General features: G+C 29.5%; 1 protein-coding gene across 1 annotated transcript; it reads right to left on the bottom strand.

Moving 5' to 3' along the window:
• Positions 1 to 5495: 5495 nt before the first annotated feature.
• Positions 5496 to 53573, bottom strand: LOC118071342 (uncharacterized). The gene is made up of 12 exons (XM_035090451.1): positions 53508 to 53573; positions 32637 to 32760; positions 20365 to 20484; positions 20078 to 20244; positions 16069 to 16253; positions 12684 to 12802; positions 10989 to 11172; positions 10540 to 10737; positions 7747 to 9504; positions 7257 to 7360; positions 6264 to 6466; positions 5496 to 5669 (listed from the first exon to the last, which is right to left on the bottom strand). Exons 1-12 carry the CDS (start codon positions 53571 to 53573, stop codon positions 5496 to 5498), a joined length of 3402 nt encoding a protein of 1133 aa, XP_034946342.1.
• Between the last annotated feature and the right edge of the window lie 2927 nt (positions 53574 to 56500).

Genomic DNA, 56500 nt, shown 5'->3' with positions numbered 1-56500 from the left:
AATCATTACTCCATGATATTTTTTGTATTTTGGAACAATATCTGCTTTTCCTAATCAATTATTGCATCTTTTATGAAGAAAATACTATAAAACAAATTTTAATGATGCAATTATAAAAACAAACTGTTAAATTATAATTCATTTATTTTACGCAAGTTTGTATCAAAAATTAATGCTACATCAGTTATATTAACCCATCCAATAGTAAAATTATAACACAATAATTGTGTCAAATTGACAGAAAGTGTATTTTAATCCACTCTTCTCGTGTGTTATATCATTTACATAAATTCTGTGTAATTATTCAACACATGTACTTGGTGTTAGAATAACACGAAAATTTCAAAGGAGCGTTTCAGACATGTACAATGTATTAACTTCAACACCAAATTTTTATCACTCTATACGTGGAGAATAAAAACATTACTGAGTACTGAACTACACAATAATCTCTGAATTTAAAAATTGGTTTTATAAAAATAAATTTAAACATAAGTAATTTTTTGAATAGTAATCAGTATTAGAGTTTGCCATGATGCATGTTTTTTTTTTAATCTTAAAAAGCAATGACAATTAATCAATTCCAAGTTGGTTTATATATATAGCATGAATGTAACTTCCGATTAAACAAAAAAAAACTTTAAATAGTTCATCTGTTGATGAGCTACAATCAATTGTTTAAAAAACAGTGTTAGTTTTGACATAAACAATTAAATATCTTGAGAACCATCAGTCGTAGAGAGTTGAGACTGCCCGAGTCGAAAAATTTCGATGGGTTGTACATTGGTTACATTGCTTTTTAGAAATACAACCAATGTAAAAATAATTTAAATTAAATTTCATTTTCAATGTTTAAGATGACATTGCTTTAACATTTTATCCTTTGCATAATTCCCTTTTCTGTAGTAACAATGTCAATTCAATGTTATCAAGGAAAAGAAAGAAGCAATCTAAAAATGATGAAAGCAAGTAATCATAATACAATAAGAAAAATAAAAATAAATTTAGAACTACATTGGTATTGACGTTGGTTATATTGCTTTTTTTTATTTTTGGTGTTCCCTTTCCGGTCACCCATCCATCTATTTACCGGCCTAAATGTTGCTTGACTTGAAAATCGCGCGTACCGTTCGATTCCCACTGTGCTACATTGATTTATAATTTTTTTTTTTATTTTCTGTTAATAAACAGTTGAATTCTATGTACAACAGTTGAAATATTGTTAGTAATAAATTACCATTGTTACGAAATATTTAATAAAAAAATAGGTCTGAGCACACTTTGTCTGTGCTAACACGACGAACTTCCCATGAGTAATTGTTTATAACAAATTTAAATAGTTGTAATCAATGTTTGTTGAAAACATCCAAATAATGTGATATACACATTACTTATTCAATAAATACAATTTTCAGTTGTTTATAACAAATTCATTTTGTTATAAACAATGCGTAATTGTTAAGAGTCATATTTGGTTGTGAACAATAATGTCTAGTCAATGTTGACTTCATTTTCAAATAAAATTGTTATTTTTCCGCTTAAAAGTATTTTAAATAGTTCATCTTTTCATTTATTCGTTAATAGTTTTTTTGTTATAAAAAAAAACGGCTTAACCGAATTTGTTCAAATTTCTTTCAGATCTTCTCTAAAATAATATCTTTCGAATAAATTTTAGTTGAAGTTGATATTTCAATCCATTCTTGAGATATCGAAAACGAAAAAAATGCTGACGTCTGTACAGACATACGTACGTACGTACACACACGCATCATTCTAAAAATTGGTCAGTATGCTTGCAAATATCATGAAACGTGGAGATATGATGAAAATTCAAATTCCACCAACCGACCCAATTTCAATAACTTCCTAATGGGAAGTTAATAAAAATGAAAACAATAATCATCCCTTAACGATGTTCTTTTTTGACATTGATTATATCACTAGAAACTATTATCAATGTAACCAATATAAACTCAAGATTCACACATGAAATGTTTTATAATTCTTCTTCTACATTGGTAACATTGCTTCATATTTTTTTAATATTAGTTATATTGCTCTAGATGATTAGTAATGTAACCAATGTCAACTCAAGATCTACATGTAAAACCTTAATAATCTTACTCTTACATTGCTAATATTGCCATATATTAATTTAACATTGCTTATACCATTTTCAATGTAAGAATGATTTTAGCAATGTAAAATAAAATTTTTTAGCAATGTATCCCATGTAAAAGTTATGTTATAACAATGTAATCAATGTAAGACCCATCGAAATTTTTTGACTCGGGTAGTTTCACTGTTTTTCTCATAAAAATCTTAAAAATTATGCGCATCATGACTTGATATCCGATGCGTTTTTTTCAAGATATTTACACTATCTTGAATAGTTGGTATTTTGCAAATATTTAATGTTGGAGAGGATTGAGTCTCGGCGGGGGGATTGTTAAAAATCTAGTCTACATTTTAAACACCTTTCACCCCCTGCCCTACCCTCAATCCTCTCCAACATCAAATATATTTAGTTACGACTAACATAATGACACAAATTAGTTTCTAAAAATAATCATTTATTCACTGGTACAAATAGTCATCAATTTCTATCGGATACATTCAGGAAATTTGTTTTATGAATGCTTCAATTCTATGTGAATATCAATAATGTCTCTTTGGAATTTTCAACGAAGCAAATTATAGAAACACACAATAACAGACAAATGTAAACAAAGAAATCGATATATTGTAAAAATTCACAAGATGATGTGATTATTGTCGGACAAAATGCTACCGTAACACAATCTAATGCATGTTAACATCTAAATTTTCAACCTTGAAAAAGTATGTAAAGGAATATTTTCCGCGTCCCATATGTATATATTGTTAAATATATGAATGTCTCCATCTATGAACTGATTGTCTAACGACAATTTGCTAGTTGACGATTAGATTATTTATAACAACGAGGGGAGAGTTTGTTTACCTCTAGTTTAGAAGTGAGACTAGCCGACTTTAGACGTTATATAATTGATTCTGTATTTGAATCTATCATTTTAATAAACTATCTTTTAATATTAGTTGTCCTTATACTTTTATTCTACAATAAATATTAAATTAATCACCATAATTTTCTTTACAACATACTAAAATTCCAAGTAAATCAGGCGTATGCCACCTAAACTAAATAATTATCACTTTATTTTCTAATAAATTATAACTGCCTATTAATAAGCGCACATGATGTATTGCTATAATATTCTCATGGACTTGAAACACTTAACTTTAAGAATTGTATTATTATTCGTCAGCAAAACGTTGAAAGCTACAGGCTAACTCAACGAGCAATTTAGTATTAAGTTGTCAGATTAAATCCCGACTCAAAAGCAGCAACATCTCTGTACTTTGATCTCTACAAATATTCAATAAATTACTCAAATAAACCCAATCTCACAGTGGTGAAAATTAATTCATTACACATTTTTAAATTCTTTTTTATAAAAACAATTCTCAAATTAAAAGGTTATTATGTAGCAGAGTATCAAGTTATGTTTCCTTCTTTCTGTGTAGTAATAAAACAACAGTCAAGTCCATCTCAAACTAAGGATGATAGATATTTTTGTTATGTCTAACAAATTTATTTACTTTTCAAACCAAATTGTAGTTACAAAGCTTAGTTACAAAACAAAGTTACAAAGAAACTTTTCTGTTGTGTAGATAGTTGTTTTAATAATATGACAAATAATCACTGTAAACTGAGTGTACGTGTCCACTTTATCAAGGGAAGCCATTAATTATTTGTCATTTTCAATGTTATCTATTCCCTTGCTATATCATCTTTAATCGTCTACCTTTATCGACACCAATTTCATTCTTCGTCTCTTAAACGTTTCCAGTGTTTTGCCTGAATTAATATATTATGTTTTAAATAATCGATACAAAGCAGTTTTGGTCTTGGTAAGTCTGCCAAATTTGGCATTTTTTGTACTTCATTGAACAAAGGACTTTTTGTAGAAAAGTAAAGTAATCAATTCTGCCAAAAAGCCTTCTATTCTTGGCATGTTTTTCAGTTTAAAAACAACTTTGTGTTTTATTTTTAAAATAAAACAAAAAAAATAAGTCAAAATAGTATCCATTAAAAAATAATTAAAATTTTCTACATTTACTTAGAAAACAGTGCCTTTTATTTTCAAAAAGAAAAAAAAAATTTAAACAATGAAGTAATAAGCCATTTACTTCTTAACAATATGTTTGAGTATGTGATCTATTTATTTCAAATGAATTCAACTAGTTTAACTCAACTAAATCCTTTTATCAATGTATGAAGATCATTTCCAGTTAGCTGAAGCTTCAGTTTAATAGTTTTAATTGAATAAAACCCCCGTAACAACTTTGTTAGTAAAAGTTCAAAATATCAAATAATAAATGAATATCATAAATTATTAAATTAAGTGTTTAGAACTTGGACTAATTTATTTCTTAAAATACCGTTTTATTTTGAGTAATAAAATTTATGTTGGGACATTACTCGACTAATGTAGGACAGTATAACGCTATTAATGATTTCCAAAACATGCAATTATTCATCAGAAATTATAGGATAGTTACATATTTTATTAAACTTTAGGCTGTGGGGAAATTTCAGTACAAATTGACCTTTTAGAATATGTAAAATGTATAGATAATATCACTGGATATCTCAGATAGAGTCGCTGACCTGACTGCTGGTCCATATACGGACCACCCTCGCAGGCAACGTAAAGTACAATGTAAAAAATTTGTCTCTATCGTTATGAAGATTTTAGGTGGTACCCATGTAGGAAAGTACGATTGGATTAGGTATGGGCCAAAGTTGGCTTGCCAGTCATGAACTCTAGGACAAAGTTGAATTACAACTTTGGGCCAGATATGGATGAACTATCAAATAATAACATCAGGCCTGGCTTGGCATACAACCTTGGCCTAACAATGAATCCCAAAGATGTACCAGAGTTGGCCTGCATCCCGAGGAGAAAATAAGTCATGAAAAATAATTTTTTTTTAATGATTTTTATTTGAGAAATAGTATTATTTAATTATACTTAATATATTAAATGTTATAACATTTCCGCGAAAAATTCAACGTTCGTACTTGAGGGGATTCGAACCTACGACCACTATTTTACGCACTAAATCCAGTGCCTTTACTCGCTCGGCATTCGACTTATTAAATATAATATGACAATTAGATATAAATCAACAAATGCACATGTAATATTTTATATTTGACTTATTTGAAATGGATTATTTGATAAAATAAAAAACATAATTCACATTGTTATGATAATTTCTCCCTTTCTTTCAAAATCAACTATTTGAATCGTATAGAAAATGAGTCCCCGGTCAATGTAAGTTGACCCATAGCTGGCCCAAGATTAATCAGCCAAAGTAATATACCCAACTTTTGTCCAGGTCTAGGGCAGAAAAAAATACCCAATCTTGGTAGATCAATTATATGCCTAACTTAATCCAACCTTGAATGAACTCCGTTTAGCCAAAGTTGGGCAACCCAGTGTTGGGCCAAAGTTCACTCGATCGTCAACTTTGGCAGTTCCTTCATGGGGTATTTCTATGTACTTCCACGCGTTGAATATGAAAAAAATAGTAACAAAACTCTCGCAGACACCCTTGACCTTGAAAATCACCATTTGAAGGTCAAATTTCATTTCTACTATAAATCAAGTTTATAGACGGTTATGTTATGAGAAATTTTAAAGCTATTTGTTATGTATTCAAAACATCAAATTTGATCTAAAAACTTCAAATATTCTATGTCTTTAAAGTGGTCCATATATAGACCACCACCGTAGCCTAAAGGTTAACTATTATGTTAGTCTAGATGTTGGAGATGTTATATTTCTAAGGGAAATACTACATCACTTTGTAGATAGAAACCTGTGATTGAATAGCTCTCTTAATATTTTTTCACTGATCTGTATATCACCATTTGATGTACGATGGTAAGCTTCGAGCAAAAATCTACACTCAGTTCAAAAAAGTATTATTCTTTCGATCAATCACCAATGGTGGATAAATAACGTATTCACCATTAGAATAACTTGAGTTGGTCCAGTTTTAGTAATCCATCATCATTAATCATTGTCATTACGTTATTGCCAATTTTTATTAATGAACACATACAGACATAATAGCTTTCAAGTAATAAAACCTGAAAGTTATTAAACTGCTCTTGAAACATGGGTACTAAATAAATTAATTATACTCACGTTTAGCTGCATGATGATTTTATTGTAGGCCCAATGCCACCGTTGTTTCGCCGTCATCTCAGGTCGTTCCTTGAGTTGAGTTGGTACCGGTTGAACGCCAACCATCTCCAACAGTTCCTCATCTGGTGGTGGTTCTGGAGGACTTCTTGGTGGTGTGTCCATCTGTACACTTTCATCCAACGATGTTTGCTTGGTGATGCTTCCTGTCAACATCAAGACTCGAATTATCATCTGACACTTTTTTGGTTTGATAACTCTAGCAGTAAAGCAAAACAGGATCATTCCTGGTCTAACACTGTGCTAGTCTAAGTCAATCACAGCTTAATGTTGGATCATCAATGTATCAATGTTGCTATCTACTAGGAAATGCAAAAATGAATCCCAATTGGAAGTTATTGTAATAAGTCCAATTGTTGGAATGGACTTTACTTGTCTTCTATGTCTTAAACACTAATAAAAATACCAATTCTGTTCTATTTTTAATCTTAATCTATCAAATGACACTATTTTCTAATGCTCTGAAATATTTATTATGTTTAGAATTTGCTGGTAAAAAACCAAATGTCTTTCCATTTGTTAGTCTATACGTTTGCTTGTGTGCTACACTATTCTTGACTGACATTGATGCATCTTATTTCTATTAAATCATCAATTATCTAAATGGAAGCCTACCGGTTTTAATAATAATTGGATGGACCATTTAATATCTATAAGCTACTTTCCATTTACTGAAATTCTTCTATTGTCTAATCAATTCCATTCGATGATCGTTTTATTTTCGACTTGAAATACAATGCCTAAACTTTAGAGCTACTATTTAATCATATAAATTAGTACTTCATTAATCATTGATTATTCTTATTATTATTAATTGATTTTATCAAACTGCACGCGTTCATCAGAAGGTATTTTTAATCACATATGGGCTCTATAATTCTAGAAATATTTTAATTTTTCATCTTTCTTGTAGTTGGAAAATATAATAAAATGTACCTCGAGGACTAGCAGATCTGGATAGTGGAGGTGATGTTTTATAAGGCTCTACAAGAGAATTTTCTCTTGAAGCTCGAGTCAAAGCTTCCTCACCTCTCTCATACCTACAAAAAAATTTCAAATAAAATTAATTGGTTAATTATTAAACATAATTCAAAAAGATTAAAAATTTTTTTTTTGCTTTGAGTTTTAATTAAAACATCAAGCAATTTAATAATTAACAACTTTTCCATAAATTTCTGTACATTAACAGTAACATTTTAATACTAAATATTAAATTATAATAATCTAGAAACTTTTTAATGGATTTCAAGCTTTCATCGTAACATTTTATCACTAACTACTTGATAAAAATGACCTGAAAACTTTTTACAAAACTTTTACAAAAGTTTCTAGACTTTTATTGTAACTCTTTCATGTTAAATTTTAAACTAAAAATATCACACAGTTCAAAAAAAGAATTACTTTTTTAAAAAAATAATGTAAATACCTTTCAAGAGTTTCATCGCTCATTTTATATTCTCCATTGATAGCATTACTGAGCACGATTTCAGTTTCATCAATTGATTCTTGATCCTTAAAATATCCTCTTTGATAGCTCTCTGCCCTGGAGATCGGTTGGGGAGCAGTAAAATTCTGCCCATATCCACCAGAAGAACGTGAGAATTCTCTCTGTTGATAAGAATCAGCTCTACTCAAGGAAGGTTTAAAGCTATCTTGAGTTTCTGACCCATAAGAGTCCTGTCTCTGAACAAAGGATTCTCTTCTACCGGGCACTTCATCATCGAAGTGATCCGAAACATAGGAATCACCTCTGCTAAGTTTAGGTTTCTGATTAGATCTTTGACTAGCTTGGCTTTGATGCGAAAGCTGAGAATCCTTTCTCTGAACTTCTTGTGGCAAAATTTCAGGATATTCTTCATCATCAACAACCTCTTCGACATAAGATTCAGACCTGGCGAGAGGTCTTTTACCATTAACAACAGTGGTAGAATGAACAACAGCAGTAGTGGTAATACTAGACCCCTGGATAACATCATCAGTAGTAGAGTCAACACTAGTAGCAGTGATAGGGCTAGGTTCTTCAACAGAATACTGATCAAAGGCCTTGGAAACCTGATTACTAGCAATTGAGCTGACGGCAGTATCAAATGAGTCCTTGAGTTCATCATCTTTAGACTCAAGAGAGTCAGTATGTTGCTGAAGAAGAGGACTTATGTCTCTTTTATCAGCTTTTTTACGTACAGATGGTGCTATTAAATCGTCTTCTGCACTTGGATAATAATATTCAGACTCAGATTGGTATCCATTAGTGGTAGTTTTACCCTTTGGAGTACTTACAGTCAACTCTGGAACCTCCTGGATAGAATTAACATAAGGTTCCTGGTAATTAGAACCGTAATTATTGTCTAAAGCTGTAGAAACTGCTGTGTAATCATAGTTATCATATTGGACTGTGTTATTATACTGTACTGTGTTATCATATTGAACTGTATCATCATACTGTGCTGAATTATCGTACTGAACTGAATCATTATACTGAACTGTGTTATTATATTTGACTGTGCTATCATATTGGACTGTGGTATTATTGTCTTCCTTGTAAGATTCTTGATGATAGCTGTCATCCTTGTATGATTGATCATCATAGGGCTGATAATTGTCTTCGATTATTTTTGACCCTTCATACTCTACTCCTTTAGTCACTTCTGGATATGTATTTTCTTGATAAGAATACGTATTTTCTGGATATACTGATTGACTTACTACTGGATAAGCATCTTGATAACTTTCATTCGTATAATAGTCCACTGTTTTTGATGTATAATTAGTTGAATATTGATCCTGAGTCGCATAATTTGATACATATTGATTATCTTGACTGCTACCATTGTAATAATTGCTATAAGAGTCTGTTGTCTCTTTTTGATTTTTGTAATAATTGTTGTAAGGTTCAGCTGATTCCTTTTGACTTCCGTATACATTTTCGTCAAGGTAACCATCGTGTGGTAAATTATCCTGACTACTACGGTATGCGTAATTATAGTCTTCATTGTAATCCTGCTTGTAATAACTCTCCTCTGTTGGAGTTTGTGTGCGTGGCAGTTGACGTCCTGGCGTTGCTGGAAGAGATACTGGTTTGCGATTTAGGATTACGTTACTTGGCTTTGTTGGAGTCGGTGGTAATTTCTTTCCTGTTCCTTCTTGACGAGACAGTCGTTGATTCTTCCGTCTCCGCGATGTCCCACTGCAAATAGTTATTTTATATTAATGGTTTTGAATGTCTGATTGAAATTATGGTAATAAGTTTAAAAAAATTATTCATAGAACAATGATTGAAAAAATTCCTAAGTTAGACATTATCGATTATGGATTTGTGTTAAAAAAAAAGTTGTCAGTAATTATACCCTAACAAATTAAATTGACGTCGGGTAGTTAATAATTTATGCTGTAACAGAACATTTAATGGGCGTTGATATTACGATCGATTGTGGAATAATCGTGATATCAAAGTCTATTAAGTGTCATATTGCAGTATAAATTTCAAAAAATTCGACGTCAATTATCCGTTTTTACAGTCGATTAGTTCCACTAAGGTAAACAAAACAAGAAGAGAATTTATTAACTAAAAGATAATATAGAGGGGGTATTTATTTTAGGCTATTATGTCGTTATCTTTAAATGCACTGACTGAACAGAATTGACACATTTATTCTAAACATCTAGCTTGTCCCTATTCTATTGTCTTGATCTTAATGACCATTGTATTACGGGCTATTTATTCTTCTATTATTGTAAAATATTCTAATATTTTAAATGAATTTTGGAGCTCAATTATAAATAAAGTTATCTGTTTTATACCATTTTCAAATTTCATACATTCTTATTGTTATTTAACATTTTTAACGTAATTCCAGTGAAGTGTTTTGGTTTTTAAAACTAACGATACCATGTGGTAGTTGATGACGCCACCGCTAGGATCGTTGTTAGCGTTACGAGATGTCGCTGATACCTCAACGCGCTTAATTTTGATTTTTCAAATTACTTTACTTTATTTTCGTGAAAAACGATAAGTATTCTTCAAAATTTTTAACTACGTATCAATAGAACTCTAAGATTTTTAGTAAAAAATATATGAATATAGACGAAATTTAATTATCTTCATCTAAAATTTGTGTCTAATATGAATATTCTAATAAATATTTCATTTTTTGGTAATGTCATCTTAAAAATGTTTTAAAATAGACTTAATCAATAAATAAAAATATGTATTACTGTCTACCTGTAATCAAGCTCTTCAGATTCATAACTACGTTGCCTAGTAACAGTTGGCCGGTAATTAGGTCGATGAATACCGATACTTGATGCAGGTCTTTGGGGTAAAGTCTTACGATTTCTCTTATTCTCATAATATGTACTTGATCCTAAGTACCATTTTCCTCCACTGTCCCACTGACGATCTTCATCATCTTGTCCATACCTGAAATCAATTTTTTGTCATTTCTTGTTTTCTCATTTTAAATAAAACTTCGTTTATTGACCATTTTTTATTGATTTCCTAAAATTTCAATATCTGTTAAGCTTTTATATTCGTAATGAACCAATCATCATTAAAAATTCTTTTATGAGCCAATAAATATTTATCTCTTTTTTTATGAATACAATATATATGAATAATTAATAAAGATATGATTGAAGATAAATAACTATCGGAATTCAAATAATAATTACCTTTCATCGTGATACATATATCCGGTATTGTAATAATCATTATGAATAATATCTGTTTGACACTCTGGATAAACCGCATTCATTTTCTTTATCCGTAGATCGTTATTAAAATCAGAGTTATAATGATGCTCATCATACAAAGTTGTTTGCCTTTCTAGCGAAGGTTTTCTATGTGGCCCCAAGTCTAGAAAAAATAATATACATTTATTAAATGGCGTTAAATATGAAGTATTCATTCAATCTAACCCAAGTCAAAATATAACACCTAAATTTATTCTTCTCATACGATTCCCTTCCTCTCTATCTTAGATTCAACTTTTTTATCCTAATATTATTCTATTTCATTTTTTGAGTAGATAACAATTAGGATGATAAAGCCTAATTTTAGCCTTCTAACCCTAATACTTTTTCATCCTTCTGAAATAGGTAAAAATTAGGATATAGACAGAATAGCCTGATTTCAACCTCATAAATTGATCTGCTTATATCTAGAAGTATTTATGGATATAGTTGGAATAAGCTTACGATTCATATAATGGATTAATTTTCCAAAAATTATGTTTATTAAAAATTGAATTATTTTAAATGATTTGTTACAACCTAATAATGAATTAAACGAAACTGCTCTTTTAAATATGAACATGGTCAATATTATAATAACTCCTATTACAGTCATACTTTTTTTAATATCACATATGATGTTAATGCTGATGGACAGCCCAATTAGAATTGAAAGAAAATAAATAATTATGAATAATAATGTTTTTATTAAAATAAAATTACTCGAATCTCAAAAAAAAATTAGATTGAAACCAGGCAAAGTATGAAATAAAAGTAGGATTAAGCTAAGGTAAAAGAAAAATAGAATTAGGATGAAGATAGGATAAAATTAGCATGAGTTTAGGATAGAATTGAACAATTTTCGTCCTACGGAAACACTGATTTGTTGCGTATTCCGACTTTAATTAGGATTTGTTCGTCTTTAGGTAAACCTTGAGAAAGGATAGTCTTAGGATAAAAATAGGATGAAAATAGGTGTTATATTTTGACTCGGGAAAAATTAGACTTGATTTTAATTAATTTTTATTTATAATTAAACAGATAATTTATCACTATCATCTAACAATTAAGTGAAAACGTTTGCTAGATAAATTGAATAAAAAATACTCTCTAAAAGTGAATTGATGAAAATTTCATTGGTTTATTCAAAGGATTACAATTTTTTTGGAGAAATATGTAGGCTCAATTAGATTTAGGAGTAAAAGGGTCAAAATTTAGACATATCCTATTCAATCCGACTAATCTTAGACAAATCTAGAATCTAGCAACTAAATCCGGGTAAGATAGCCATAGTCATCACTTTAGAGAGCTATGTGTAAAATTATGCTATACACAGAATTCATGACACCCTTCAGCAATGATTTAGAGATCCTACTGCTGATTTAGGGTGAGATGGCCACAATAGTCTAATATAACATATACCGTCTTTCAAACATTTTTAGCATGTTGAAACGTATAAGTGAATGTTTTGATTAAAATATAACACATTTTTTCATCATCGAATTGTATCTTTTTTAAAAAAAAATCAATTATTGGGTTCAATAAGCAAAAAATCACTGAAAGTGATTCAATATACACTAATTTATATCCAGAGAATAACTGTTTTCTTTCATTATTATTGTAATTAAAAAATACTTGTACCTCTTCGTTTCAAGCCAGTTGTACTTGGATAATACTCCGTATCACTGTATATTCTTGTGTCATCAATTCTACTACTAGGATAATCGTACCCCTCACTGTACCATCCATCTTGACTGCAATGAGACAATAGTCGATTAATTAACACATTCAAACGCTTTAATTAAATAGCGTGAGATTATATAATTAAAAAAAAAAAAGAAGAAAAATATATTGAATTAAAACTAATGATATCTACATTTAATGAATATTATAGATATAATATTAGTTTAAATAATCAATTTTTTTTTTGTGAAACATTGTTTAATTTATGAACGCTAATTGATATACAAATGATTTATGATTAACATGATATGTTTTGGTCTAACAAACATTAGCACTAATAATTAAATGAATAAATGATGTTAACAATTTATAGGGTATATATTATTTTATGTATATACATCCTTCACATGATATTATAATTAGTGATTGATTTATTGCATGTATGTATACATTGAGAGCATAAATTTTGGGTGTAGCGAGAAGATTGTGTGCTATTTTAGAACAACTGACGCGCCATTAATTTATGAAGTATAATAAAAAGCACATGATGGTAAATTAGAAAATTATATTTTATCAAAAATGCCTGATTCAGCCTATTTAGTGATCAATTCTGTGTTAATTAAGAATTCTTGTTAACAGTGATAATGAAGTTGAAAGAAATAATAATAAAATGAAAGCTTTCAATTGAAGTGAAATGAATAAATGTTTCTTTGAATTGACCACTCATTCGTACCTGTCCTCATAATCCCATGTGTGTTTCCGTCGTCTGTTTAACAATAGAAGAAAAAAAAAACACAGAAATAATACGGATAAATAATTAATAAAGAAAATTTGAAATTAGTTTATTTTATTTTAGTGTTTCATTTGTTTGTTCAAAATCCGAATGCATGTTGTGTTACAGATTTTATTTAAAAATATTGGTTTACTTTAAAAATAGACTTTAAAAGAGTATTTTTGATTTTATTAAAGAGCTTATGTTATTAATGAAGTAACACATGTATTGGAAGTGTGCTGTAAAGAATATTTATTATTAAAATATTGAGATTAGTTGTAGTTAAGGTGAGTTAAAGCTGGGATTCCCAGCCTGGATCCTTCGTAAAAAACCTGAAATCAAAAAATCTCTAGACCTCGATTGTAGAGACCTCTGGCGGCATAGAATTCTTCATTTATTTTTTTCGTGTAAAAAATATTTATAGGTATTCAGAAAAATGGTATACACAGTAGAGAACAAAAAATAATAGTGTAAGTCCAGTAATAATTGCATAATAAATGATTTTTGTAAAAGGCTCATGACATGTACACCCGCCATGACACCTCAGAATTCACTAAAAAATCACTTTTTATGCAATTGTTACTTCATTTATATTATTAATTTTTATTCTTTACTGCAGTGAGAACATGTGTATACCATTTTTTTTACTATTTATAAACATTTTTTACACGAAAAAAACAAATAAATAATGCACAGTTTGTTGACAAAAAATTGAGGTGATTTGAGGTTACAAGAGCCCAGCCTTAATACTTTCACACAATTTCGTATAATAAGGCTAAAAAAAAAGAACACGAACATAATATTAACACAAAATCATCTCTACATCACTTTTTTTTTGCCTTATTCTCGGTGTACAAGATTGTGAGAAAGTCTTTGGAGTAGCAAAATAGTATATTGGATAACGAGGGAAATAAATATCCTTTTACCCACGTAAGCGTCTACTTACTGCACATGTATTAGTGGATGCGTTTAGCCACTCGTGAATGGTCGATTATTTACGACCCTAACCCTTCACCATGCTTTATACGGCACTTGTCTGATTACTTACTACCAGAGAAAACACACGTGTATAGAAGTTCAATGCGGTGTTCTGTTTATCAGATTACCCCAATCGTGCTAAACTCCTACTTGGCTCCATAAGAATACATACTAAATTTTCCGGCCACATCGATTCATTTGAAATAAACTTCTATTCACGTCTTTCTTCTTAGATACTACTAACCATAAACATGTAAAAAGAAAACACGACTAAGTATTGTACTACTCCATTACCTTCGATTAAAAAGTACTAAAATATATTTCGCGTCTAACATGTGAATGAATCATTCATGTTTATATTCATTTTTATAAAAATAACTTTCAAAGTATCTAGGCTGAGAAACCTGCTTCAAATAGAGTAACAAGAACTCTTGAATAGCAAGGAAACTAATTTTCCTCTCTTACAACTGGTCATTTTTGACATTAACCCTTCAGGCCTTACGATAATCCGACTGTAAAGAATATTATCGCAATGAGCAAATTGCTCACGGGTTGTGCGCATAGGCAAGGCGCGAATTTTTAATTGAAAATAAATTATTTAATACAATTACTTCTAAAAGTAAACTATCAAAACAAATATTATCTTCTATAATCTTAAAATAACTTACTTTATAAATTAAACAATAATAAAAAATGCTGCCTTACAAATTAATACATTGAAGCGCCTAAGACAATTGTCAAAAATGGCCGGCGCTGCTCATGACACTCGGCAATACTCGTCGCAAGCCGAACTTAGTCGAACGCATAGTTTTTCTAGCATATTTTACTTACGTGATGAGAAAAATGCTCACACAATTTGAAATTAGTTAATTTTTTATCAAGGGAGTAAAATATAGTATTTCTTCTATGAGAAAAATTTTGTCCTGAGCCGAAATATGTTTTTTTCCCATGATGTGAATACATCTTTTTGTCATATTGTCACGAAAATTTCGATTTTATTCTTAGTTTAGAGGTTAGTAAAGCGAGACGTTCTGCCTTACAGAGAAGAATAACATGCGTGTAGGCATGCGCACAATCAAATTTTGTTATTTTATGCAAAGAAGAAATGTCGAACTTTACTGCCTTTAAAAAGGGAGTAAAATTGAAATTTACGTGGGAGTATGACAACAAATAATTTTGTTTTCCTAATTTAAAATGCTTCAATGAAACTTCCTGGAGTGTTATATAGAAGATAATTAGCTATTCTGAATCTAAACGAAAATTCACACCATCATTCTATATAAAAAAATTAAAAAAAAAAATAAATAATCAGGCGTGAGCAAAATGCTCATAGCGTAAGGTCTGAAGGGTTAAACTACTCTTAGTCATCTATGGCCCAATGTTGGCTAAGAAATGATCAGTCGAACGGTCCTGCTAGGGTATAGGAGTAAGGAGAAAAGGATAACATAGTAATCCAGCAGTTTTTATATTTTTGTGACTTATTCCATGCTTTTTCATTTTTACTGTATTCATTAATTAATATTAGCTCAACATCACCTCATTAGCAGAGCTTTCTTTAATTTCCAATAAACATCTAGATCATCATACCTGTATTCCTTGTAACCTCGGGGACGACTGTTATAAGAAAGTGGTTCGGAAGATTCAGCATTCTGTTGACTGTACCTTTGGGGTATACTTTCACCAGGATATGGTTCATCATAACGAGGACTATGTCCTCTGCTTCCATAATTTGCATAATTACCCGCCGTCAATCTTCCACCACCAGAGATTTGCTGCAATAAATAAGTCATTAAATGATGTACTTATTTTAAATTAATTTCATTAATTTTTAAATTAACTTTAGCAAAAGCTCATAGCTATAAAGTACATCAGCTTTTGGACTTTGGAGCTCTTTTTTGTACAGCCACTCTTTTATGCTGTATTTTTATTTAAAATAACTACTAAGAAATTTAATAATCCTGCTGCCAGTGTACGCATACTAATGGATTCAATTAAGTTTTATTTAAATGTTTTCGCGTATTTTTACTTTGAGATTTTTAATTAAAAAATACAATAGAAAGTTGAATTAAAGAAAAATTAAATGAGGAAATATTTGGAATTGTTTAACTTCTTGATTTTCTTTTTTTTTTTTTTTTTGATGAAAAATAATTGGACTGTGAGAATCATTTATTATTCTACACGTCGTAGAGACTTGAACGCGACAATGAATTGTTAAAAGTTAAAGGTCAAAATCAAAATGAGATAAACGAACAATTACCATTAAGTTTAGATTTTATAGAAGATAGTTATCCTGCTCTAGCACTTTTCGTGTAATTTCTTTTAACCACATTATTTTTATGAAGCAAAAAAAAAATTGGAAGAAATTAGATTTCTTTTTTTAGAAATGAGGAGAAAAAAAAATTTGACATTCAGAAATGGAGATGTTTGCAATTAAACTTTTACGATTTAAACTGTAAAAACCTATGGTGAATGTTAAATTTAATAGTTTTCCAATGAATACTCCAAAATAAAATTCATGGTTTTTTGAAAAAACAATTCTGGTGATTGATGAATATATTAAGAATACTTGAACACAATTTATGCTTGATTCCGACATTAACTTTTTGTAGAAAACAATTCTAAATTTCATAACTCAGGAATACTTCGAACTTTGAATAGTAAATTTTCACTACAAACTGATAAATCTTTATAATAAAATAATAAGTCACATCATCATTGCTATGTTTTACTTAAAGATACATAAAAGTTTCAATGTTCTTTTGGATAACCCAGTACTATCTCTTATTCTTCCTGCTCATTCCACAAACTTGTCTAGAAAGACTACAGTCATTATTTTATTTATTGCCTACAAGGTACAAAGTCTGATAACAAGGATCCATTTAAACTTACACATTCAATAAGATTGAAATACAAGTAATCTATTTCTGTATTTCAAAATACTATTCAACAATTGAAAGAGAGATTTACATTCTGCAAGAAAAGTATTAGCTAAGCTAGTCATTTAGCTCGGGCTCGATTATTCTAGAGAAGAGAAAATCTATTCAATGAACACTAAAATCATGTATTGGTAAATAATAGATTTTAGAAGGGTTTACAAGAAAGCTTGAGACAGAAAACATCTAACTTCTCTACATAAACTACAGTAACTGCTTCTGCACAAATTGAATTGAAAATTCTAAATAAGACTAAGCTGAGCTGTTGGTCGATAAATAAATGAACAAAAAGGAATAAGACTCTGGTAAGAAGTAAGATTGGCACATTATTAGTTTGAAATTGGACCAACATTGGAAAGCTTGGACTAGAAATGAGTATCTCTTAGTTGTTTTTTTTAATTTAAGCTTGGTCTAGACCTCCATGAAATGTCTGTGCAACTTTGTGTGATTGTAATTATAATTTTAAACTTTAAGTGTAGCATATGATACTTTTCCTGTATCTATGATGATACATTCAACCCTTCCTTTAGGGTTCTGAAAGGATTTTTCCATCATCACCCATCTAGGGTGCTCTTGGCTCAGTGTTAGCACCCAGTCATGTTTCAAGACTTAGGCTATCATCAATGTGGGAACTAATTCTCGTTTAGTCATGGGATAAAACTAGGTAATAACACTGGATTAACAATCTTATGTATAAACAGTAGTTAGGTTCTTAAGAAATTAGGAATAATCAGCCTAGGAGTTGAATTTATTCTAAGGAAGAGTGTTTGGTATCAAAGTCTAAAGACTCATTCATTAAACCTTTGAAGCAAGTCAATTCTCGATCCTTAAGACCCTAATGAGAAGCAAAAATGACCTATTCCTAGACCAATATTAGGGTGCTTCAATCAACCTTGATCTAGCATTAAACCAGGATTCAGTGATATTTGAATATTTACTGTGTTACTCAAAAAGCCTTCCTTGGTCTTCAAAAAGATTTAATATTCAAGACTAGTTAAGTGCATTTTTAACCGTTTCATTATAGTATTAGAACAACATGCTGCTCAGGTATACGCTTTGTCTCTGAAACCATGACTGAATACTGTGCTCTACATTAAGGTAGTTGTGAAATATTATGATACCAAAAGTTTTTATAGGAAGACCATAACAAATTATGTACAAAAATTGATGGAGTTAGAAGAAACTTTTGTCCATGTACAGTTCTTCTGTTCTCACATGCATACAAATCATTCTATCATTAATTGATACCCACACATCGAAACAGTTTTGCGGAAGATCGTGGCAACGTTGGGCTTTACGTATTATATGTATATGACACACACTATAATTTTGAAATATAAAGAAATCTTCTAATTGACTATCTCAAATTTCCCTAACACTTCGCGCGCTTCTTGCCTTAGCTGTATTGCCATATCATTCAGTCTTCTTCGCTATAACCAAGAAATGTCAATATTTTTTAAGTTTTAGCGAGAATATCTTTTAAACGATATTGTAATTTAGTTTGAATTTGTCATAAATTATTATTATACATATTTACGTACTGTGTTAGTTTTTTGAACGATTTGCTCGGGTCATTTGAATTTAATTAAAGTGGATTGGAGCACAAAAGTGGTTCCTAGTATATCGTACATGTTAAAACTATTCACTTTGAATTAATGTTTTTTATATTTTTGTGTTGTAAATAATTGGCTATTTACAGCTAATGGTTCAGAGGATCATTTTGCAAAATTTGAAATAAATCAGGCGAGAAAATTTTTTCACGACAACTACCTTCATCTCGTGATTTAAAGTTTATTTTCATTGAGTCGAATTTAAACATGAATGATTTTGGTGAGCGCAGTATTGATTACTACTTGAAACAGCAACTGTAAAAGTTCTGTACAGTAATCAGTACTATGCTCACCAAAAATTACCCATGTTTAGATTCATTTTTATGAAAATAATTCTTACATTGAGAAGTTATTGTGTAGCACAGTACTGAGTCATCCTTTCTTTAAAAAAAATAAATACTCTAGAAGTGAGAGTATGTGTCCACTTTATTGAGCCATTAAGGATTTGTGAATTTCATCATTAACCACTCCTTTTCTATGTCATCTTTGATTATCTAGCTTCGTTGGATTGACACAAAGAAAAATTTTGTGTTAACAAAAAATCTACTTCAAGTTTTTGTGTCACAGCTCTGTAGTAATTTAACATTTACTCTTCATGTAAACAAAAAATAGAGATGTTGACACAAATTTTTTTAATTAAATCAAAAAATTAAAAGGAGTTTTAGCATCAAAGATGAGTGATCATTGGTGAAACGAAAACAACAATCTGAATTCTAAAGTTACTTATATGTTTATTGCTGCCTGAATTGTCATAAATGATGACAGATGAAGAAGTTTAGTTAAATCTATCTTAAGATACCTACCCTGGATCTTACAGAAATATTATCTTTAAACACAACGAATTTCTTTGGATTTGTTCAGGACAAATAGTCCTGCATTATTGCGAAAAATACTTTCTCTGTGTAGGTCAAGACAGTTGTTTAAAAATGATTTAATTAGACAGTAAAAAAAGCATTGCTAAATAATAATTATTTAATTAATTAAAAATTCCTAGTGACTTGAAACCAGAACAAGTATTTGAGGTTTGTAACAATGGAAAATATCAATAATTACTTGATCATCTCTCTCATAACTATTTTCTCTTGAGGTCTCTAATGACCGTTGGGGGGTTGCCAGTTGATTAGCAGCTGTTCTGAACTGTGAAGCTGAGCTGTTGGCACCTTGTCCTCCCACGGGATAATTCAAGTCTGAAGTGTAGTCTGAATCTTCCGAATAACCCGCTGCAATGAGAATTTTCGTAAATGAACGTAACTTAACTATTGTAGTAATAGAGAAAGAGATATAAAATGGAAAATAGAGGATGAGGAAGAGAGAAATTTTGAACAATCAAGCATACTCACAGTGGCCTATATTGTAGAGTGTTTGTCTCCTTGCTTGTTCTGCTCGTGTCTCTTGGTCCATTGTACTGTTCAACATCTCGAGTTTCCTTTGCAAATCTGCTGCTGCTGTATTCTCTGGATCTTCAATAAAAAAAAATTCAAAGTTATTCATTTGTGAAAGTTACATTACTTAAGATTGAGATGAATACTTTTATTCATTTTTTGTTTGAAAACATAAAATTCTAAAAGATAAAAGATGTATTTTGATAATGACTTTTTAGTTTTTTAAATGATTTCATATATTTGAGTGGAAAGTTCTAATTAACGTGCATTAATGTGCACATAATACTTCTAGATATCTAATTTATATTTTTATTATGCACTGATAGGAGTATTAATTTTATTTATTTTTTTTCAAGTAATTTTTTAAATCAGTTTGTAATGTTGTTTGACATTCATTCGTAGTAGGGCGGTTTTTTCACTAGGGTGATAAGTACATGATTACCTATGTAATTTTTTATCACTAGTGCAGTAATTAATGACATTTGTAAATAATGTTCAGGTTTTTGAAGCACGATCCGTATTTATTGCTTTTGGAATCGATAATGTATGGCTCATAAATTATAGAAAAAAAATCACCAATTTGTTTATGAGTCTCTGGTGGCCGACTAACGGACGAAATTTTGGCAAAGAAAGAATTTTTAGAAACAAGTTTCCCTAAAACTTTCGAAGAAAAATTTTGTATTGCAATAAAATAAAGTGACTTACATGTATTTTTAGGCTAAGTAAACTGGTCTTAAAAATTTGTGTATGATTAAGTGTATTTTATCACCAAAAATTTAATACAGTCGTGAAATTATGAGTACTTTTCGCTACGATTTTGAGTATTCAAAAGTAAACTTTCCATGCAGGTGCTGCGGAACAAATGTTTTTATCCTCATTTTTCATTAAGTTCACTTTTCTGTGTGGAATACGTAGAGTTTTTTTCACGGACATAGCGAAAAATAATATTTACTCACTAGTAAAGTAATTAGATCATTTTAAATTATGTGTTGAAAAGAAATTTTGTTCAGATATTGAGAAGCCCTACTTTTCTTGTGTACTTATAGTGCAGAAATGAATACATTATCAACCTAGAGAGGTAATGTAGACTTTTTTAAACTACTCATAAATAATAATTTTAGAAATCAGTCAATATCGTTTCCATTATAAAATTAATATTTTTAAAATATCTCCTTACGAACAAATAAGTGTTTTTTGATGACAAATATTGATTTAATCTCATTCTTTTCTTTAGTAAGAAAATAAATAACTTATTAATCTTAAAAAATCTCTTTCGCTTTAAATAAATCCTTCTATCAGTGCACAATAATCTAATAATCAAAGTTGAGTTTGTATTAAAAAATATTTTTCTTTGATTTTAACTGATCCAAATGATGATATCAACATCACTTTGATCAGTATTTCTTATAAGAAATCTTGGTCTCAATTAAATTCTCATAAATTTTAAATTCGTTCTCAATAAAAATTTCGCTCATCTCGTAGTTTCCACATTACTCGTGTTTTATCTACTTCTCTGCAAAAAATCTCACCATTAAAACTTGAAGGATTGCATTAATGTGATAAATGCATTTGACGTTATTAAAACTCTCAGAAAATGTTTAAAGTTGAAAATATTCCATGGAAGGTGAAGATAAAAAGCGATAGAACATCGATAACGCCTTAGAGTAAAATATTCCCTCAGGGGTTCGACTGCATTAAGGTTTAAAGCTGTGGCCTGGAAGGCAAAAAAAATAATTGCACTCGTTGGAATAATAGAGAAACGATGAAGAAATGCAATCTGGAAATATATTTTTATAATAATAAAAATAAAAATGTTGAAATGTTACCACGAAACTAAACTACATCATTAAATGGGAGAGAATAATAATAATAATGAAATATGCATTGAATTATACAACAAAAATAGATAAATAAACTAGACAAAAAATATTTTTTAATAAATCAAAATTCTCAAAAATTATTCTCATAAAAACAAAAGTATTAAAATTGAAAAGATTTTTACTAAACAACAAAACATGTGAATAAAATATTGAATTTTATGTAACACAATTGTTGACATTTTTTTTTTTCAGCAAAATACTTTTTTTTTATTTCTTCACAAGGCTTACACTTAAAAATAACTAAACTGAACATGTGCACTCTCGAACACGTAGGATATGAGTTTCTAAAAGTCGTCTTTGCAATGTCGAGAGTTTTGTGGCCATTACAACGACTACTTTTAACTCATCCAATACTTGTGAAGATGAAAAGTAAAAATAATTATTGCGATGAAGATAATTTAAAATAACAATTATTGGTCTAGTTAACAATTATATTAATTATATTAAGTTTCTAATTAAACACAGAATTCTGAATAGCAGACTGGAAAAAAAGGTTTTTTACTTCTATCGAATAACAAAATTTCAATCTAGTAGTCTGGTGAATACGCTTTGAAAAATGTGAAAATTGGAATTTTTTTAAATATTCATCACTTTTTCTTCTTCACAGCGTGTTTTCAGTAACAAAAAAAAGTGAAGTATATTTGTAACCACTTGTCACATGAAGCTTTTTCGGCAATAAAAAATTTTATTTACATTTTTTTAATGAGTATCTCAAAAATAACGCATCGAAGATCAAAACATTGTACACACAATTTTTAAAGATTTTTATGGAGAATAAAATGAGACCAGTTTCAGGTCTCTACGATCAATATTGTTCGAGATATATTTTTTTATGAAAAAAAGTACCACTGTATTCAAACAATTGACAATAATTTAGACATTTTCTGATAGTACTCAAACCTTTTTTGAGTAAAAGATCAATTTTTTGCATTAAATAAATCATTAAATTTTTTTCAATTAAATAATTATTTTGAAAATATTTAGACCAAGGAAATCGTTACAAAATACAAGATGAGCTTTTTTTAAAAAATAAATGTAAAATAAATGTATTTTCAATATTATTTATTGATTCCATTTCAATTGATTAGAAAAAAAAAATATTCTTTTTCTTTACAATGATTCTTTATATTTATTGTCCAACTTTCTGCTATACTTTCACGTTTAAATAAGAAAAAACATTGAAGTACAATAATAATAATAATGCTGAAAAAAAAAATTGGTAACAGCTGCAGAGATATTGATAAAGTTGAATGAAAGTTGAAGTAGACAAAGACAACAAAAATGGCAACATTTTTAATAAAATTCTCTGAACAAAATTGACAGAAGATTGACATGTTTTATTCATATCACAAAATGTCGGTTTCAATTCAATTATTGTAGATAAAAAATTATAGAAAAAAAAGTGATTATTTTATTTATTTATTTTTTTATTTTAAAGCAAAATGAACATGGGAATATTTTTATCTAGTCTATTTATATCTACTCTATTATTTTATATTTTATCTCGGTTTAAAAACCGGAAATTCTTATTATCACTTGCAGCATAGTAAAAATATTAAATTAAGCTTAAAAAAAAATACCTGAACAAATTTTTGGCGATTAGAATTAAAAGAGGGTTGTTGAAAATAATTGTGTGTATTATGATGCTTTTATGTGTGTGGGAAAATGATGATGGCAGGAGAGGAATACACATCCGTCTAAAGTCCCTTTTCCCCTCTTATATTACCTCGAACCCTACGTAAACATATCCATTTCATTCCCCCGGAAAATCGAAATTTTCTCCCTCGAAGAAGGGCTGGATACCCCTAGGGTTTCCGCCTAAGGGTTGATAATTTTGATGACTCAAGTCACCAAAAACCCTGCCAGGTATTATTATGTGGTACATGACAAAGTACAGTAGATTTATACTAATTTCCGCGTTACTAACATTTGTTAGGTGTCAACTGTAACTCCCCCCACTGACGGAACTTCTTTATTTCTGCTAAACAACACGCAGAGAAATGTATAGTAAAAATTACCCTGAATTTTATGGTAATTTGGTAACACAGTAATGTCACGGTAAAAATTACTGTGCACATGGTCAAAATAATAATTTTTCGAGTAAAAATTACTATACAGTTCAGTAATTTTTACAATGTATATAGTAATTTTTACCCTCACACTACAATGTCACCAAATTGCCCTAAAATTCAGGATAATTTTTATTGTACATTTCTCAGCGTGAAGTAAAATTGGCCCTCGTAAATTTATTCAGATCTCTAAATAAAGTTATTTAAACATTAAAAAAATATTCTTGGAACAACTATGAAACATCTGTTACTAATGTAACTCATTTTATGTCATTTACAATAATATCATATTAATATTAACCTCAGTTTTCAACAATATTAATCCTTCCAGTAGAATCTATTTCAAATGACTTTTTCACTTAATCTATTTTTTAATCTTTTTTTTCTTCATTCGATTATCTTTAAAATAAAATTTGTTCAAAGTCAATATTTTCAGTGGTTCTCGAGATATCGAGAACGAAAAATAACCTGACATACGTACGTACGTACGTATACACGTACGGACACACATACATCCATTTTTAAACCTTCCAATAAACTTTCAAATGTTTTATAATGCAAAGATCTGACAAAAATACGGATTTCAAAATTTGAGCCCATTAAAAGAACTTATTAATTAGAAGTTGAAAAAAAATATAACGAATAACAAATTACTATACAATATGGAATATTAAATTTAATTTTTCAAATATATTTAATTTTCTGAGTAATTATTACCATAATATTTCAGTAATGTCTATCCGATGCTTCGTCTTACGAAACATGATCAACTTTGTCAATGTTCTGTTAGAGTAATTCCTATATAAAACAAATAGCTAGAGCCGAGCTGCGTAATGCTATCTCGCACTAGAATATACTAAAGAGAGGCTCGAAGATTCCTCAACAGTAAGAAGATTACCTGCATCTTCATTATCAGACAAAAATATTTGGCTCTGCATGCTCTAGCTTCTATAGGTATTATTCGAAAGCTTCAATCGAAAGCTCTCTCAGAGTCATAATTAACCATGATATGCATCGAATGATTGTGTCTACAATGATCTTGAAGCGAAGAATATTGAAGAAGAATTAATGAAGTTTAGCTTGCGATACATTGACAGAGCTCTGGATGTCATCCCAACCAATTAGTGTTATCAACCCGTCAACAACATTAACTATGAGAAGTTAAAGAAATTTGACTGTTTTTGTATGATTGACAATTGACAGTGACTTGTCAATAACTTGACACTTAATCTATAAATAAACTTCAATCTGAGACTGTAACTTATGACAATTAGACATATTTAATTTCCGTTTGATAATTAATCTACTTGTAAATTTAGTATTAATTATTTATTTTATTTAATCAACCTAAAGTATTAAATTCCATTTTGATAAATTATTTTGTTTGTTGTTTAGTTAATCTGCAATAGAACAAAACTTTATCTTCTTTACATCATAACATAATATTTATGTACTATGGTAATTTTTTACTCATTGTTAATAACTGAATCCTAAATTCAGCCTAACTATTACCATTATTTTATTTATATTTTTTATAGCAAGAATCACTATTTGTAATGACCTTAAAATTAAAATATATCGAATACGGTGAACATAGATTTTTACGTCGTTTTTTATGTTGGAAATATTGTAAATATTTGAATCTATAAACTTGCCCGTCAACTACTCTGTTTATATTAGCTGATGACAGTGACTAAATTTTACTAAATTTACCCGAGTCAAAATATAATATGGGAAGCCAGAGAAGAGCGAAGCACGAAAGAAAAACGTAAATCAACAAAGTAATCAATATGTTCAAAAATTTTGAATGCATTAATTAAATGAAAATTTTATCAACAAAAAGTAAAATAAGAATTATTTAATTTATATTAACACATTAGTAAATTGTCTCCAACGTTTCACTTTGCCTTCGTGTCCCCCTCCCCCTAATTATTTTTATCTTGAAATTATTATCCTTTTCATAGATCTAACGTAGAATGAATTAATCTTAATTAAAACCAAAATACGAATAAAATCAGAATTTACTTAGAACAAAAATTCTTCAGTTTCATCTTAAAATCGTACTAATTTCATCCCATCTTCATTGTCATTTGATTTTATCTTCATTCTAGCTTCATCCCAAATTTCACTTTATTCTTATTCTAGTTTCAACCTAATTTTATTTTGGGATTTAAGTCATTTTATGTTTATGAAAACATTGTTTTCACACTTATTAATTTTATTCGTATTTTAGTGTTTTTTTTTTAATTTACGGTAATTATACATAAAACAGGAAACTAAAGAAACGAGAAATACAACCCGAGTAGAATTTATTTTAGGCATGCCTAAATACCTATTGGGCCCTTATTGGGAATTGAATGGGTTAGCGTAAATTAGGCATTCCCAACCTATGCCTGATCAATTTGTTTTTAGGATGAAGTAAAATTTGCCCAATTTCGCACTACCCAATAACTTCCCAATTACAACCTTATAAACTTAACTGAAACGATGTCTTAGTTCGTCATTTATTAGGAAATGTTTATCAGGTCCGCATTAGGCTAACAAAAATTACATCTAAATTAGGCACATATTACATTATCCTCATTAAAATGTTTAAAGAACAAATAAAAACTTTGTGAGGATGAATTTAAAATGAATTTGTAACAATATAAAAATTTTTTATTAAATTAAGTATTTTCTTTAGATTCCCATAACAAAGTATTGTAATAATAAATATATTTTCAGATATTGTTTTTTCTTTAAACAATAGTTAATTGTTTTTATTAAACCTTAACTGAATTATGTTGACTGGAAATATATTGTAGTTTCAGAAAAAATAAATAATTTAAACGCATGAAAATATTTAAACCATTAACATTATTTATTATGGAGATTTAAAATAAATAATGATTTACATAAATCTTTTAAAAGATTATACATGTGGATTCGTTCATATTAATATAATAGTAATAATTTTTTAATTAAATGAATAGCCGAGCGGGTAAAGGCACTGGTCTCAGATGCGAGCAAGCTAGCGATCGTAGGTTCGAATCCCCCAAGGAACAAATTTCAGCATCTGTATTTTCGCGGAAATTTAATTATAATACGTTTAATAATTAGTATTTTAACAATATAAAATCATAAAAAATGAGATAATCAAACAAAACTTAGTTTTTATATTTAACTTGCCTTAATTAGGCTTTCCTCACTTGGTCCTAATAGGGACAAGCGTTACATTCCCAATGTGGGCCTAATGTGGTATCCCATTTGGCGCCTAACTTGAATTTAGGAAATTTGAATTGGATACGAACTCTTTCCCAAAAATAAATTCTACTCGGGAAATTTTATAAATAATGAATATAATTTTCCAGAAGTTGACATGAGCAAGTAAATTCATAAGATTGATATTAGACTATCCTGTTTGTAACAATCTAATTATTTATTTATTTTTTAAACAATTACATCGGCCCAACAACAAAGCTAGACTACAATGCAAATCCAAGTGTGTTATTTTTGTAGACACTTTTAACACGCTAAGCCTCTTCAATGTTAAATGTTGTAAACAAACTATAGATTTTTCACACACGATGAAATGTGTTAAAAGTGTCTACAAATCATGTATAGTTTGTTTATGGGCATTTGACATTGAACACACTTTATGCGTGTTATTTTAACACGTTTGTAAAATCTTGGGATTTGCAGTGTAGGGTCACAGATAGGTAACAATAATATATGCATAAAAAGAAATAATACAGCAATAGTTTAAACAATCTAATTTTTATCTACTCAAAAAAAAGTAATATTAAGATAAAAAGGTCGAATTTAAGATAAAAAATATGATAACAGTAATAAACAATCTTAAATGTTACATTTTGACACGTGGATTTTTATTTAGCCTTTTGATTATCCTGTCATAATAATTAAATAATTTTTTAAATCTTTTATATTATTTCTTGAGCAATTATTTTGTTGACGTTTCAATATTAGTAACAATAAGATAATTTTCACTATGTTCATCTCAAAAATGATCAGTTTGAGAATAAAAACATGTGCTCTATATCCGAAACACTCGTGTAAATGATTAACACTCTCCCATTCCCCTTCCTACTTCATCACCACCCTCATATGTATATGTAAAAAAACGTGAGAAATAGCGAAATTTCAAGTACTTATCTGTCCTATAAAAATGATATATTATAAACACATGACGGCAGAGGTGGAAGGGAAACGGAGGAGGGAGTATTAATAATTTAGACTAGTGTTTTAAACATTGATTTTCTTATGTATAAATAATCAGAGCTTTTTTTTAAATCGTGTCAGAAATATATCCATCGCAAATAGATAATTTGTTAAATAAATAAATAATTATTTTATTGTTATATAATCAAGGGAACAATATGTTTTAGTTTCAAGGTCATCAGAAGAATTACTGAAAGTTTTTTCAATGAGTAATTTTTTATTTATTCATTGTTTGTGTTGAAATAATAATTATTGATATTAAGAGTATTTATTTCAAAGCTAATTGAGGCGAATAAACATGGTCTAAAGTAAGAGACCACTTTGTTGGATGGTGAATAGCGTTAAAAGAATGACACAAAGTTAATAAAGAAAATAATACTAATGGTAACACTGAAGGAATAATAATGAAATGAAGATAAAAAGAATAAAGAAATATAATTTTTACAGAAAAAAAAATTATATAATTCCTGTGAATGTTAGATGGAATTCGTAAGTAGTTTAAATCCCTAGAAAGTCATTTGAATTCTAATACTAATTATCAAACATGTGATATTTTACACTTTTCAACCGCCATCATACTAATGAAAAGGATTAAGCTATTCTATGGTAGGATTTTTCTGAAGGGAGTCTTTTATTTCAAGTCCATTATAATGAACCTCATTCTACTTCAGATATTTTTTGAATACTAATGGAAATGTTAAAATAAAAGAGCAGTTTTTAAAAAAAAAAATTTTTCTTCTTCCTTGTCAATTATATTTATTGAAAGAATTTTATTTTAAAAATAATTTTGTTTATTTGTAACACTACTTAAAAAAAAAAAAAGAAAAAAAGAAAAACAAAATTGAAGAATATAAAAAGTGAATTTATGATCCACTTTTTATACACGAGTAGAAGAAAAAGGATTTAGTCAGACATTTGGTATTTACAGTGATGCAGCCAGAGTTTCGTGCATCCACAGGTACCCTCTAAAATCGTTTTACCAATGGAAAACACGTAAATAAAAATTCGTGTAAACTGATTAATCAATCAATTGATTGGCATAGGATCAAAGACTTTACATAAATACAATTAATAGTTATTTATAAATAAAGCTCTATCTTAATTTCAGTGCGAAACATTGTTTAACATTTAGATCAGTTTTTAAAAGTTAATAATTACAGCTATATTATAACACTAGTGCAATAAACATCACTTTACAGCACTAATTATAACTATATTACCGCACGCCGTGCAGAAATGAAATGTTTATAGCACAGACATGAGTTATTGAGCACTCAGTGAACGACACACTTGGAGTTTCAAAGCAAGGATTGAATATAATATTCCAATGATAAGTGATGAATACACCAAAAATAAAACATTTATGGAAATGATCGACAGAAATATTTCTAACAAATTTTCTGGCCTTTTCCCCATCTCAATTGTTTTTCTGTACCACCTATTAAATGTGACTGTTAAAAAATATTTAGCACTCAAATTAAGGATGAATTTTACTTATAAATAATCATAGAACCACCAATTAATTACTTAATTATTCAGTCAATCGAATTGAATACACAACACTGAAAGATATAGTGCAGTGATGGGTAAGCTAAAGGGTTTATCACTTCTATAAAAAAAACAGGAAAAGTTTCCATTTTGTCCGTTGGATGCATAAAAAAAGTTACTTCATCAATTTTTTTATTAATTTATAACTTCTATAAATTATTCTTCACTTGTATTCTTTTTAGAATTATTTTCAAATTTTTTTTTGCTCATAATTAGGCCAACTGAGTGTCATAATGAAAAGCATATTAAATAATAATTATGTTACACATCCACGAACTTAATTATTTTTCAAGATTCAGATCTCACGATGATGATGCTGAGGGTACCTGAGCCACACATAGGCCGAGCTGCTCGTAACTTGATGGCTGTTTCACTTGTTATCAAAGCTTTCCATCCAGCTCGTACATAACGCCATCCTCCTAATTCATTAATAGTCAAATTCTATCAAAATACCATTCCTTGTAGCATTAAGACAATTTGTGTAATACTAATTAATTTGTTTCTTTGAAAATAATTGTTTGATGTGTAAACATCTTGGCTCGAGGTATAGACAAAATTTAACATCAACCCGTGGGCGGCAATCTTGTTGGTGTATTTTACGTGAATGTGTGTGTAAAGCATTGCCGCATGCCAAATATCAAGGGTGAAATGAATTTGCTCTTCCTACTCTGAGTGTTTCGAACACTCCCCATAAAAACAAGTGAGTGAAATGCTGAGCCCACGTTTAGATCCTGTATGTGGTTATCTCTTTCTGCTATAAGTCAAAGGTCACCCCCTATCACTGCTATGTTTTTGATTTAATCTGCTGAGTTTGTTGATGCATACTCATACAATTAGTGTTCTATGTCATTAGCTGTCTAACTGAATAGGTTTTTAAATTGAAACAAATTTTAGATAATTGTGCATTTGTGGAGCTCTAACTAATTAATCCAAGAAAATGTCATTTAATAATTGATCATTATATTTCAATCCTAGCAGGAAAGCACAAAGGATCCAACTTGATTTAACACTGTCTCAATCTAAGCCAATCATGGCCCAATATTGAGTCATGAATCAGTTTTGTCTTGCTGTTGAAGGCGTAAAAGGAATGATGGACTCAAGGGAATCATTGTACGATGAATGCAGGTACAAAAAGTAGGAAAACCCTAGCAGGAAGCATGACTAACTCAATCCTAACCCTAGACGGTGCTAATATAAGCCAACTATGGCCTAGTGGGCCAGAAATAATCCTATTTTGTTTCTTATTAGGAAAGATTCTTTAATATGAAAAATTGTAGTAGAAAGCAAGGCTAGTTCATTTCTGGCTCAATACTAAGATAATCTAGCTAACCTCAGGCCAGTATTGAACCAGGAATGTGCCAATCTTGCTCTTTACTAGGATAGTTGAAGTGGTGGAGCATCTAGCACGTAACTGATGGATCCAGGTTCTATCTTTGTTAGAGTGTTGGAAAAATAAATTCATTTGCGACCGTAAATCTACTGGTATATTTAATTCGATGGAAAAATTTTCAGTATTGTATCTATGAACATGTCTTATTTATGTAGATGTGTTTACATTTATGAAATCGTTATTTATTTAGATTTGTAACAAGAGCCATTTTATAATAACGTGGACAGACCAAATTGCACTTATACTAATTTTTCTATGTCCAAATAAAGATAGAAAGTAGTACAGTGGAGCTTCTCTAATTTTGGAGGCTCGGGAATGTGAGTTCCACGAATTCAACAATTTTATAGAGACACGTATTGAAAACACTACGCAGTGTTAGAAAGAAAGACATATTGTATGTCTATGTTTTCACGAGTAGTAAAAAAGTGGAGATAGCACTAGTAGCAAATTAGTAGCAATAGTAAAGAAGCAGGGATAGAATTAAAAAGAGAAGGACGAGCATTAGAAAAGAGTAGGGGGGGGCACCTTCCCTTCTTTTTCAAGAGGGGCAAAAATTAGAGAGGCTCCAATGTAAATTAATAATTGATTTCTAAAAAAAGTGTCTCTTATTTTAGCATGACCTCAACTTCCTGAATTGATAAGAGCTTACATGTTTACACATCATTTTTAATGAGTCAGCAAATGTTTTTTTTTGGGTTTCACGAATCAAAAGTCTGAATCAACTTCAATAAAAAATTTTCTTAATAAATTTCGAAATAATAATTATCATTATGTAAGTTCATGTAAAAATAGAAAAAAAATGTTCAACATATTTAAGTAAAAATAAAATAATTTAAAAAAGAAGCCATTATGATCTCGAATGAAAATAATTCATCTTTTTTATTATCAGCATAATGAAGCCAATTTTAAAAATCTCTCATTATCTCTTATTCTGGCACACCTGTTGTGTGTGCTGGAACACATTCCAAAGGAGTATTCAAGTTGGAATGCAATCCAATATAATGCCAATTGATAACCCAGAGTACAACGATTGTATTGTGTGGATATACATATTTATGTGGTGGAATGGTAGATAGCAAATACACAAATCATATATGTATGATGTGAAAAATATATTCAACTTACCAAAGGGCTGCTCGAAGCGACAGGCGATAAGAAGTGAATGACCAGTTGGTGATTTCGTGCCTACTACCTCGCCACCTCTCATTTCCAACTCGGAATCCAGACTTACCCATTGTCCGCAACCGTCCTAAAATAGAATTAAAATTTCATTAAAACCCCGAGCAATTATAAAAGGAAAAAAGGAATATTACTTTTTTTTTAATTATGAATAAAACATTATTAGATTGTTGTCTTTCTTGGCCGGAAACATTTTTTTCTTGTTAGCTAATTATCATAAATATTGATTTTTGAAAATATATTTTAATAAGGTGTGGTACAAGAACGACTCAAGGATTCATATACATGAATTCATATACAATTGATTTTCCGTTGCAATATAATTTTTTAATTATTGTTGATGAATAAAGATTTTTATTTACGACAATAAAATAAGCTAACTACATAGAAATGATTTTAGCCAGCGCTAGAATGCGCTTATTATAAAACATTGATTGAGTGCTGAATAGCCGGGCTGCGTATTTCTATCTCGGCTTATAATATACTCTTAGGTAGGGTTGCTATCCGTCCGAGTTTTCCAGGACAAGTCCTCTTTTTTTGACTGGGAGGGTTGTCCGGGGTACTTTTTTCAAAATGTCCGGGTTTTTTATTTTAGTTTTTCTATCAAAAATGGTTCTATGGATGTATTTTCATTGTTTTATGCGTATCTAAATGGAACCATTATTTAATTTTAATAATTGCGATTTATTCTAAGTAAAACTTTTTACGTTTCAATACAATAAAGATTAATATAAATTTTAAAATGTTTAGTAAAAAATTTCAAGTCTGATCTGTCCTGGTTTTTGATGAGATGAGTCCTTGTTTTGTTTGGGTTTTCACTGCTTCAGTCCGGCGTTTCAAAAATTTGAGATGGTAACCCTAGATGCTTAAAATACAAACGAAATATCTTCATCGATAATCAACAGATCTACTCATATTATTATTATACACTAAAACAACTTAGTCGCACTTGAACTTTTTTTTAGAGCAGTATTATGTTTTATCTGTCAAATATTGTAAAAAATATATAAATCACTTATTAACTCACACGAACAAACAATGTAAAAATTAAATACTACGCTGTTATAGTAAAGCATGAGAGATTTGCCTTCATACTAGAAAAAAATACGTTGTAATAGTCGTCTCGTAGTAAAACGTAGTTGTCAGCGAGTAGGAGAGAGAGTCGCTTAGAGTCTAGTTATTTATCTACCTCATTATCAAGTGTCATGTTTTTCTATTTTTAATTAATACATAATAAACTTTTGTCAAACATATCATTATATTTAACATTTTAGAAAAATTAAACCTTCTTGTTTGATAAAAATCAATGCACAACATAATATTTCTCTGAAAAAAATTGAATAAATAAACGGGAGACTGATAAGAATCTGAAAAATTGTTTACCAGTTTCACAATCGATAACTGCGTGTTAACATTTAATTTTACGAGAAAACTTTCTCCATCTATTTATCATATATTTTAATAATTTTTCAACAGCAAATATTTATTGATTATGCATAAATTTTAACCTTGATATAAAATAATTCAATGTTAACGTAAATGAGTAGTCGAGTTAGAAGCTCTTGGAACAAACAATAAGGTACATTTATGCATTTATCAAACATGACTAGACGAACAATGAAAGAAAATAATATAGTCTGACGCAAGCAATGATGATACTACTACTATATAAGTTGAGTTGTTTGCCTGGTTGATTTTAAAACTCTTTTCCATTCTTCTTTGTTTTCAACACTACCATTTTCTCTTTCAACCAAATAATCGCATTAAATAGATACACAATGCCAGCAATAACAAGATAAATTAATCAATATCTAACAAAACAAATGAGTTATAAATAAGTTTGATGAAATTTTCAACTAAATGTAAATTTAAATTATACTTTGCGTCTTTATTATAGACTCTTACTATTACAAAAGGTATTTAATGATTTAATTACTCCTACACTTCAAGAACTATTTTAAATGCTTTAAGTTATTATTTTTTTTTTAGTACAAGTTTAATGACTGATAATTTTTAGGTTTAATTTATTAGTGGTTATATTCATGTGCTGATGAAAGTTAGAAAATTCGTTAAAAAAGATGGAATTTATTTTAACAAATGGAGGTTCAAACAATTTTTATTAAGCATATTATTTTTAAAAACATTTTCATGCCAGCTAGAATTGGTTACAAAGAACATTTTAACAAAATTTGTTAGTGCAAAAGTAAAAAATATAGGTGGAAAAATTTTCCGTAAAAAGTATTGTAGTGGTTTGAGTAAACCGGAGACAAATCAAGAGCTCCAATAGAAATTACTTAAATTTTGAATAATTTGTATGATCTGTTGATAAAGCAGATAGGAAAATTGGGCAAGAGAATGGATAAGACCGAAAGTGCAAGAATCGATACGGGGATAGGTAAGAAAGAAGATAAGAGAATGAATGAAAAGATGGGGACAAATGGGGTAAAACGGATCTTTTCGCATTTTAGTAATTTTGTGAGGCAAAACGGATTCTGTGGAACTGTTATAAAAAATGTTTACGTTCGTATAAAAACAGTTCTCATTTGTAATTATACTTTTATGTATATAAGAAATTTTTAAATCAGGAAATCTATTTTGCCCTGCATTTCCCTAAATCAGAGAACAGATTTCAAAAAAGGTAAGAATTGATAAGAAAGTTTTTATCATTTTTTAATGGTTATTTATTTTTCTATTCATGTTCTTAGTTCAATTTTTTTTACAATGTGTAACCAAGTATTTATCGGCTATCTCTCAACCCCTCACGACATCTATCGACCATGTCAGAGGTCAATAAAGATCTCATGGGTCAATTGGAAGGATATATGTACGGTGACAGTAACGTCTAAGAGGCTTTTTTGCTGTTTGTTAATTGGGCTTGTTGCCTTTTGCTTTTGTGAAATCAGAGTCTTGGTATGAGAGTGGAGTGTTTGGCAAGACTTAGATCTGGTAGAGTTTGGCAATCTTAATACTCAGTTGGTTAAAAGAAACAAATCAAAATTTTTGAAAGAGTCTCTACTAGAGAATCTATTGTTACCACTAAGAAAATTTTTCTTTAAAATTAACTGTAATGTGTGGGTAAAATTTACCAAGCAGTTTGGTAAAGTTACTTTACTGTCAGTTTTGGAGTAAATTTTACCAAGCAATTCCTGGTAAATTTTAACAGATTTTAGGGATATTTTTCATTATTATTTTCGGTGAAATTTTCTGCTGTAAAAAATTTTTTTTCCACATCTTATGTATGCTAGAAAATTATTCGCCGTCAGGAACAATATCACTTGCACTATTATCACAAATTTAGTAAACAAACACCACAACTTAAAACACTTCTACGTTTTTCACACAAACTGACCAACTTGATCATTCCTCGAAGAAGTTTAAGAAAATAGTAAAATTGAATATCCATGGACCTCAAATGTACCCAAGAAGTGCATACTCTTAAATAGAAGGAGAATGATTTTTTTGTCAGTTATGGGAGTTAAGGCCAGTTTTATTGTTATACGTGTTGTCCATTTTTTCATAATGAGTAAAAGAACATCTTTTTCATTTATTTGTAAGGCTAAAGATTTTTTTTTTTGTTGGAGAAATTTTACTAAACGTGCTTGGTAAAATTTACCCAGATGGTTTTGTAATAATTCATATGCGTAGTTTGTACAATTTCTAAGATTCTTGAGGTATCATGTGATTAACCCAAAGGTAAGGGTAATTTTTCATGAAAAATTTTCTCAGTATACAAATTCACTTAGCCAGGAATTGTTTAATAAAATCAGGATAAATTGGAACTATTGATTTGACTCACATTTGCTAATTCCCATTTAGTAACCCAGTCAACTCAAGGAGAAATCTCATATCTGCCCGGCTTCCTATGGATACTAGTGCAACAGCAGTTCTAGGGCGTTGTCTGGTTGCAAATATTGATTTTACCATAGAATTACAATCAATCTGTGAATCAATGAATGCACTACTGATCTCGGTACGCGATTTCAATACTCTAGTACACACGAATACGATGCCATTCATTCGATTGGCATTACAGACATTTTAACATGATTCCTTTAAGATTTTAAACTCTGGAAAGTCCTCTTACAGAGTCTCCACAAAATTTCTACCAAGACACACTTGAGCTTGTGGAATCTTAATTTTGTATCGATGCATCTCGTATTCCATCAGCATCTTCGTCCTCCATCTTACACAGGGTCAGAAACAATTGGTAACAGTTAAAAAAGTTTTTCAACAGTCAGAAAATATTTTTTAGCAATTAACTATTAAGACTGGTTAGTTTCAAATACCAAAGCGTCATTGGTGCGAATCGCTGTATGTTGAAAAATTCTTTCTGTGATTAAAATTAAATTGAGTGGACTTTTCTTCTTACATAAAATATATTATATAGGTACATTATATCGGTGAATATTCATATTTTTTGATTTATAGTTTTTACTTATGCGTTTGTTTTACATTATTTTCTCAAAAGAAAAAATTATCTCTTCAATAAAAACATATGAAAATATCAGTGCTCTCCAGTGGTCTGGGTGCGACCCGAAAGGTCGACACAACTAACTTCCCAGTGGAAAGAATGATAAGATTTAGCTTTTTTCCAATTTTTTGATTCTGCAAAAAAAGTGCTGGACCGATTTTGCTAAAAACCTTATCAGTTCTAAGTTGTGTCAATGTACGTCGAATTCAATTGGTCCCACGTCCATATCATTTTTTGTTCTCGAGATAATCGAGCAGGAAAATAATTCCGAACGCACATACAAACACACACACAGACGTCCTCTCATAAACTATAGTATTCGACTCTTATCCGGGGCCTTAAAACGTGGAGATATGTCAAAATTCGAATAAATATAAAAATCATGCATTTAAAGGTTAAATATATAATTTAACCAGTACAATCAGTACTTTATCGTGTTTTTATGTCACGATGGTATGGAATTGATTTAAGATGAAGCTTATGTTGAATATCATACGTATTAATGTTTGATAAATAAATATACAAAATTTTTATTTTTGAATTAATCTATTAATTGTGTTCGAGGGTATATTTGATCGATTCGAGATTAGGTAGCGTTGTGAGTTGTGTGTTTATTAATCCGGACAGAAATGATCAGATTTAGAAAGAACTGTTTCATCATCAAAATTTCTTCCGATCAGATTAGATCATTTCTGTATTATGTAAATTTCAGTTCTGATCATATCTAATACGAATAAATATTGATGGTAAATCAGTTCTACTCGAATTTGATCAGAGTGAATAATACAGTAATTCTTAAAAAATATTGCTTCTTTCTACTAATAAATATGTTTTAACAGTTACAAATCTCTTTTATGATACGGTAAGAAAAAAAATTTTCTGTCTCAATAAAAAATAGTTTTATATAGTAATTTCTCAAGAAAGTAATATTATTTTTACAGAAATAAATGGAAAACTAGAGTGTAGCCTAGTAATTTTTCCGGTTTTTAACTGCAAAATTAGAAAATTAAATTGTTAGAATGCTATGCTAATTTTTAACCACTCGTAGTTTGAATTTTTAATCTCAAGAACAATAAATAAAATTCTTTTTGTTAATTTATGAGTAAAATTATTCATAATATTTGAGAGATTAACACTAGGAAAATTTAGATAATTGGCACGCTAAAATTTATTTGAGGCTGACGAAAAGTTACAGCCAGCACAACGACTATTGATAAATTAAAATAGTACATTTCACACCTAGAGAGGAAAAGTAGTCTAGCTCAGACCATGTGTAAAATTACAACTTGAAGGCGAGGGTGGTAAACACGTGGTTTAAGCTAGTCTAATTGTCCTCCTTATGACTGTATATGATTTTTCGTCATACCTGCGTGAAAAGTTCAACCCCTCTCCAATGGAAAAGTGAACTTTCCGCGCGGGTATGACGAAAATTCGATTTACCTATCAAGTTCTCTTTTAAGAGTAAAATTCATAAAAGGAGTACATGTAAAACTGATATTGATATATTCACTACAAATCCAAGTGTTGAAAAACTAAACACTTACAGTGTTTACAATGTTAAACACTATAAACAAACTATAGTAATTCTGTAGACGAATTTTAAACGCTTCTTGCCGTTTACCAAAATACTATAGTTTGTTTATGGCGATTAACATTGTAAACACTTAAAAATTTAGACCAGATTTTTAACAAACCCCCCACCCCTCTTCCTTCTCCCTCGATATTGTGTGATTATATTCGCTTTAATCTTTCAACTGATAAATATTTCTAGATTTTTGACAAAGCAAATCATGAAAACACACACAAGAGCAGAAAATGTAAATAAAGAAATCGATATATTGTGCAAATTTTTATGCAATGATGTCATCATTATCGAATTAAATGCTAGAGTAACAAAATCTAACGCATGTTAATATCTAAATTTTAAACCTTGGAAAAATATGTGAAGGAATGTTCTCCGAGCCCCATATATGCATATTTAATTAATCAGCATAATTATATCTACAACATACTAAAATTTTAAGGAAATCAGGCGTATGCAACCTAAACTAAATGATTACCCATATTCGAGTTCTTCCAATGTAAATCTTTTTCTTTTACTGGAAAAGTGCTACTAACCATATAAAATTGATATAAAAAAACTCCTTTTGTTTTTAACAATTAAATTTACCATAAACAAAAGAAAACGAGATTTATGCAAGGTATTCAAGTTTATTTAACGGGAATTTTTTTTTCTATCGAAGTAAAGTTACTGACTATATTACATATATAAAAACAAACTTTTTTTATCACAATTAAATAGTTAACGAGCATAAATGAAAGATCATGGTAAAAGTCAATTTTCCTTCCCTTCATTAATAATACTGACAAATTCATTACTTTCTTTTCAATCATATGACAAAGCAACACGTACTTGAAATTCGATTATTCACCCGAGATAAGATTTAAAATATTTTTTTAACTTCAAAGTCTTCAATTACAACTTTTCGTTTTTTCGTCCGCTCTAACAAAGTTGAGGTTAAAAATGGATATTACAAAATTTATTTTGAACCTCAAAAATGTATCAATGCCTTACAGGCAATCTTATAAAAATTTATGATGACATTGATGACCAAAATAAGATTTTTAGATCAGTTTAAGACACCACAATCTTCAATGAAATTGATGATTTCCAAAATAGAATTAAATTATTGGCGGCAGTTGGAACATCAAAGAAATTGAAGATTTTCAAGTTTAAACTGAACATTAAATTTAGTCTCGGGCAAGCTACGAAATCACTATTTGATACTTCTTTTAATCAATCTATTACCATGTAATATAATTATACACATTACGCAGACGAAGACGCGGGAATCAGCTAGTATACATATAGATAGAGCTAAAAAAGTTTTACTTCAATCGTGTGGTCTAGGAACCCATTTTTTTTTCAATTAAAAAAAAAAAAAAATCAGGTAGTCTAAAGCACACTTGTTTTTCTTTTACCTTTGGATCTAGCTTTATGTATGTGGCTCTAGTTTAGCTCATGCTGTTGAGCCTATGTAATTATTCAAAATAAATAAATAAAATAACCACGAGATAGCCATGATTCACTGATTTTGCAGTAACGTTTACTGTTTCATTTTCAGTGAGCATAATATGATTACTGCTTACAATTAATCAACTTTTTTTTTATAATCCACCATGACTCATTGTACAAAACGTGTATTGTTATGCACTGGAAAATACTCAGGATTTCATTTTTTTTTTTGACATTGACAAATTTATTGAAATAATCACAAATTTTTTTGTCACGCAAGATTTTTATATTAAAGGTTATTCCAGTTCACAATAATATGTTATCTTAATCACTTCTATTTGTGATCGAATATTCTAAATATATTAATAATATATATTAATTCTCATCTATTATAATGGATTAAGAAAACTCTTCAAATTTTTGATTTTACTTTTGTGAAGGCTTTCCTTCGACTAACTAAACACCATAGAAATACAAAAGACATCCTTCAGGAAAATATTACTACGCTTGAAAAAAATAAATAAGATAAGAGTTCTAAATCTTGAAACAAGGGTGTAAGAACACTAATGTCAGACTAATTTTTATTTAATTATTAATTGCGCTGAGAGAAACAGTACAAATTTTTTATTATATTATTTTAGCTTTTGATTCAATTGGTATTAACTTATAACATAAGTATATGTATAATGAGTATAAAGAATATTCTAAATGCTTTTATTTTCTGTACTGCTAAATAACGTTGCTTAGGGAACAGTTAAAAGCTCAAAATAAAAAATTTTTTGACTACTTTCTGATAATTTTCTGACCGTTTTCAAACAGTTACAAATAAACACATTCTCATTTTTATCTTTGAAACTATCAGCACATGATGTTGGTTACTCTCTCAAACGAATCATTGTGTATTCACTGATTATCAGTACCAATTCAATCACTGATCTACCCAGTGATTGGATTGACACTGAAAATTAATATATAATTATTGAATCATAGTGATTTTTATTGATTCGGTTTAAGGATGTATGATACTTTTATAAATTTCATTTTTAAAGCTTGAATTTGAAATATATAATAAAGTTAATAATATTTTATTGATTTCCATCAAAAAATATACCGTTTCTGATATATTTTATGAAACAATTGAACTTAATGGTCTCATTAAACTACGTGTTATTTGGACCGGAAATATGTGAAATTGGAAGCAAATGACAAAATTTGCTATGTTTCATCCATTTTTATGGAAAATAATATAATTTTAGAAAATTTGAACATTTTTCTATTTATTTATGCAAAGCAATAGGTGTTACTGGGTTTATTTTTCTAAAATTAGATAAAAACTTTGGCAAAATGGAATAATGGGTGGTCCAACATGTTGAATACGATGCTGACAGTAGTCATATGGAAACTTTTATTTAAAATAAATAATTATAAATCAGTACAATTTAAATTATTACTAATTAATCGTTAGTTAAAATTAAAAAAAAAGAATTTAGGTATGCATAATTTAAAAAAAAAACCTATTTAAAAATTTCTAGATATACTGCTGGATTCGACTGGACATACATCCTCAAAAGAGTACTTGTATATGAATTTCAATTTCACACTAAATTATTCACATTAATTGGTATTTTCGTAGTGGCAAACAAGTGAAGAAAAATATATCACATTTAATCTCCATCAGTTACGTCTGTTTCTAAGCTGCTTTAGCACGCAAGTAAACATAATTATCTAAGAAAAATGCACATAAAGTATAATATATATTTCATTCGCACATTTGAAATGGCTTTTTACCATCCATTTATAAGCCGATACTTGGAAAAAATATTACAGAAAGTATCAGGCTTCGAGAATACTATCATGATTTACGATAGAAAATGTAAAAAAGGTGAATACAATTTAGAATTATATTATTTCAAAAATGGTAAACAAGAAAAAAATAATATATTTAAAGTTGAATGTATCGTGAATAAATTGATAATAAATAAAGTAGCTAAGTGGGGTATTCTTACTAAAAATGATTAAAAGTTAGCTAAAGATGAATGAGTAAATAAACATGATGAGGAAGGGAGAAGTTTAAGGACATTTTTTCTATAATATTCAAGGGACAATCTGGGTCAAGCTTCTCTTAAAATATTCATAAAACCACACGCGAGATCTGCATACCTTGTATTCAATTCTCATTAGAATCTAACGTGATCATTAAAAACATGATAGAAATACCAAGAATTAAAAAAAAATATATATATTCATGAATTAATTGTGTAAGTAATTTCATGTTATTATATTTACCATTTTTGTTTCTTTTATTTCCATTTATTTACAACTTTTTTTTTTTCTTTTAGTTTCTTTGTTTGGCAAAATTGTTTTTCACAGTTGTGCTGAGGTCAATCTCACTGAAATAGAAATAACTCAGGTCACAGGAGGGGATAAATGTGAATTGAAATAGAAAGAAAAGAACGAGATCAATGATTCCGTTGAGTTGAATATGGATTTATTCTTACAAGTAGTTTTTAGGATTTTAATAAATGGTATTAAATGAAATATCGACAATCAAATAATTGTAAAAGGTATAGAAAATATTTTTGTTTAATTCGAAATCATTTTTATATTTTATTAAAATTAAGCAAAAGTCATTTTTTTAATATTTCCAAAATGGTTTTCAAATCTACACGAAGAAAAATAATTAAAGTTTTATTACTTCACTAATTAAGTAAACTAATTCTAGAAAATGTCACTAGAATTCTAGTAAAATTTTATTTTCTGTGTGAAACAGTTTGTCATGCCATCTGATAAATAGTGTTAGAAAAATCAAGCAGAGACAATTTAAGATTTTTTCCTTTATTTCTTAATCACTTTATTATGTTGTCCAGTAAAAATGACTGGATAGACGAAAATAATAAGAGCCTTATTAGTTGGCTGGTCAAGTCAACTCATTTTAGAAAACGTTATTAGAATTCTAGTAAACTTGTATTGGTAGTATGGAACTATTAATCATACTTTCTGATAAACAGTATTAGAATAACCAAACTGCGATAATTTTATATACATAAATATTTTAATCATTTCCAGTCATTTTGGATAGCCAAGTGGACTAAAATGTCAATTTAGTTAGTTGCATGGGTTAAACAGTCGTAGGTTCGAATTTTTCCGATAGAAATATTCTTTTTGTCATACTCATACACAGATATGACGAAACAGTGCATTTTACATCTAGTGAGGAAAAGTAGTCTTGCTCAAACCACGTGTAAAATTACAGCCCGAACCGAAGGCGAGGGTGGTAAAGACGTGGTTTAAGCTAGACTACTCTTCCTCTCTAGGTGTGAAATGTACTATTGGTTTGAAAAAAAAAATTGTGTATTGTGAAAAATTATATTTTCACAATAATTAGTTCATTAATTACTTTTTAAAATAATCAATCTAATTTTGAAATAATTAGTTATAATATAAAAGTTTCAACATTCAGGACAGTTGATTATCCATACACAAGGTTTGTTGAATTTTATATTAAAACTAACAATTTCAGGGTTCCCCAGTAAAATTTTATGAATCCTTTTCTCCGTGTACAATTGTTACTATAGGAAAGTTAAGGAATTATGATATTCCCTAAACATTATCATAAATAATACGTTAAATTAATGAAATATATATTATTGCTAATTTTACCAAATTATTAATTTTTTTCAATACATTGTTGAATAATTTAATTAAATTAGCTACTATATTTGTAAAAATTACTTTCGAGTCAAGTAAATTTCAATTTAAATTTATCGTAAACCTCGAGTATCTATTGACGAGACATTTCTAGTAAATTTTGTTTGACTCGACGATCATTCACATAAGTGAAAGAGTTCCTGGTAAAGTTTTCTAGAATTCTAGCAATATTGTCATGACTGTTTTCTCCATATATTATTCAAAACCAATAATCACTCTACTGAAAAATAGATTACCTAATTAGGCATTCACAATTGTTGATTAATATTAAAAATATTTTTCTTTAAAAGATAAGTTTCTAGTGATTTGCAGAAAAGTTATGTTATAATTAGTTCAAAAATCGATAATAGAAATTTACTTGTTTGCCTCTACTGTGTCTCTTAGAGTTATAGACTTGAAACACTATCTGAAGTATTATTATATCAATTCCTCATGAAATTCTGTGGGTGCAGTGCATTAAATCTTGGAGCTTATGAAAATAATTTTGGAAACTCTATAACTAATGGTGTGTTGTTGAATATATACTGTGTATTTCATGCTATTTTCCTAATAAGTACTGCAAATACTGAACCACTAAAAGAGATGTATGCAGCAAGTGGAGTAACAATACAATGGAGCAATGCTGTACCAGTCCAAGTCAAACATTTCTAGTAACTAAGTCTCTTAACAGGAGAACATGTCTAGCTTTTTTCAACTTGACGTTGAACAGTCTTAATCAACCATGGTCAAATATTAGCTTAGAAGTGGTCAGTCATACTTTTCTGCTATACCTACATAAGATTATCTGAAAATCTAAATGCTTTGGCTTATGTTTGGTATTCATGTCTGACTGTTCCTCAGAAATGTGGCGAACATATGTAAATTTGAACCAATTATGTTAGGTAAGGACTGGTAGCTAGGAATAACTCAATGCTGGATTAGAAATGTCTAGTCATGCTTTTCTGCTAGGGTTTAAGACTGATCTATTCTTGGACCAACATCAGGTTGTAATTAACTGGACTGGTACGGTATTGAACCAAGATGGATCAATTATGCTTCCCCATGATAGTTAGGACATAGATTTACATGAATTTTGAAGGATGATCCAAGCTCACGACCCTTTTTTAATTGTGAAAAAGAGCTTAAAAAATGTTCCAAAATGAAAACAACCCAGGTTGGAAGAAGTCAAGACACTTGGACAATTGATTCAAAGCATACACGTATAGTATTCATGATTATTTTAAAGTTACTTGTCTGTAAAAAATATTATCTTTCATGAAGAATTCATTAAAAAGTTTCTACTATGAACTTTTTGGTTCACACTCACTTCAAACTTACCATGAAAATGATTTTATGATTCAAATTTTCTACTTGGTATGAAACAGATTTAACTCAAATGATAAAAAAAAATCCTAGCTTAACTGGAAAAGCTTGTAAGGGATCAGTTAAATTACTTTTCGTAAGGAAGAACACGACTTGGTTAAGGGTTTTGGAATTTTTTTTTTACTGAATTCAAGTTAACTCGAAACCACCTGCCTTTCTCACTTGATATTTTTTTCCTCACATCATCGACTTTTACTGGCAAAAAGAAACATTATCTGGCTTGACGCCAACTTCAATGAAATACATAAAATATGGCTGTCCATAAGATAAAAACAGACGTCATACATGTGACAAAAATAAAGGAATTTTTTTTTGCTAAAATCAACATCAAATTTTAATAAAATAACTGAAACTTTAACCACAAGAAAATTGAACGATAAAATCTGAAATTCAGAAAACTTTTTTACTTAATGTTCATTACATATTGATTAGAGCATGAACCAGCTTTATTTAGCCAGACTAGGATCAATTTTTAGTAGAGCTACAGACAAGATAACCTGGAATAACCTATGATGAATAGTTTAATAAATTTATGCCTTTCGAAGCACACTTCGATTTCGAACCTATAACTAACCATAGAAATGTAATCCACCCCATTTGCTTCTAGCTGTAAATAACTATTACACTATTGATTTTTCTCAAAAAAGTATTATAACATGCCACCCTAGCAGAAAGCAAGACTGGCTTTACATTGGACCATAGTTGGCTCGGACTGGTACGATGTTGGATCAAGAATGGGTCCATTGTGTTTTCCTGCCAGAGTATTAAAGTAATAAAAACGATTTCTGAAATCTAAAATTCTATGATATGTCCACGTTTTGATACATACAAGAGCATACTAACTAGTTTTTAAGAAGATTTATGAATATGTGTAAGTAATGTTTTTTTTCGTTCATGATATCTCGAGTGCGGATAAAGATATCGACTTTACACAACTGCCAGTCGGAAGATGATGCAATAAAGAGGATCTGACAGAAGTTTGAACGAATTCAGTCGAGTCTTTTCTTTTTGTAGCAAAAAAACTATAAAATAAGTTAAGTGATAAGCTATTTGAAATGATATTTTTATATTTTATAGAATACTTGGATTGGTAATGATATATCTTGGAGGCTTGGTCTCCTACCGCAATATATCCTGTGAAAATACTTTATCTCAAAGATCTCTTACCTAATTCTACACCTGTCTTGAACACACGCCTATTTCCACTCAAGAAAGTTGTATGGAATTAAGGATAACATTGGATGGTGTTAATGAGGGGTAGATCATTTTTACTGGAGTTCAATAAGAGTCTGAACTTGTGATAGATAAAAAAAACTTTAAAATGAGAAGTCTATGAGCTCTGTAGCTTGATTTAAACAGAAGTTATGTTAGCAAATTTGTGTTATCATCAATTCTAGCATACAATAACCCTTTACTTTCCTAAAAGACTATTAACTCATTTAAAATTATATCACATTAAAAGATTTCTACAGTGAACTAATTATTGTTAGTATATCTATATATATTTATCATTCATTTTAATTGTATGCCCTATATGAGGCTTTTTACAATACTTCCATCTAAATTTCCCTTTTTCATTTCCCGCATTATCATTTTCTTCCCCTTCCACTGTCTCATCCCGCATTACTTCCATCATTAATTCCACTTTCTTCCCCCTTTGCTTGCCTCAACACTTTCCTACCTGTTCAACACATCATTTTACACACATAGTTTGCTAGGTTGCGTTTGCAGCTGACTTACGCCCTATTCATTGTATCGCATTTGCACGAGGACACAGGGAAACTGCAGAAAAACCAGTGTCGGTACAAATGGCTTTTCGAAGAAGTGGTTCGGGAGAAGTCGTTTACATGACTCTGTGTCTTGGTCGGGACTCGAACCGACAACCCATGAAGTGTCAAGCCGACGCTTACCCATATTAATCCACCATGTCGGATTAGTGATTGTTAGTTTTAATATTAATCACACAAAGATCCATAAACTTTTGTTAAATCAATTAGAATGAATTACGTACCAATTTCAAGCTTAAGATGTAATGAAGGATGCATGAAGAGAGCTGAATTGGTATTGTTGAATGAACATTTAGGGACAAATTGATTCATTCACATCTATAATGAGAAACTTAAACACTTTCCCTAAGTTTTCGTCCTTTAAAGAACTTCTGTTATACAACCCTCAACTACTTCAAACTCATTTCTTCCCAATTTAGGTCTCTTTCTCAGTTTTTGCTTACTTCAATGAAACAAACTTGGAGAACTTTACAGCTTCTTACGAATTAACTGAGGAGACTTTCACGTGTAGTTATCAGTTATTTTATCAGAATATATCCTTTCCTTCCTTTTGATTAAGTCACTTCACATCCCCGAACAAGAGTTGGTCATTTTGTAATCAGATATTTTTATCAAAACATCTAAAGATCAAAGACACAAAAGTGCTCCAAGGTCTAGGTGAAGCAACCATAGGTGTAATAGGTTTAAAACTTTCTTAGCATAGTTTCCACATACCCTAATCATTTGAAAAACCAACTTTGCACATGCCTGAGGTAAAGTATATTTTGGATAAAGTTGTCTTCAGTCTTATCTAAATATGTCTGATGTTTATAGCAAGATTCAACGACTCCTAATTTTTGTAGAGTCACCAGAAATAATTTGAATAAAGTTTTATTCCAAGGATGAAATAAGTCTGAATGTAAAGCAGATTTAAGTAATCTTATTACCAAGTAAGAAACCTGATTACTAAAGACACGAAAAAGCTTATAGAAGACAATTTGGTATTTATGATTGATTCTTATCTAAAATAGCTTACTTCTTCATTGATTACTTGATTTCCTTCTTTCCAATTTAACCTGTAACCTATACGATCGCGTATTTTATGGATCACTGGGCCACTACTGAAGCAATTAATGACATAGAATAATTGATTTCACTCCTGAGCATTGTGGTAACATGGTTAAATAAATTAGCTGTAAGTAGTTCAGTCCCAAAGGACCATGTCTAGTATGATTTATTTATCAATTTTAGTATGGAAAGAGACTTTGGATCAAGGGGAATCATGTTTCATCAGCTTTGCCAGATCTTCAGTTTTAGCGGGAGATCTGCTTTTCAATTTCAACTTTCTTTTCCTTCGCTAAAGGTACCTGGGAAAAAATAAAATAGATCTACGCAGATCCACATTTTCGTCATTTTTTAGATCTAATCTGATCTACTCATATCTAAAAAACTAGAGAAAAATGTATCTAAGTAAATCTATGTATATTTAATGAGACCACTGTACATGTACACAAATTACTGTATGGCTATGGAGATCTCCATTGATCTCGATGATAAAAAAAAATTTAATACATCTACAGAGATCGCAGAAGATCTAAAGTGATCAAAACAGATGTACACAGAACAAAGTAGATCTAATTGTGCCAACAAATAGATCCGAGTAGATCAATGTAGATCTATTTTATTTTTTCCCGGGTAGTCATTGCTATTATAACCGTAAATATTCATCAATTGAAACTCTAAATGGCTGTTTGCACACAAAAAGATTATTAAGTAACGATAGTTGTGTTAATTTTTTAATACATAATTCATTACGGGCAAGAATGACTGGAAATATTTATGATGATGAGTCGGAAAAAGACTAGGTGTTATGTAGTATTAGTTTTTCTATTCATAATCATAAATATATTTATATTTGTTCCTATTATAAAAACTAATGTGTAATGATCAATGTGATATTATTTATTTAATTTAAAAAATTATATTTGACAAGATACTTTTTATTTTATTATCATTTATTAATAATTGAACTTTATTCTCATGTTTTGTATGAATTCTTATCACACTTTATAATTAGCTATCCTTTTAAATCGTAATAATTTGGACTTCCTGTTTTCATTCTAACGCCTACTGCTTTTTGAAGCTGCCACCTACAGTTTTTTATAAAAGTTGTCAGACAACACTGCGTTTCATCAAGAATTAAAACAGATAATTAACGTAAACTCTTCTGAAATTTCATTTGGTGATAATGCAAGCTGGTAATAAGTATTTTTAATATTTATAACTGACCAACTTTTTTTTAAATAATTTAATTAATATAAAAAAGACTACTAGATTTGCGATTCAAAACACTACTGAGAAAGTTAAAAAAAATCTACAGGTCCTGAGATATAAAGCATGTTCATACTTTTTGAAATAATTATTGAAAAATAGAATTATTGGATTATAATTAATAATGGACTATCAATAAATCAGACTCAATGATGATAGAGTTTTCGTGATTAGTCACATGACTTCGATACAAACCAGTGTAAAATGAATAATTATAAAAACTAATTCTTCAAAAACTATGTTATAAAAACATAATAATATAATTATTAGTAAACAATGTAGTAAAAAAAAACCTTCAAAAAAAATTAATCTCAATCGAAATATCTCAATTTCTTTTTTTATTCATATGGTTTTTTCTCTGTATATGATAGATGTACAAAAAGTTATTTTTGTCAAAAAAAGTTCATATGTAGCACCTCGTTATCGATCCGAGAACACTCATACATGCTCAAATGAAGTACAGAATTCTAATTATTGTTTTATTTTAAAAAGTGCATTCTATTTACTATTTTACGTACAGTGAAAAAAATATTGCCATCATAACCAAACCAAGTATTGCTATAAGTGTTTTGTTAATAGGAAAATCTAAATCACGATAAGAGCCCTACATTCATTGTTAGATGTTTAAACGATTCAAATTCTTATAAAAGCAATATTTCGTATCGTTATGAAGGCAATCTACTTGCATGGTTGTCAGATAAGGGCCAACTAAACCAACTAAACGATTTGTCTCTTAGTGCTAAACAGATCGCAAAATTACCGAAACGTTGGGTCGAGTAATCACGCTATTTTACAAAATATCGTTGAGTCCTGTTGATGATATGCGAGTTCTTCCTAACAATAAAACGTATTGTGATGACAGCGAAGCAACGTAGTTGCACGTTAGTAATTTTATACGTGGTTTGAGCTGGACTATTTTCCCTCCCTAGGTGTGAAATGTACTATTTTTCTCATACCCACACTCAAAGTTAAAGTTTGCTCCCCGTTTACTGGTCTAGAAAGGACGTATTCTTTCCCGCAGAAAAAGACGAAAAATCATCTGTGCGCATGCCCAAACGGATGTTGTCTTTCTCTGCGAGAGAGAAAACGTCACTTTTCCAACCCCAAACTTGAATTTTGGACGACAGTATGATAAAAAAGTTATATATTGGCTACGAGAGCAAAGTAAGATATTCTTACCTGGATGTTTGCGACACCTTGGGCTCGGGATGCATTTTTACACCCAGGTCAGAATATCATACTTTTCTTCCTTGGTTAACAATGTATTATTTTCAGTGTATTATGACAATAGAATTATAAAAAGAAGTCACGTGAAAGTTAAGGTAAATCCATGCCCGAGGTAACATTATTCAATAAGTAAACAAACAACTTGAAAGAATTATTATAAAAGTTTAAGTTCTATATCTCATTAGTCTATACCACATTTATGCATATAATTATGTTGATAGTTGAAAATGTTTAAAACTTTAACAAACATTCGATTTTCTAAGAGTGGGTCATAAAAATATGCTAAATAAAAACAATTTATCTATCAAAATGATAGTATGAAGATCGATCAAGTTTCTGCACGTGTTCAAAAGGTCCTCTATCCTAACCTATATATCTCTATATATCTCTATAATGCTTCACTGTTCATTCAACAAGCAAATATCTGAACCTTGAAATACCTTCTACATTTAACCTTCAACCTAATGACCACTATCGTATTTTCTTTTTATACTTTTCCCTCACTCATTTCCCTATATTTTTTGTTCCGGTTTTTTACCTCTCTTGCAACCCAGATTATCCTCGTAATAATTGGAAAAAAACCTTGTGTTTACGTAAAGACCTCATGAGTTCGCGTGTCGATCAGAAATAAAAAAAAAAAATTAAAATATATACTTTACTTTAAAAATATAATTTAAGTGAAAAAAAAATTTAATTTGCTTTTTTGAATTTTATTTAATTAAATTAAGTAATTGTTCGGTGGAAATTGAAAGTTGCTGAGCTAAATGAAGTTATTAATTTTCTCAAGTCAATTTAAAAAGTACATTAAAAATATTTTTCTACGAAGAATTTATAAACATTTGTAGATGACTCGACCTTGTTGCTTTAATTTAAAGAAAATTAAGTAACGTAATGAAAAAAAAATTTTTAATACAACATTTCAGTACAGTGAATATTTTAACTGATAAAATAATTTTAAAACTTTAAATGATATTTACACGCTTGAAATTCCAGTCGTTTGACAAATGAAATTAAAAAGATGAAGTAAGTCTAATAGAGTTAAATAAATGAAAATATAGTTGAATAAAAATTGTAGTAATTTCCATGTTATATTGTTGAGGAAAGTGGGGTGAAAAACCGTGCCGTGGTCAGAAAGATATTGTTAGAGATACAATAGAATAAACCCACTCACTATTATACTCATACACATACTAACGCATAGCTTAATCCCTTTTCGCATTCCAAATGTGTAAACACAACTTTATTTTTCTGTTCAACTTGAACGTTACATTACTTTAATGCTCACACGTTTTGTATCAAATAAAATAAAGCCTCATAGAATTTCAATCGACTGTCATATATTTTTTAAAATACCTTTAACAGATACCACACTTAGTAAATTTCACATGAAATAATACACTGTAAATCTGAAGGTGTGTTAAAATAACACACCTTGAGTGTGTTCAATGTTAAATAGATATGAACAAACTATAGAGCCTTGTAGTTATTGTTAACACACTTCAAAGTGTGTTAAAATCTACAGTTTGTTTATGGAGTTTAACATTGAACATATAGAAATAAGATTACCGTTACACACTTTGGATTTACAGTGTATGGAGAAATTTTTTTGTTTATAACAAATTGCTCTTGTTACCAACATTATGCAATTTTTTAATCACATACAGTCATTTGGAACAATATTTGATTTGTAATCATTGAATTTATTAATAATACTAATTATTTAATTGGTTAAAACCATTATTGAATGTTTAGAACGAATTGAAATGATGATAAACAATATACAATCATTTAGAGTTATAGGAAACATTAACAACAAAATTGATCATTTAATAAGTAAAATCGATTTCAAATGTCTTTTCATTTAATTTATTTTACGGCTTTTTCTTTATTTATTCTACTAAAGTGCATGAAACAGAGAGAAGTTAGCTGCTTTAGTTTGATTGGTTGAATTTAACGTAATTCGTATCATTTTTATTATAAATTTGATTGGCTCTCTGAACGCGCGAAAAATTTACTGAGTCGAGATAATTTTTGTTAGTTTTAATTAATTAAAACCATTTCCCTATGTTACAAATACTTTTCTTATCATCTTCTACAAAAATCTATCATCGAAACATTTTTATTTTATTTTCAAAATTACTACGTAATGAGGTAGGGCTTAAAATCTTGGCTACTAGACTGTTAGACATTCAGACAGGCATCAATTAATTTTTTATGTTGATGATCGTGTCACTGAACCCACTTCTAATGGCCTTGAACTTTTAGTATACTGGTATTGATCTATGGGCAATACTTATAATATTTTCATCATCAGTTTCTAGTCTGTCAATAGTTGTTAATGATAGTTAATCCAAAAACAATGATCATAAAATAAACAATCATCTTGATTGTAAAAACATTTATTTATTTCTTTATCTCCAAACAGGCTTCCATTAACTCTAGCAATAAATAATCCAATCGAATGTTTCACATGCAAGGGTCGGACGCATATTTAACCCTAGACTAATTAGGATAAACCATCAGAGTCTCTGATTTGATTCAAAACATTTAAGCATCAAGAAGACCTTGATTTCTAACTTCTATCATTAAATATCCGGTCCGAATAATCCATACATGAATTATTTGAGTCTAATGCTAATTAAGCTGTTCAATTACTTGAGTAAAAAATTCAACTACTTTTCCAATAGTCTTCCTAACTACTAACTCTATATAAGAACTTTAATAGTCTTGAGGAAATAGACTTTACAAAAGAGTTTGCAGCTGAAATGAAAAGACAAATAGCCAATGATCCATACAAGAAGATTGAAGGTTAATTCTACCTTTCACTGCATCTTTTCTTCCATCTCTATTTTTTTCAATTATCTTTCAGACTATTCTTGTTTTTTTTATATATTTTCAAAAGAACAGCGTTAAAGATAGATCCAATAATTACTCACCTCATTTGCATAAGAAACTCCAGGCAGTGGAATGTAGTGATAGCCAAGTGCTCGATCCCACACCATACCTTTGCTCCAAACCTCAACTAACAGACCAGTGTTGATGTCGTTCGTTTCACTGAAACCACAGAAAATCCAATGGATGAAAAATACGGTTTTATTTTGATGATGACAACATTTTTTAGAGTTCTCCAATTAATTGTGGTCATTTTTAATAATAAAAAGGTGTTTTTAATTACTTTTAATTGAATGAGACAAAATTCCCTTACTTTAAAATCAACTTTCTGTTCAAGAAAGAGTAGTGCTATAAGTTTGAAGTCTATTTCTAGGTCTGTTAGCAACATTACATGCTCCCAACAAGATGAACCAGTTCTAATGCAGTTTGTTCTGGTTGAAAGCTGGTTCAATCGGGATAGTTTTTAGGTATGTTTGATGGAAATGAGTCTAGCGATTTCAAGATCATCAACCAGTATCACAGTAAGTGTGGGTATCTTAGCTGTACAATTTATATTTATTCCACTTCTGGCCGTCTGATTGACTTAAAATTTCAAACATGTATGCAAACCCAGTAACGATACAATATTATAGTACTATCAAGCTGGTCTGATCTAGGGTTTGGATCGAATGATTGTTAACATCACTTTTAAATAGCGAATAATCAAGCAGACCTATCATATTAACCCCATAATTTGCCTTGACAAGAATTTTTCACGGCATCAAATGGTGTTGAGGGTCTGAAGATGGATTTGGAAATTGGTTTACTCTATTACTATTAATAAAAAATTATTCTTAACTGCAGAAAGCTTGAAATAAAACTTGAAGTAAAAACTCTTTAGTGAGTAATTCTCAAATGATTTCATCTATGACCTTATTTAATCTTCATTAATGATCTAAATGTCTTTGAAACATTTAAGCCCATCAACTTATTTGAATAAAAGTTTTTTGCCCCAAGTCATAGTAAAAAATTGTTTAAAAAGTATTTAGATATTCAGTCGATTACCTTCCCTTCAAAATAGTACCCTCTAAGATGAATCATCTACGCACGAAATCATCCCTAATTTAGGGAAATCACATTAAATAATGCGCATGCGCATTGTAAGCTATAAAATAATACACCACTAAAAACTGTTTGCTGTTAATAGCTTTAATAAATAATATTTACGACACACAAAAATGGACATAAAAAAGCCAACGAGGCAAAAAGCAAGAAACAAAAAAACGTTGTTGGTATAGGAAATGAGGTGATCATATGTTGAACTTTCAACCAGTTGGATGGAGAATCTAGGGCTATTGCGGCACACTATAAAGCGTGCGCGAGGTGAATGAAAACTGGGTTAAAGGTCATTTGAGGTTATTCTACAAGCTGAAAGGGCGTCGTCCGACCATGCATTTCGTTAGGCTCTCACTCAATCACCATAAAATTATACATCTTTTCGTTGTTTTTCAAATTACTACAATTATTTAACCGTTAAACTTTATTGCTAGAAATGAAAATAAAGGACGTCAACAAGCAGTTGATTTTAAATAATTGTGGATAAAGTTACTGCAATCAATAAACATCCACTTTGGCCACAGTTTTCAGTTTAATTTGATAATTTGGGTTATATAATGTTACCATGAAAAATGATACTTTTTTTTAATTGATGATTTTTCTAAACTTTAAAACGTAAAATATACTTTAAATTATTTGATTATTTTTTTGCAAGATATATTAATTAAAAATTATTTTATTATAAAAAATTCTTATTTTAAAAATAACTTTTATTAAACTAGTGAAATCTATTCTCAACTAAAAATTATTCTTAATAATAAAATATTCCTTGTATGAATACATTTTACCCCCAACAGCAAATTAATTACAGTAGGTCCGGTCAATATAGATGTAAAATAACTATTTGAGGAGAGAGAGGAAATCTTTTTACAAAAATTTATATGAATAAGTATAAAATAATAATCTAAAGAGTCAATTTTTTAAACACTTGACGAGAGTTGAAAAACACTTTCTTTGAAAATATCCGCTTGTACACAGAGAAAAGGGCCCAGTGAAAATTACCCTGTTGTTCACTGCACGGAATGATTGAGATTCACTTCCGAAGATAGGATAGTTAATCCTTCCACTTCAAGAAAATTCTCATCACACTGTAAATCCAAGGCGTGTTACAGTAAACTTCTCTACACGTGTTTAATGTTAAACTCCGTAAACAAACTATAGATTTTAACACACCTTGAAGTGTGTTATAAATGACTACAAAGTTCTATAGTTTGTGTATGGCAATTAAACATTAAACACGCTCAAAGTGTGTTAAAATAACACACTTTTGATTTATAATGCATATAGAATAAGTTTTACTTTATCTTTCAGGGTAAATTTTATTATTTTTGTATCATGTGCTCTGATTATTCTATATAGCAGAGTAATTTTTACTTAATCCTTCCCTCCATCTAGGAATCTGATTCATTCTAGGCTTGGTATTGGGTCAGTTGAGTCGACTTTAGTCTCAGATTAGGACAATTACCACCTCATGACTTTCTATCGAAGGGTAAATTTCACTTTTACCCTCCACGGGAAGAAGAAATAAGTATAAATTATCCTGTAATTTAAAGGAACTTGAGTACTTTGCAAAGAAAAAATGAAATTCACTCCGAGGGATAACAAATTAACTTCAAAATATTATTATTATAAAATTTTTTACGTGTTTGTAACACTTCATTGCCCCGGACATTTTTTACGAGTGTTTGAAGTTTTAGATTTTAAAGACAAAACTTTAAATTTTAGTGTTTTGTTTTAAAACATTAGAAGTGTTTTAATATGACGTCACCCATTTCATTAACATTGTCTTGATTTTTAAACGTTTTTAAGTGTTTTAAGTTGGAGAGAATTTTAATGAAATGGGTGACGTCATGTTAAAGCACTTTTAATGTTTTAAAATAAAACACTAAAATTTACAGTGAATTTTTCGTAATAAATCAACTTAAAATAACGAAATTTTTAA

Source organism: Chelonus insularis, unplaced genomic scaffold (genome assembly GCF_013357705.1).
Source record: "Chelonus insularis isolate UGA/USDA-ARS -01 unplaced genomic scaffold, ASM1335770v1 contig_77_pilon, whole genome shotgun sequence".
NCBI lineage: Eukaryota > Metazoa > Arthropoda > Insecta > Hymenoptera > Braconidae > Chelonus > Chelonus insularis.
Note: the sequence above shows the minus strand (reverse complement) of the source record. Positions and strands in the feature narration are given on the sequence as shown.

Excerpts from the sequence above, each read along its gene's own strand:
- LOC118071342 (XM_035090451.1), bottom strand. The coding sequence starts at position 53,573 with ATGGTGTGGGATCGAGCACTTGGCTATCACTACATTCCACTGCCTGGA. Across the intron at positions 20,245-20,364 it reads ACTCTACAATATAGGCCACT|CGGGTTATTCGGAAGATTCA; the intron begins GTGAGTATGCTT and ends TTCTCATTGCAG. Across the intron at positions 5,670-6,263 it reads AAATCATCATGCAGCTAAAC|GTCAAGGGTGTCTGCGAGAG; the intron begins GTGAGTATAATT and ends GTGATTTTCAAG.